Source organism: Canis lupus, chromosome 33, assembly GCF_048164855.1.
Source record: "Canis lupus baileyi chromosome 33, mCanLup2.hap1, whole genome shotgun sequence".
Classification (NCBI taxonomy): Eukaryota; Metazoa; Chordata; class Mammalia; order Carnivora; family Canidae; genus Canis; species Canis lupus.
In genome coordinates, this window is record NC_132870.1 from 36,703,402 (window position 1) to 36,775,490 (window position 72,089).

The 72,089-nt window shown below is 35.0% G+C and overlaps 1 long non-coding RNA gene across 1 annotated transcript; it reads left to right on the forward strand.

Moving 5' to 3' along the window:
* The first annotated feature begins 16,644 nt into the window (after positions 1-16,644).
* On the forward strand, positions 16,645-49,320 carry LOC140623825 (uncharacterized). Its single transcript, XR_012023350.1, has 4 exons — positions 16,645-16,734; positions 33,455-33,636; positions 43,654-43,773; positions 48,443-49,320. It is a non-coding gene; the product is annotated as an uncharacterized lncRNA (long non-coding RNA).
* The last annotated feature ends 22,769 nt before the right edge of the window (positions 49,321-72,089 follow it).

A 72,089-nucleotide genomic window follows, 5' to 3' on the forward strand; every position in this document is an offset into this window, starting at 1 on the left:
GATATTATTTCTTCAAAAGAGTACGACTATTGCTTGTATCAAAGCATTTAAAATTTTATTTCTGGGATCCCTGGGTGGTGCAGCGGTTTGGCGCCTGCCTTTGGCCCAGGGCGCGATCCTGGAGACCCGGGATCGAATCCCACGTCGGGCTCTCGGTGCATGGAGCCTGCTTCTCCCTCTGCTTGTGTCTCTGCCTCCCTCTCTCTCTCTCTGTGTGACTATCATAAATAAATTTAAAAAAATAATAATAAAAAAATAAAATTTTATTTCTGACCATCACAGTGGTAGGTGACTTTATACAGTCAACAAATGTTTCTAACATAGACTCTGTCAAATAGTAGCAATTCAATAACTAGTCCATATGGTAGTCATGAGGACTACATTTAAGAAAGAGCCATCCATAAAATGATATCACAAGGAGAAAGAAAAAAGACCGTGGGAGGATACAGGGAAGTACAAAATGATTAAAATATATACTTCTTTTCTTTCTAGTTCTAACTTTGACAAAACAAGCTCTTGGTCCCAGGGGAAAAGGAATTGACTAATGATTCTAACCTGATTGCTTCTCTGAGATGGTATGATTTGCCAGGAATTTTCTTTTATTTAATTCACCATAGCTTAAATACATTAGCGAATTTATCTCTTTCCTTTTCTTAAACAAGTCTCAAATTATATATTACAATTTATGGTAGAAAGAGGAGGGATCATGAATAATTCAATTAACAAAACTCCAGAGATTTTTGATAAATATTTTTAATATATATTGCAATGTACACCTATTTTTTATAAGCATTACACAGTGATGGTTATTTGTTGAAAAGTAAATCCATGAGTAACTTTTGAGAGTGTTTCTATTCCTGCCATTTCATATTTCTTGTGATATTGTAACTTTTTAAAATGAATTGTTAGCAAAGAATAAAAAGGTTTTTTGTTCTGTTTTGGTTTTGTTTTTGATTTTCCACAATGGATTTAAGAATTCACTAAGCATCCTATATACATTATTTTAATTACCTTTTTTAGTAACAGTCTAAAGACAATTTGAAGCTCATTTTTCAGTGAAAAACTTTATACTCAGGGAATTTAAGTGATTTTTCTACAATTCACATTTAATAAATGATAGAACCAGAATTCAAACAATATATTACACTTTTATAGCCTCGTTCTCAATTACTCTATTATAGTGCCTTTTTTTGTTAAAGATTTATTTATTTATTCATGAAAGACATAGAGAGAGAGGCAGAGGGAGAAGCAGGTAGGCTCCCTGCAGGAGCCTGATGCAGGACTTGATCCTGGAACACCAGGATCATGCCCTGAGCCAAAGGCAGACACTCAACCATTGAGCCACCCAGGCGTCCCATATATTTCCTTTTTATAGTGCCACTTTCTAATTCTTTTATGTTACCAGTTTAACCGTTTGCCATTATATATTGTAACTTTTTATTTTATTTTATTTTATTTTATTTTATTTTATAGAAAGAGAATCTGGGAGCGAGGCAGAACAAGAAGGAGAGAGAGAGCATCCTAAGGAGCCCCACCATCATCTCCTGACCCTGAGACCGTGACCTGAACCAAAAATCAAAAGTTGGACTCTTAAAAAGAAAAAAAAAAAAAAAAGATTGTATTTACTCATTCATGAGAGACACAGAGAGAGAGAGGAAGAGACAGAGGCAGAGGGAGAAGCAGGCTCCACGCAGGAAGTCTAATGTGGGACTCGATCCCAGGACTCCAGGATCATACCCTGGGCTCAAGGCAGGCACCAAATCGCTGAGCCACCCACGTACCCCTTTGTTACTTTTAGAGCTATGCTAACCAACAAAATTTTCTGCAGTAATGGAAATAATCTGTATATATTTTTTCCAATATGGTAACAATCAGTAATATGTGACTATCAGACACTTAAAATGTGGCTATTGTGACTGAAAAAATGTTTTAAATTCTGTCTAATTAATTTAAATATAAATGGTCATAGGACTGTCATATTGTAGTGCAGTTCTAAAATGCAGGTATACTAGCTTCTCTCAAAATATTCTTTTTGAAATAAAAAAGGAAGAAATAATTAATCAGTAAAATTGTTAGAAAAAGCATGAAAATAAAGCTAAAAATAAAAAAGGATACATTTCGAGATAATTTCTGATAATTTCCATGGCCTACTAAGTGTTGGAACATACTGTTCACAGGAAGGCTATTATATAATTATTTTATTTTATGTTCATATATTTTTCTGAAAATAAGTATATGTTAGAGAGCAGTTTTGCTTATTAATCAGAATTGTCAGAAATGTGCAAGATATAGCCATGAATATAGATACAGATATGAATCTACATCTCTACATGCATAGGTATATATATATATTTTTTTTTAATTATTTTTTATTTTAAGAATTTTCCTCATTATTATCAAATTAATAATAAAACAGTAAATGTTAAAAGTCAAAGTAAAATGGTAAGATTCTACATGTTTGAACTGAATAATCATATGAAATTTTTTGTATATCCCTACATATTTTTAAAATTTTAAATTAGCATAAGAAGTATCAGTTTCCCTCTAGTCTATTTCTCTAGAGTAAAAATTCTATAAAATACAATATCTTATATTCTTTTCAGTACATTTTATATTTATCAGAGTTATATATTACTTTCTGTGTTTTTTAATTGAGACTTCAGACATTTTAAATAAGTTCATTTAGCATGTCATGGCTTCAATTTTTAATCCAGTAGTTAGTAATATCAAAAGAAATGGAAAAAAAAAGGAAAGAAAGAAAGAAGGAAGGAAGGAAGGAAGGAAGGAAGGAAGGAAGGAAAGAAAGAAAAGAAAGAAGAAAGAAAGAAAAGAAAGAAAGAAGAAAGAAAGAAAGAAAGAAAGAAAGAAAGAAAGAAAGAAAGAAAAGAAAGAAAAGAAAGAAAAGAAAGAAAGATAGATGATTTCCTCAAATGGGAATTTGAGTTGCAAACTTTCATTTTCCTAACTGATAGTGTTAGTTATATCAACATTATTTTCATTATCAAGAATATAGCTGCTTAGTAGCTCTGTAACAAAGCATATGTTTTGTATAGTAAAAAAATCATTTATTTTATTCAAGTACTAAATCTTATTTGGCCGGGAAAATTTATGAGGATTATAAATTATAAATTTATAAAGATTATAAAAGATTATAAAGATTAATGTACCATAAATACACCAGAATGTATTCAATATTTAAAGGAGGTCAGATCATGAAGAGATCCTTAAACACCAGACTTATATTGAAAGATCATTAACCTGATACTTTGTGAGGTAATATATTCCTTCACAGTATGTTACATTATTGTCAGAAATTGTGATTAGACATTTAATTAACTCAAGCTGGAGCTGTGCCTACTGAAAATTAAATTGAATGCTATTTGGTCTAACAGCAAAACAAAGAAGTTATCCAAGTGAGTTAGTCAAAAAATCATGATAGACTCCTAGAAAAGATGAATTTTCCTCTACTTATGTTGATTATGTGTGCTATACATGTGATTTCTATAACAAATAAAACTTAATATATATATTAAAATAATAAAATACTTTTCAGTAAATAGGAAATTATGAGTTGTAATGACTTCATTCTCAAACTAGGGAAAAATCACATATTTAAAGTATACTACAAAGCTATAGTTAATAAAACAAGATGATACAGCACAAAAATAAATACATATTCAATGGAATAGAATAGAGAGCCCAGAAATATATCTATGCATACATGGTCAATTATTCTATGATAAGGAGGCAAAAATATACAATGAGGATAAGGCAGTCTCTTCAATAAGTGCTGTTGGGAAAACTGGACATCTACATGCAAAAGAATGAAACCAGGCCGCTTTCTTATACCATACATAAAAAATGAACTCAAAATGGATTAAAAGAATAAATATGGAACCTGAAATCATAAAAGTCCTGTAGTCCTAAAAGTCCTAAAAGAAACATAGCTAGTAATCTCTTAGATGTCAATGGTAGCAATATTTTTCTGGATATGTCTCCTTAGGCAAAGGAAACAAATGCAAAAATAAACAACTTGAACTACTGCAAACTAAAAACCCATTACACAGTAAAGGAAACCATCAATAAAACCAAAAGAAAATCTAGAGAATGGGAAAATATTTGCAAATGATATATCTGGTAAGGAGTTAAAATTTAAAAAATACAAAGAACTCATACAACTCAAGAACAAAAAACCAAATAGTCTGATTAAAGAATGGCCAGAGGACATGCATAGACATTTTTCTAAAGAAGACATACAGATGGCCAACAGATACATGAAAGATTTCACCATTAATCATCCAGAGAATGCATATAAAAACCACAGTGAGTCAGAATTGTTAGTATCAAAAAGATAAGAAATAATTGTTGGTGAGGATGCAGAGAAAAAGGAACCTTTATCCACTTGGTAGGAAAGTAAATTGGTGCAGCCACTATGGAGGTTCCTCAAAAAACTAAAAGTAGAAGTACTATATAGCCCACTAATTCCAGTTCTGGATATTTTCCTGAGGAAAGCAAAAATACTAATTCAAAAAGATATATGCACCTCTATGTTTTATGTGGCATTATTTACAATAGCTAAGATATGGAGAAAACCTAAGTATTCGTCAACAGATGAATGGATAAAGAAGAACTGATAAATATTTTTGTGATTAGATATATGTGATATGTGATATGTATGAGATATAGATATACCAGCCATAAAAAATAGTGAAATCTTGCCATTCCTGACAACATGGATCAACATAGAGGGTATTATGCTACATAAAATAAGTTTGACAAAGACAAATACAATATGATTTCACTTATATGTAGAATCTAAAAACAACATGATCAAACAACAGCAATGAAAAGAGAAGCATAAATTTAGAGAGGAAACTAGTGGTTGCCAACAGGGAAGGGGATATGCAGATAAGAGAAGGAGATTATTACAAACTTTCAGTTATAAAATTAAAAAATAATAAATTATATATCGCAGGTTCTCTCTTAAATTAGGGAAAATCACTTACATACCCATGCAGAAAATGTTGTTTTAAAACCTCTTAGAATTGCCTGGATAATATTTTTATAATCACGAAAGAAAGCTCATATCATCATTGTAAAATTGTGTACATTTTACTACTATAGCATTTTATAAAATAAAAAGTCAAGCAACATACAAGAAAAAATTTTTTACTGAATACACTGACAAAGGTTTAGATAATCAGAATGAATATTTCAATATATCAATGAAAAAATAAACAATCCATAAATAGTGGATATGATTTGGTATTTCATAGTAAAGAAAATATATGTACCATAATCCTTGGAAAATAAAAAGAGTAATTATTGAAGTGTAAGTTAAATGATGATGAGAAATTATATTATGCCGACCAGATTAAAAAAAATAATTAAAAGGTAATTTTTAAAAATGTATTAGTGAGACTGTGAAACAACAGACTCACTTTTCATGGTCAGAGTGTTACCAAGTATACTCTCAACTTCTCTTTCAAACATTTCTAAAAAAAAAAAAAATTTCTAGAGAATATGCACAGAATACACCAAGACACCAACTATGAATTTTTGTTATATTTTTAAAGCAATAGAAACAGGGGCACCTAAGTGGCTCAGCTGGTTAAGTGTTTGCCTCCAGCTCAGGTCATGATATCAGGGTTGCGCCATGATCCACCCCTGTGTCAGGCTCCCTGATATGTGAGGAGCCTGCTTCTCCCTTTCCCTGTGCCCCTCCTCCATGCTCCTGCAATCTCTTTCTCTCTCTCTCTCAATAAATAAATAAATAAATAAATAAATAAATAAATAAATAAAATCTTAATTAAAAAAAGGTAACAGAGGATATGCAGCTTGAAATCATTCTTTTTCCAGAGCTTACACATCTTCCATTAAATGTTAATAATATAATCATTGTTTCAGGCTTTGAGTTTCAAAGGAGCCTAAGATACCCAGTAAAGTTCAATATGGATATAACTGTATGTCCCAGCAACTCCATTTATGAATATAATGCTTAAGGAATGGTTAAGTATGTGCAATGAAAGAGTATAACATTTTTCATTATTTAGCGCAGCATTACTCGGTGCAGCCCCGGTGGCTCAGCGGTTTAGCGCCACTGCAGCCTGGGGTGTGATCCTAGAGACCCGGGATCCAGTCCCACGTTGGGCTCCCTGCATGGCGCCTGCTTCTTCTTCTGCCTGTGTCTCTGCCTCTCTTTCTCTCTGTGTATCTAATGAATAAATAAATAAAATCTTTAACAAAACAAATAAATCCACATTTTTAATAATATAATGAAACTTGGGAAAGTCTCTATTGACTCTACAATTAATAAGTCATGGTAAAGTTAAAGATAGACTATTATACATCACTACATAAGAAAGAAAGCCACACACACCTGCATGGATATATTTAAAAATCATAATGTTGAGTAAAAAGTCACAGAAAAAAATCCACCAAGCATTATTTTATTTATTTTGTGCTCAAAATAATGTTTATGAAGCAGTACGTTGCTTTAGGGTATTTATATAAATGCTAAAATTATAAAAGCACAAGAAAATTATTAACATAAAATTCAAGATAGTGGGAACTTTAACAGAAGGAAAAAGGGCATGTGATCAGACGGCAATTGCCAGGCTAATCAGTAGTTGTCAGTAATAGTATATTTCCAACCAGTTATAGATTCAAACACTTTATCTTCCACACTGAATGCCATAGAAAGGTACTCAAAGAACTTCTTGGTCAAATAAAGCATAAATACAATAGGAGGATATGTGACCAAGCAAACAATGAATCTGACATTTGTAGAATTTCCAAAGTGGGGATAGCAGACTTAAAGGGTAATAATCCAGAGTATACTGTGATGTTTAAAGATTCCAAACAGAAGTTTCTACATAAAAAAATAATAAAGAAAAAATAACACATTAGGTAAAAAGACTGAAAAAGAAAAGAACAATTTTGAAAACAATAAAACTAATAACTGGCTTATCAAGCATAATGAATCCTCCATGAAATCAACAGCTGATGCTTCATCAGAAATAATGCAGGCAAAAAGGAAGGAAGGAAGGAAGGAAGGAAGGAAGGAAGGAAGGAAGGAAGGAAGGAAGGAAGGAAGGAAGGAGAAGAGAAGGAAAAAAGGAATAGTGGAGGCTAGAAGATAGTAGAATTTGATATTTTAAAATTTAAAGGAAAAAAAAAAAACAATCTGCTAACCATATTATAGCCAGCACATCTTTTAAAACTACAATGAGATACCACCTCACACCCGTCAGAATGTCAAATCAACAAGGCAAGAAACAAAAGGTGTTAGCAAGGATGTGGAGATTAAGGAGGACACTGGTAATGAGCACTAGATGTTGTATTTAAGTGTTGAATCACAAAATTCTATTCCTCAAATTAATATAATACCGTATGTTAACTAACTGGAATTTATATAAAAACTTCAAAATAAACAAACAAACAAAAAAGTATCCATGTCAGGCTTAAGCAAATTAGAACATAATTCATATACAAGTTTTCAAGTAATTGAGATTTCTAAAAATAATTGAACAAAGCTTTAGATTTACTTTTCATAAATTAATTAATTAATTTAAAGCAAAACAAAGAAATTACCAGATTATCAAAACTAGTAGAATTAGTTACTTGCAGACCTGCCTTACAAGAAATATAAAAGGAAATCCTTCAAGCTGTCAACAAGTAACTGAAGATAGTAATTTATATCCATACAAAATAACAAAGAGGGTGAATAAGTCATCATGTAAATATAAAAGACTCAATTTGTATTTCTCAATTTTTCACTTAACTGAGTTAGAAGTAAGATAGTGTGTATATGATCATGTCGTTGATTATGTAATGTATAGAAATCTATGTGTTCATAGCAAACAAAGTTGTATCAGTGTAAAGAAACACCAGTTGTAAACTAAATAATACAAAAGACCAAATAAAATCAGAAATAAGAAACAAGATTACTATAACAAAATCATCAATGTAGATTGCTTTGCTTTCTTCTCTTGTTTTTAATAGATATAACATTATATAGTAATAATTATAATATTGTACATTGTACATTGTAATATCTATACTTGTAATAATTATGGCAAAGACAACACAAAAAAGAAGATGGAATAAAATTGTCTAGAAGAAACCTTTCTATTTCTCACTGGAATTAAGTAAATACAAATCTCAGTAGATACTGCTCAGTTAAGATGTATTTGATAAGCCCTAGTGTGGCTACTAAGAAAATACTTTAAAAGGGGGGGGGGATTAAATTATCATACTCTATTCACTTAGTAGAAAACATTAAAGGAAGATTAAAGGAACAAAACATGAGATATAAAGAAAAAGAAAAATGGCTGACATAAATTCAACTGTATCAATAACAATATTAAAGAAAATTTGTTAAGTGATCAAAACAAAAGATAGAAATGTGAGGTTTAAAAAAAGAACCCAACAAACTCTACTACATACTGTATATAGGAGATTCAAAATAGGTTGAAAGTAAAAGGATGAGTTATATCATGCTAAAAGGAATTAAAAGAAAGTCAGGGGATCCCTGGGTGTCTCAGCAGTTTAGAAACCTGCCTTTGGCCCAGGGCATGATCCTGGAGTCCCCGGATTGAGTCCCACATCAGGCTCCCTGCATGGAGTCTACTTCCATCTCTGCCTCTCTCTGCCTATCTCTCTTTCTCTCTCTCTCTCTCTGTGGTCTCATGAATAAATAAATAAAATCTTAAAAAAATAAATAAATAAATAAAAGAAAGCCAGAAAACTTGTATTAATAGATTGAAAATATTTTTTTATTTTAATAGATACCCAAAGGAACATTTATGATAAAATATCCATCAAGAAGACATAACAATTACAAAAATATATGCACATAATAATAAAGCCTCAAAATACATGAAGCAAACATGGAGAAAATTGAGGGAAGAAGTAGACAATTCAAAAATAATTGGAGACTTTTATAGCCTTTAATCATTTAGAAATGATTCACAAGGAAATACAGGACACGAGCACTACCAACTATACCTAACAGGCATCTATAGAGGACTCCAATCAAGAACAGAAAAATACGCATTCTTCTCAAGTATCCCTGGAACATCTTCTAGACCGTATACTGGACAAACTTCAATAAATTTAAAAGGACTCAAATTATATAAAGTATGTTCTCTAATCATAATGGAATGAAATCAGAAATCAAGAACAAAAAGAAATGTCCACAAATATGTGGATATTAAATAATATACTCCTAAATAATCAAAGACTAAAGAAGAAATCGCAAGGTAACCTAAGTTAAATTAGATAATACTTTGATATAAATGTAAATAAAGATACAAAATACCAAAACTTATGAGATGCAGTAAATCAGTGCTTAGAGCAAAATTTATAGCTGTAAACTCCTATATTAAAAAGAATTAAAGTTCTCATAAACTAACCTTCCATCTTAAGATAGTGGGAGGTAAAAATACAAAGCAAGCAGAAGGGTTTATAAAGATATCAGGAATCTTTAAGATAAAGAGTAGAAAAACAAGGGTGCATGGGTGGCTCAATCAGTTAAGCGGCTGACTCGGTTTTGGTTCAGGTCATGATTTCAGGGTCTTGAGATCAAGCCCTGCGTTGGGCTCTCCAACCAGTGGGGATTCTGCTTACCCTCTCTCTCTTGCTCTCCCTCTGCTCATGTACTCTCTCTTTTTCTAAAATAAATAAATAATTTAAAAAAAGAGAAAACAATGGAGAAATTGAGGAAATAAAAGGTGGCCCTCTGAAAACATATTTTTTTAATTAGCTGAACTAACAAAAGAAAATAGACATCTGTCTATTCCTTCAAATAAAGTTTGAAGGAAGATACATTGCTATCAACCTTATGAAAATAAAAAGAATTATGAGGGACTATTATGCCAACAAATTAAATAACCCAGGTAAATGGAAAAAAATTTAGAAAAATGTAAACTACCAATACTGTTCCAAAAGATTTCAAAATTATGAACGGATTATAACATTTTAGAGATTGAATTAATAATTTTAAAAAAACTTCCCACAAAAACATATCTAGGTCAAAATATCATCACAGATGAATTCTATGAAACACTTAAGGATGGTTTAGTAAGTTTTGTTTTTGTTTTTGTTTTTGTTTTTTACAAAATCTCCCCTCAAAGGAGAAGGAGAAGTTATCTATTTTATGAAGCAAGTATTACACAGATGCCAAAACCTGACAGACATTATAAGAAAACTATAGACTAATATCTCTTATAATTGTAGTTGTAAAAAATCCTCAACAAAGTACTAACAAAATAAATACAACTACATATAAACAGAAATTCATACCATGACCAAGTGGGATTTAACTTTTTTTAAGATTTTATTTATTTATTTGAGAGAGATGGAGATAGCAAGAGAGAGCATGAGCAGGGAGGAAAGGAAGAAACAGACTCTGCTGAACAGGGGCCAACTCGGAGCTTGATCCCAGGACCCTGGGATCATGGCCTGAGCCAAAGGTAGACACTTAACTGAATAAGCCCCCCACATGCCCCCCACAGATCATTTCAATTACATGTTCTAAGACAGTCATAATCATTGGGAGTTTAGTTGCAGGTAATTATAAACCAATCAAAATAGCTAAAGCAAAATGGAACATTTCAATACCTTGTTTCAATGGAACAAGGTATCCTGTGGATCCCAAGGGCAGAAATGCAGCATGATGATGGGAAACTGGAAGTAGAGAAATACCAAAAACCCAGGCAATATGCTTTCTGTCACATTCATTTTTTAAAAATGGGGTAATATAGATTTACAGCAAAATTGAGAGAAGGTACACATATTTTCCATATACTCCTTATGCCATTCATGTACAGACTCCCTTATTACCAACAGCCACCACCAAAGTGATGAACCTACAATTGATGAACCTACATAGACACATCATTATCAGTCAACTCCATATTTTGTATTAGGATTTATTCCTGGTGTTATCCTTTCTATGGGTTTGGACAAATGTATAATGATTTGTCTCTGTGCTCCAAATATTCATCCCTCCTTCACCGCTAATCCCTGAAAACCACTGAATTATTTATTGTCTCTGTAGTTTTACCTTTTGCAGAATGTCATATAGTTTGAATTGAATAGCAAGTAGCCTTTCCAGCTTGGCTTTTTTCACCTAGTAATATGCATTTAATTCCTCCATGTCTTTTCATATCTTGATAGTTCATTTTCTTTATAGCATGGTCTACTATTCCATTGTCTGAATGTACCATCGCTTATTTATCCATTCTCCTACTGAAGGATATCTTGATGGCTTCCACTTTTAACAATTATGAACAAACCTACTATAAACACCCATGCAGGCTTTTGTGCATGTTGACCCCTCTGACCCTCTTGACCCCTCTGCCCCTGAGCTGGGGTCTGGTCTACACATCCAGACTAGCATAGGTAAGACTTTCTTTAAAAAAAAAAAAAATTATTCATGAGAGACACAGAAGGAGAGGCAGAAACATAGGCAGAGGGAGAAGCAGGCTCCCTGAAGGGAGTCCGAGCTCCATCCCTGGACCCAGGATTATTCCCTGAGCCACCCAGGTGTCCCAAGACTTTCTAAAGCACAACACTATAGCTGCTATACAGCTAAACACTAGGCAGAGGGGTGCCTAGGTGCTAAGTCAGTTAAGAGTCTGCCTTCAGTGCAGGTCATGATCCTGGGGTGCTGGGATGGAGCCCTGCATTGAGCCCAGCACCGGTGTCAGGCTCCCTATTCAGTGTCACTTTCTCTCTCAAATAAATAAATAAATAAATAAATAAATAAATAAATAAACTAACAAAAAAAAAAAAAAAAAAGAAGGAAGGAAGAAGAAGAAGAAGAAGACGACTAAACAAATACACCAGACTAATGTTGTTCTGGAAATGTTTAAGTTCCAGCTTAGCCAGACAGAGTCATGGGACTTCACTGAGGACTTCAGATATTCATTAAAGCTCCAGAAAACGTTTACTTTAAGAAGAAATATGTCCTAGTAAAAAGGCCAACACAGTAGTAAGCACAAAACAGAAATAGATCTGGCCACCTTAACAAATCATAAAACCAAACCTGACATGATTAAAATGATTCCGTAATAATTTAACTGCTCTATGGAACAAAATTCAGCATTCTTTAAAGTAAAGGTCAGCAAATTCATTCAGTGAGGAATCACATAGTAAATATTCTAGGGCCAGATGGTCTTTATTGCAAGTATTCATTCACCTCTACCATTGTGGCATGAAAACAATTATGCATTCACTTGTATTCAGTATACGTGAAGTAGACCGTTTAACTAAAAGGCAAATATTTTCTGACCAGATTAAAACGTACACAAATAGTAAGCATAAGAAGGTTGTCGATGGCCTTATTATTATCAGATGCAGAAGACTTCAAGACATGGACATAAAAAGAGACATTTTAGAATGATAAAAGAGTAAATGAATCAAGGAGACATAACAATCATAAATATTTATACACCTAATGGCAGCACTTCAAGATACATAAGGCAAAAACTGATAAGAAATAAAGGGAACTAGAAACCACATCTGGAGATTGTCACTCTTCTCTTTAGATACAGCCACATTTTTTACTTTACAATAAAAAATGCTGAAATGAGTCATGTGAATTTTCTGTTTGTACTTGTGTTTCCCCATTTCTTTTTTTCCTTTTTATTTAAATTCAATTAGCCAACATATAGTAAATCATTAGTTTCAGATGTAATGTGTTTCTCTATTTCTATATTCAGCCCTCTTAAACAGGTTTCTATTCCTATCATTTCAGGCAAACTATGCTTTCTAACATCACCATAGGCCTCTACATTGTTTAATCAAATAGTCATTTTTTTTGCTTTCATTTTCTTGTATTTCTTAGCCATATTTAATGCTTGATTCTTCCTTCCTTCCCTCTGTCCCTCCTTCCTTCCTTCCTTTCTTTTATTTTTGTAGTTTCAAGTTTGTATTGAAGTTCCAGTTAGTTAACATACAATGTAATATTAGTTTCAGGAGTAGAATTTAGTGATTCATCACTTACCTACAACACCCAGTGCTCATCTCAACAAGTGCCTTCCTTAACTCCCATCACCCATTTAACCCCTTCCCCTACCCACCTCCCCTCCAGCAACCCTCAGTTTATTATCTATAGTTAAGTCTGTTTCTTTGTTTGTCTCCCTCTTTTTCTGCTATGCTCTTTTGTTTCATTTCTTAAATTCCACATGAGTGAAACAATATAATTGTCTTTCTCTGACTGATTTATTCCATTCAACATAATACTCTTTAGCTCCATACATGTCATTGCAAATGACAAATTTTCATTCCTTTTGATGACTCCGCAATATTCCATTGTGTGTGTGTGTGTGTGTGTGTATACACACACATATATCACAATATATATATCACATTTTCTTTACTCATTCATTAGTTGATGGATATTTGGGCTATTCCATAATTTGGCTATTGTTGATAATGCTGCTATAAATATCAGGGTGCATGTACTTTTGAATCACTATTTTTGTATCCTTTGGGTAAATACATAGTAATGCAATTGCTGGGCCATAAGGTAGCTCTATTTTTAGCTTTTTGAGGAAACTCCATACTGTTTTCCAGAGTGGCTGTACTGTTTGATTTCCCACCAACAGTGGAAGGGGGTTCCCCTTTCTCCACATCCTCACCAGTATCTGCTGTCTCCTGTGTTGTTAATTCCTTTCTACTTGATTGTACTTTATTCTTGAAGATCTTCCTTCTTGATTCCTTCTTTCTTGATCCTCTTTCCTTCTTGAAATATTTTCTTCATTTGGCCTCCAGATTACATAATTATCCTACAATTTCCCTGCTTCTTCTCAATTCCTTTTGTTAGATTTCTAAATAAGAAAGAGTTCCAGAAGTCAGTCCTTAGTTCCCTCTTCTTCATGTACAATACTGGCTAGTATCATGTTATTAAATGTTATCACTTTTCCAAGAAGTTCCAAAGTCCTACATGAGGCTCAGATCTCTCCATGACAGTCATGCTTATACATCTAACTGCCTGCTTGACTCCACTTAGATGTTGAATACCCTTCAAATACTGAACTCTTTCCTCCTCCCAAAACCAAAACTAACTAAATAAACAAAAAAACTTGCTGCTTCCATATTGCTCCAGTTACTGCAATTTGTATTTGCTCAAGCCAGAAACTTTAATGTTGTCATTGACCTCTCCATTCTAAAACCTTTCACATGCAATCTAGGAGCAAATCCAGTTTTAAAATATATTTTGAATTAGACCAATTTTCAGTCACTTCATTATTTATCCCTGCCTACAGTGCCATCATTTTAATCTTTTTTTTTTTTTTTTCCATTTAGTAGTTCCCTAATATGTTCCCTGCTTTCATTCTTGTCTCAATGCCCACCTGGTCTGGCCTCTACATTTAATGAGCCTGACTTATTTATTACACAAATCATGTTTCTACCTCAGAATCTTTGCTACTGATTTGTTTTCAGCACAGAATTGCTGTGCCTCAGTTACCTACACAAATTCCTCCTGCCAACCTATAAAAAAACACTGCGCCTCTCATCACTTCTTGTCCTGGATCTTCTTTATCCTCATGTGCACTTTTCATCACCTGCCATATGTTCTTTCCCTCATGTGGACATAGGGATTATGAAAAGTGGAACTTTTTTTGGTTCCCTTTGGTATTCCCAGCACCTAAAACAGAGCACGATGTATTAGCAGCTGCTCAGTAAACAACAGTTAAGTATAGTATTGTGGCTGCAGCCTAGACAAAGTATGAGAAAAATAGGTAACACAGTGGAAAGTGTAAGTAAGAACAATGAAAGCCATGATATGATTTGAAACATAGAAGTGACATGATTGTCTTAGGGTTCTAAACAATTACTTTTAGGGAAAAGAATAAACTTTCTAGGGAGCAAGGATGAAGAAAATAGAGTCTATTTGAACAGCTAAGTTAAAAGATTGTTTTGAACTGGCTTTGATTCTGGGTTCTGTAACTAAGTGAGTAATAGTGGCACATACTAAAGACAACTTCTAGAATGATACACCCATAGAACTTCAGTAAATCTGAAAAAAAATAGGAATGTGTATATTGACATCAACTGATCCCTAAGATAAATGTCAGGTTATAAAAAAGAAAAATATTCTCAATATTGTAAGTACTAAGATATCTGGAGAACTTAAGTGGGAGAAAGACTTTCTATGGAATACTATTGTGCAACTTTCAAATTTTGAAACCTGAAAAATGTTATCTATGTAAAAGATACATATATACAATGAAAATGTAAAAATTATAAAACCTGAGAAAAATAGTTATGAATGTTTGGCATGGGTAGAGACATGTTTTCACTATTTAGTTGCAGTTTCATTTAGAGAAGTGATTTTGAGTGTTGGAGACAATATATGGCTGAATATCCTAGCTGGAGATGAAGGGGAAGATCACACATCTATTTATCAAAGTGTATATATATATTTTTATTACAAAGTATAATTTTTTTTAAAATTACTGTACTTCTATTGAGTCTCTTGTAGGTTATTGATATAAAAATGTTATGCTTTTAGGTAAAGAAATGAAGTAGGTAGTTTTATAAATTTGTAGGGATAAAATAAAAATCAATTTAATGGGAAGTCAACATTAATGAAATTTTTATAAATTGTATAATCTAGTGATCATTAACATAGTTTGTTACTGAACAATGTCCATGACGAAAGGAAGCACTAGAATCTTTTTCTCCTATGAATAATTTATTCTATGAATAATTTAATAATTACTTATGGTTAACTAATAGACATTAACTAACTTGTAGTTATTAAGTCAGCACATAACAAATTTACATACAATGTTGGGCAAACCTAGTGCTTCATGCAGCATAGTTTAAATGATTGTTTCTGAATTCACTTAGAGGACATCATTTGCTGAAAGAGCATGTTTACCATTTGACAAGTGGTTAAAAAAAAGTAAGTGAAAAAAAAAAAGTAAGTGAATCTATTTTCTTCATACAGTGGTTGTGAGACTTATTTTCAATAACACATGTAAAATACATTTTAAAACAATTAAATATTTACATTTAATCATGAACTTTATTTTAATGTTTAAAAAATTAAAATAAAGCATAGTACACCTATAACCAAAATTTTCTTCATACAAAAAGCACAAGTTGAATCTATAAAATATTTAAATATAAGAAAAATCTCACATTTTGCTACTCCTGATTTAATTTCCTAATTAGATAATTAAGTAATGGAGGAGTTTTAGTATGGTTAGAAAATTTTTTAAAAAGTTAATGTATTTAATATGTTTAAAATTTTCTAAATAAATAAAAATTCCACTAATAGAAATGTAGAAGAAAAGTTATTTTTTTGTGAACAATTGGTTAATGGTAGTCAAAATATGAGTTGGCATTCAGATGTGCTGGGTAATTAAAACACTTCATAAGCCAGTTGTACATAATTATATTGCATGAATATATTAGGGTTTTTTTTATATAATTCTAGTAGAATATGGTTTTGATTGATTTAATCCTCACAGTATTGTGGGTGTGTATAAGTCTAGTTGGAAATAGTCTTTGGCCTGCTAGTACAGCAGCAGATGCATTATTTGCATAAGTAGGATGTTATATGTGGGCTTGTATTTTTGGCTGCCTCTAGATTTATGACACCAATTCATTTTTTTTGCACAGATGGGAGAAAACCTGACAATGTGAAAAGAAGAGTTAATTGATTTCCCCTTTAAAAATTGTTACAATTATTCGACTTATATTTTCATACAGGTGAGTCTGACCACTCAAGGACATATAAGAAACAGTAAATTTTCAGGCATTCTATGATTATAATACTAACAAATGAACTTGAAGATGATGCAAATAGGAGGAAGAATTAGTCATATTAACAAATAAATGTATTTATTCTGATTTGAAGGTGAGAGGGCACTTTGAACACTGAGTTGAAAACAAAATGGGGCGGGGCAAGCTGGCGGAGGAGGAGGGGCCTCACCTGACCCCGCCCGCAACTGACCTAGATGACTTTCAAACCATCCTGAACACCTACCAATTGGCCTGAGATTTAAAGAGAGAACAGCCGGAAGCTACAGAGAGAAGGGTTTGCATTTCTAACAAGGTAGGAAGGTGGAAAAAAATAAAATAAAAAAGAATGCAGTGGGGGAGGGGTCCCACAAGGAGCAGACTAAGGCCCCCGGCAAGGGCCCCCAGGACAGGAGAGCCCAGCTCCGGAGAAGCGGGAACTTTAAAAATCTGCCCCGGATTCCTCCCGGTCGGAAAGGCGCTCGCAGGGAGTTGGAGCAGGATCCCGGGAGGGGCAGTGGAGCCCCCGGTTCCCGGGGCCACTGACAGAGGAACTGCGCCCCGGGCGGGAGCGCGCCACACACCGCCCGCCGAGCAGGAAAGGGCTGGAACGCCTGCCCCTCGGCCTGGGGAGCAGCTCCGGGCGCTCGAGGCAGCTCCGCGGAGGGGGCTGCGGCCCGGGAGCGCGAATCCAACAGCGCAGGCCCCGGAGCACAGGGCGCCGGGACACAGCCCAGGATCCGGCCTCCCCCGGGACAGGCAGAGGCCGGGAGGGCCCAGGACAGCGAGGACGCTCCTGCCCCAGCTGAGCAGATCAGCGGCCCCGCCCGGAGCCTCCAGGCCCTGCAGACAGAGCTCCGGAGCTACTGCGGGGGCTGACTCCAGGGGTCCAGAGCTGGCCGCCGCCACTGTTGCTGTCCCTCCTGGTGTCACCTTGTGCCTGGGATGGATTGGCGCCACCAGGGAGCAGGGGTGTCACAGGATAAACAGCTCCCACTGAACCGTGCACCTGGCAGGGGGCTTAGCAGCGCCCCAGGTGCACACACTTGAGAATCAGCACAGCAGGCTGCTCCCCTAGAAGACCAGCTGGAAGAACAGGGGAAGAGCAAGTTCTTGACCAAGCAGCACTGGAAGTCGAGGGACTTACAGTATATAAAACCAGAGGGTACCCCTCCTTTTTTTTTCCTTCCTTTTTCCAGGACAACTCATTTTTATATCAGACTATAAATTTCCAACATTCTTTCTCTTTTCCCACCTTAACTACAATATTTTACCTTTTCATTTTTAAGATTCATCCTTTTTTACTTTCATATTTCTACAATTACATGTCTTAGATGTATTTTCCACTTCTACATTCCCTTCAACATACTCAACTTAATTTTGGAAGATATACAAGATATATTTTTTTGTTTTGTGTTTTTTGTTTTATCTGCCTCATTTTGTTCTACAATGGTGGAAGTTAATATTTTCTGAATATGAGCAGCATGCACCCAGAACCAAGTGGTATACCATGCTGGTTCATTCTGTGAGATTCCTCATTCCCATTCTGCCCCCCTCTTTTGTCTCATTTATGTTTTGGTGGTCAATGTTGGGGGCCTCTACAAGTATTTCTGGTTTATATAAATTTGGGACTGAGCATCTTCTAATGTACAGAACTTAATATACCCAGAATGAAGAGGATCACCTTCTAGGACCCCTCAGGTACACTACATTCTCCCTCCACTACAACTTTATCACCACCACCATCTCCCAGCCCCCTTCTTTTCTTCTTTTTTCCACTTGACTTTTTGCTTTTTTCTCTTCTTTTTTCTCTTTTTCTTTTTTTATCTTCTCCTTTGGGATTCGTGGCCTTTTATTTTTTACTACTTTGTTTTAAAATTTGTCTTTCACTTTAGTGGTCCTTTTGTTTTATTTCATTCTGATCTTTGTTTTCAATTTCTGGTTTCTGACTTCATCAGAATCATCTAGGGTGAAAATTATTTAGGTCATGGTTGATATTCTTGACTCAGCCCACTTGTACAACCATGCTGCACTGAGCAAAATGACTAGAAGGAAGAACTCACCTCAAAAGAAAGAATCAGAAACAGTCCTCTCTCCCACAGAGTTACACAATTTGGATTATAATTCGATGTCAGAAAACCAATTCAGAAGCACCATTATGAAGCTACTGGTGGCTCTGGAAAAAAGCATAAAGGATTCAAGAGACTTCATGACTACAGAATTGAGATCTAATCAAGCCAAAATTAAAAATCAATGAAATGAGATGCAATCCAAACTGGAGGTCCTAAGGATGAGGGCTGATGAGGTAGAAAACCAGTGAGTGACATAGAAGACAAGTTGATGGCAAGGAGGGAAGCTGAGGAAAAACAAAGAAAAACAATTAAAAGATCATTAGGAAAGGTTAAGGGAAATAAATGACAGCCTCAGAAGGAAAAATCTATGTTTAATTGGGGTTCCCAAGGGCGCCAAAAGGGACAGAGGTCCAGAAAGTGTATTTGAACAAATCATAGCTGAGAACTTCCCTAACTTGGAAAGGGAAACAGGCATTCAGATCCAGGAGAGAGAGAGATCCCCCCTAAAATCAATAAAAACCATTCAACACCCTGACATTTAATAGGGAAACTTGCAAATTCCAAAGATAAAGAGAAGATCTTTAAAGCAGCAAGAGACAAGAAATCCCTAACCTTTACAGGGAGAAGCATTAGGATAACAGCAGACCTCTCCACAGAGACCTGGCAGGGCAGAAAGGGCTGGCAGGGTATATTCAGGGTCCTAAATGAGAATAACCTGCAGCCAAGAATACTTTTTTTTTTATTTTTTTTTGATTTTTATTTATTTATGATAGTCACAGAGAGAGAGAGAGGCAGAGGCACAGGCAGAGGGAGAAGCAGGCTCCATGCACCGGGAGCCCGACGTGGGATTTGATCCCGGGTCTACAGGATCACGCCCTGGGCCAAAGGCAGGCGCTAAACCGCTTCGCCACCCAGGGATCCCCCAGCCAAGAATACTTTATACAGCAGGGCTCTCATTCAGAATAGGAGAGATAAAGAGCTTCCAAGATAGGCAGAAACTGAAAGAATATGTGACCACCAAACCAGCTCTGCAAGAAATATTAAAGAGGACTCCGTAAAAGAAAGAGGAAGTCCAAGAAAACAATCCACAAAAACAGGGACTAAATAGGTAGCATGATAACACTAAATTCATATCTTTCAATAGTAACTCTGAATGTGAATGGGCTTAATGATCCCATCAAAAGGTGCAGGGTTTCAGACTGGATAAAAAAGCAAGACACATCTATTTGCTGTCTACAGAGACTCATTTTAGACCTAAAAACACCTGTAGCCTGAAAAAAAAAAAAAAAAAGGTTGGGGAACCATTTACCATTCAAATGGTCCTCAAAAGAAAGCAGGGGTAGCCATCCCTCATATCACATAAAGTTTATCCCAAAGACTGTAGTAAGAGATGAAGAGGGACACTATATCATACTTAAAGGGTCTGTCCAACAAGAAGACCTAATAATAATGAATATTTATGCCCTTACTGTGGGAGCTGCAAAGTATATGAATCGATTAATAACCAAAATAAAGACATATTTAGATAATAATACACTAATAGTAGGAGACTTCAACACGGCACTTTCTGCAAATGACAGATTTTTAAAGCACAACATCACCAAAGAAATAAGAGCTTTAAATGATACACGACCAGATGGATTTCACAGATATTTACAGAACTTTGCATCCAAATGCAACTGAGTACACATTCTTCTCAAGTGCACATGGAACTTTCTCCAGCATAGCCACACATTGGGTCACAAATCAGGTCTCAACCACTACCAAAAGATTGGGATTGTCCCCTGCATATTTTCAGACCACAAGGCTTTGAAACTTGAACTCAATCACAAGAAGAAACTTGGAATAAACTCAAACACATGGAGGTTAAAGACCATCCTGCCAAAAGATGAAAGGGTCAACCAGGAAATTAGACAAGAATTAAAAAGAATCATGGAAACTAATGAGAATGAGATACAACTTTTCAGTTTTTGTGATACAGCAAAAGCAATCCTGATAGGGAAATACATTGCAAAAGCATCCCTCAAAAAATTGGAAAAAACTCAAATACACAAGCTAAACTTGCACCTAAAGGAACTGGAGAAAGAACAGCAAATAAAACCTACACCCAGCAGAAGAAGAGAGTTAATAAAGATCTGAGTAGAACTCAATGAAATAGAGACCAAAAGAAAAGTAGAACAGATTAAAAAAAAAAAAAAAAAGGAGTTGGTTCTTTGAAAGAATTAATAAGATATATAAACCCCTAGATGGCCTTATTAAAAAGAAAAAAAGACTCGAATTAATAAAATCATGAATGAAAGAGGAGAGATTACAATCAATACCAAGGAAATACAAATCATTTTAAAAACATATTATGAGCAGCTATATGCCAATAGATTAGGTAATCTAGAAGAAATAAATGCATTTATGGAAAGCTAAAAATCACCAAAACTGGAACAGGAAGAATTAGAAAACCTGAACAGGCCAATAACCAGTGAAAATTGAAACAGGACAAAAACCTCCCAGGACACAAAAAGTCCAGGGCCAGATGGCTTCCCAGGGGAGTTCTATCAAATGTCTAAAGAAGAAACCATACCTATTCTACTAAAGCTGTTCCAAAAGATAGAAAGGGATGGAATACTTCCAAACTCATTTTATGAGGCCAGCATCACCTTAATTCCAAAACCGGACAAAGACCCCACCAAAAAAGAGAATAATAGACAAATATCCCTGATGAACTCGGATGCAAAAAGTATTCTCAACAAGATACTAGCCAATAGGATCCAATAGTACATAATGAAGACTATTCACCATGACTAAGTGGGATTTATCCCCGGGATGCAAGGCTGGTTCAACACTCGTAAAACAATCAACGTGATAGATTATATCAACAAGAGAAAAACCAAGAACCATATGATCCCCTCAATAGATGCAGAGAAAGCATTTGACAAAATACAGCATCCATTCCTGATCAAAACTCTTCAGAGTGTAGGGATAGAGGGAACATTCCTCAGCACCTTAAAAGCTGTATATGAAAAGCCGACAGTAAACATCATTCTCAATGGGAAAATCTGAGAGCCTTTCCCCTAAGATCACAAACACGACAGGGATGTCCACTCTCACCACTGCTAATTGACATAGTACTAGTAGTCCTAGCTTCAGCAATCAGACAACAAAAAGAAATAAAAGGCATTCAAATTGGCAAAGAAGTCAAACTCTCCCTCTTTGCAGATGACGTGATACTGTACGTAGAAAACCCAAAAGTCTCCAACCCCAAGATTGCTAGAACTCATACAGCAGTTCAGCAGTGTGGCAGCATACAAAAATCAATGCCCAGAAATCAGTGGCATTTCTTTACTCTAACAATGAGACCAAAGAAAGAAAAATTAAGGAGTCAATCCCATTTACAATTGCACCCAAAAGCCTAAGATACCTAGGAATAAACCTAACCAAAGAGGTAAAGGATCTATACCCTAAAAACTACAGAACACTACTGAAAGAAATTGAGGAAGACACAAAGAGATGGAAAAAATATTCCATGCTCATGGATTGGAAGAATATTGTGAAAATGTCTATGCTACCCAGGGAAATTTACACATTTAATGCAATCCCTATCAAAATACCATGGACGTTCTTCAGAGAGTTGGAACAAATCGTCTTAAGATTTGTGTGGAATCAGAAAAGACCCCAAATAGCCAGGGGAATTTTAAAAAAGAAAACCATAGCTGGAGACATCACAATGCCAGATTTCAGGTTGTACTACAAAGCTATGGTCATCAAGACAGTGTGGTACTGGCACAAAACCAGACACATCAATGGAACAGAATAGAGAAGAACCCAGAAATGGGCCCTCAACTCTATGGTCAACTAATATTTGACAAAGCAGGAAGGACTATCCACTGGAAAAAGGACAGTCTCTTCAATAAATGGTGCTGGGAAAATTTGACAGCCATGTGCAGAAGAATGAAACTAGACCATTCTCTTACACCAGACACAAAGATAAACTCAAAATGGATGAAAGATCTAAATGTGAGACAAGATTCCATCAAAATCCTAGAGGAGAACACAGGCAACACCCTTTTTGAACTTGGCCACAGAAACTTCTTGCAAGATAACATCTATGAAGGCAAGGGAAACAAAAGCAAAAATGAATTGTTGGGACTTACGATAATAAACTTCTGCACAGCAAAAGAAACAGTCAACAAAACTCAAAGACAACCTACAGAATGGGAGAAGAGATTTGCAAATGATGTATCAGATAAAGGGCTAGTTTCCAAGATCTATAAAGAACTTATTAAACTCAACAGCAACCCAATAATGAAATGGGTAGAAGACATGAACACAAATTTCACCAAAGAAGACATACACATGGCCAACAAGCACATGAGAAAATGTCCCACATCACTTGCCATCACAGAAATACAAATCAAAACCGCAATGAGATACCACCTTACACCAGTGAGAATGGGGCAAATTAACAAGACGGGAAACAACAAATGTTGGAGAAGATGTGGAGAAAGGGGAACCCTCTTGCACTGTTGGTAGGAATGTGAACTGGTACAGCCCCTCTGGAAAACTGTGTGGAGGTTCCTCAAAGAGTTAAAAATAGAACTGCCCTGTGACCCAGCAATTGCACTGCTGGGGATTTACCCCAAAGATACAGATGCAGTGAAATGCCAGTACACCTGCACCCCAATGTTTATAGCAGCAATGTCCACAATAGCCACACTGTGGAAGGAGACTTGATGTCCTTCAACAGATGAATGGATTAAGAAGATGTGGTATATGTATACAATGGAAGATTACTCAGCCATTAGAAATGACAAATACTCAACATTTGCTTCAACATGGATGGAACTGGAGGGTATTATGTTGAATGAAGTAAGTTGATTGGAGGACAAACATATGGTTTCACTCATGCAAGGAATATAAAAATTAGTGAAAGGGATTATAGAGGAAAGGAGAGAAAATGAGTGGGAAAAATCAGAGAGGGTGACAGAACATGAGACTCCTAACTTGAGCAACGAACAAGGGGTGGTGGAAGGGGAGGTGTGCAGGGGGATGGGGTGACTGGGTGACGGTAACTGAGGAGGGTACTTGACGGGATGAGCACGGGGTGTTAAATGTTGGCAAATCAAACTCCAATAAAAAAAAAAAAGAAGAAAAAAGAAAAAAAGAAATGGCTTATATTTTCAGAAAAGAATATACATTCTTTGCTTCCATAAAGTATTAAATGATTAAATAAATGGCCATGTTTTTACCGAAAAAATATAAATTATACTAAACTATACCAATATGCCATTTTATTCTTTGAAAACCTTCTCTTTCTTATTCTAAAATATTCTTGACTGTGCATTACATATTTAAAATACTTAGTAATTGGATATTGAATTTTCCTGTTGAGATACTGCCTGACAAGAAATAGATACTACTATAAAGATTTTCTTAAAAATTGAAAAATAAAAAAAATTAAAAATAAATGATATCAGTTGAGGTCGGTATAAATTATAGCATCATACTTTATAACCTTGATAAAGTATTGATTTTTTTTTTGTTTTAAGGATACCTTAAGAGGAAAAAAAAATTTGAAAAGAAAATTTCTCTTTTCAAATAGACTGTATAATATATCTTATGTTTTTTCACTACAAATATGTATATTTTATGCATATATATGTATGTATGTATTTATGTATATTATATGTAAATATACAATATATGTATGTTTATATATATCTATACAGTCCGTGTGTGTATATATATTTGCATGTGTGTTACAGATATATAAGACAAATCAACTTTTTTTTCTTCAGAGTTTAGACTCTAGTGACAGAGATTTAATGTTTGAGTATGATGGTAGAAAAAAACATGACAGATGAATTGAACTACACTTTCTAGAAACAGAAACAAGACAGTGTTGTTTAGTCACATGACCTGTCACAAATAAAAGCAAAGAAAAGAAAACACTGTGAATTAAGGAAAATTTATAAGCAATGTTTTGCTGTCATTAATGAAGTAGTTAGGGAAAACAACTAAGCTTGAGATATAAATGGGTGCCATTTTGTGTGTATAAAGAAAAAGACCTTGAACTTTATCCTGTGAGCCTATAATTATTTTGGTGAAGAGATTAAATGATAACAATTGTTTCTTTAAAAAGATTATTTTGTAGCTAGGTGGGAAATAAATTTAATGAGTTAAGACCAGAAGCTAGGATACCAGATGGAGAATGTTGCCATTTATTAGAATAAATGTTATGGAGTTTGAATACATCAAGTAGTAATGGAAGTAGAGAAATGGGATACTATTAGTAATTATGAATGCATATGAAAACTGTGGGGTACCTGGGTGGCTCAGTTGGTTATGTGGCTGACTCTTGGTTTCAGTTCAGGTCATAATCTCAGAGTGTTGAGATCAAGCCCTGTGTGGGGCTCTGCATTGAGCATACAACTGGCTTGGGATTTTCTCTTTCCCTCCGCTACTCCCCACTCACACTTTCTCTTTCTCTTCCTCTAAAAAAATAAATAAAATAATAAAATAAAATAAAATAAAATAAAGTAAAATAAATAAAATAATAAAATAAAATAAATAAAATAAAATAAAATAAAATAAATAAAATAAAATAAAATAAATAAAATAAAATAGTTTGTCACTCATCTCTTTTTAAAATACTAAAATATCATTCTCTAATTTTATTTGGCATTTCAAAATATCTACATAACTAAAACAAAATTAGGGGCACCTGAGTGGCTCAGTCAGTTAAGTATCTGCCTTCAGCTCAGGTCATGATCTCAGGGTCCCAGGATTGAGCCCTGCACTGGGCTCCCTGCTCAGTGGAGTGTCTAGTTCTCTTTCTCCCTCTGCAACCACCCCGCCCTGACTCATGCTCTCTCTCTGAAATAAATACAATCTTAAAAATATAAAGCAAAACGATCATTTTGTAATAAAGATAAAATGATATATTCACATTAGTATAGATAGATAAATACAGATAGATAATAGATCGATAGAGATTGATAGATAAATTATAGATACATGAAAAATACTCAATGTTAATGTTAATAAAAACAGGAATTGGAATGTGAACTTGGCCATGTTTGCGGTTAAGCTGAAGAATATTTTATTCAGAGTTATTGTTGAAGCATAAATACAGCTCCATTTTTACTTTATTTTTAGATTTTATAATGTCTGAGGCACTTTTAAATATATATATTCTAAATTGTAAGTAACTGGCTGGGAAAAGAACTGACTGACCTTCTTTTTAACAAGCCAGAAATCTCACTGAGGTTTTTAACTTTATGTGAAGAGCAAAAAATTAGGTGCAGATGGAAAACTGGGAGTTCATGGCCTAAAAAGTGACTGCAACTACACACAACATATAAACTTCCACTATTCCAACACTAATCAGATTTTATTATTTTTATGACCATGTTTTTCTATATGTAAATGTTTATATACAGTTGAAAATATGCAATTCTGAGGAATAAAAAAAAAGTCTGTGGAATAATATTACAGAATGAGGATCTTTATTTGTTGTCATTGCATGGCAAGAAAATACAACAAAGATAATATCTATGACTATGATAGAGATCTAAATGCTAACCTTGAAACTAAAGGATTTGAAGTGTTATCTCACAGCTTTTGTGGGTTGCCTACTTCCCATCTCCCCAAAGAACAACACAATGAAAGCCAAATGTTTATCAATGGGTTATACCAAAGGGAAAGATCCCCCAAATTACAAGATCTAGAGCTCATAAGGGGGTGGCAGGGATATCTGTCCAACCTTCCCTCCAAAGAGAAAGATTCCCCATTAAATATATATTCTCTGATGGACAGGGAAAAAGCACTGCTAAGTTCATTACCCTGGAATGTAAGCAAATGTTTCCAAGGAAAAGAGGAAGAGGATTTTATATTTCCCAATCACTCTGTGGCTCTTTATATTGAAGATATTTTAGAGACACTATTTCAATTTAGATAAACTCTCTCCAGTTTCTAATGCTCTGCTGTCTGTTATGTGAGCATTCTTTCAATACCCTTTGCTCAGAAGGTCTAGACAATGCAGATGCATAGCCTCCAAGAATTGTTTTCTAATACAACCAGGGTCTAATTTTTTATTTACTTAATAATTACTATTGTATATTCCAAATATTTGGAAAGAATATTATCATGAACACCCATGAATATATATTCCTCTACTTCATTTAATTTTAATATTTTGCCAGATTTAACTTATTTTATTCACTGTGGTAAACAGAGTAACAGCCACCTCCAAGATCTCCATGTTATAATTTGTGACACCTGTGAATATGTTATCTTACGTGGCAAAAGGGCTTTGAAAATCTGATGAAGTTAAAGATCTTGGTCTGTGGACATTATCCTGCATAATTAAAGTGGACCTAATACAATGAGTTCTAATAAGAGATTGGTGGAAGGGTCAGAGTCAGAGAGTGATTGAAAGATGCTACACTTCTGGCTTTGAAGTTCAAGAAAGAGGCCATGAAACAAGATATTCAGATAGTTTCTAGAAGCTAAAAACTACAAGGGAATGGATTTTCCCCTCAAGCCTCCAGAAGGAGTGAAGCCCAGCTGACACTTCAATTTTAACCCTGTGAAACTCATTTAAGATTTCTGACTTCCCTCCTGGGATCCCCTGACTACTTATTTCTTTTTAATTTGCATACATTAAGGTTTACTCTTTGTGCTATAAGATTCTATGGGTTTTGAAAAACAATGTCTTTTGCTCACCATTATATATCAAACACAATACCTGTATTGTCCTAAAAAATTCTATCTTACTTATTCACCTCTCCCCACCCCAACCCCAAACCCAGCCTAATGTTTATTATGTTTGTCTTTTCATGAATGTCATACAATTGTAATCATGTGGTATCTGATTTCTCAGATTAACTTATTTAACTTAGAAATATGGAGAAAAATAAAATAAAATAACATTCACAGGTTAATTGTCAAGATATATAAGATCAGCATTAGTAGTAATGCATTTGTGTTGATATAAATGTGTCTTAAATATCTAGTTTTTCTAAATACTTTTCTAGATTGAAATAGTGGAAGGTAAATAAAAATAAAACATATCATCTGAACATTTTTCTTAGTAAAGGTTTGCAGTAGAAGATATTACCTAAATGAGAACCTAAAAAGTGATGCAGTTTATATCAGCATGAGTTAATTTTAAGATCTATTTTGAACCTCATCTAAACCATCTGGGGAGAAATTCCTTCAGGGAAAATAAAGACACTTTGCATTATGATTCTATTTGCTACCATTAGCAGACATTGCAGGCTTGTTAATCACATCTGTTCTTCAACATTATCTGGCCGTATGTTTATGCAGATGAAACATTAACACTCATTGATTGCACAATTCCATTAATCTCCACCATTCTACCCACAAACAAAATATTCTCCAGTGACATGATCTTTCAAATACTGTAATTTATATATTGATTAAATGTTATCCATTGAGTTATCCCAATTCTGACCTTCACTTCTCCATCCTCTCTCTTGCACTCTGAAGATCCATTCTGTGGTGACCAAAAGAAAATGAATTATATATTCTTGTGATCTTTACAGGATCCACCCCAAATTCCTTGCCTTAAGAGAAATTTCCTCTTTCCCAAGAATATCCATTTATTGTAGTGCTTATCTTTTAACTCCCTATGGCCTTTGTTCAAACTCCCATGTTGTCTGTGTATGGCATTAAAACCTTCACCCTCAGCTGTGATTTTGCAATCTTCTAGTCACTCAGTCATTGTATTTTATTGAATTCTTTGTTTCAGTCTCAATGTCTTCCTATCTACTCATCTCTCTCTCTCTCTCTCTCTTTCTCTCTCTCTCTCCCTTCATGTCTCTCCCTCCACTATCTCTTTCTGTCCACCTATACACATACAACATAAAAAATTATCCTTTCCATATGGGTATACTATAGAATTAAAATTCATGGGCACCTGGGTGGCTCAGTCGGTTAAGCATCTTCCTTCAGCTCAGGTCAGATCCTGGGATGGAGCCCTGCATCAGGCTGGGCTCCCTGCTCAACAAGGAATCTGCTTTTCCCTCTACTTCTCAACCCCCCACCCCACCATGCTTTCTTTTTCTCTCACTCTCTCTCAAATAAATAAATTATCTTTAAAAAGTTTTCAATATTATTTTCTCAGGGAATATACATTTTAACCTCAGAAAAGTACAAGCAATGGACTATGCTTACAGGAAAATTAATGAATAATAACAAATATCTTATATTCTCTCATAGTTCTCTAAAATAATCTTTTATTACCACACTTTCTCTAGCACATAACCATTAAATCTTGAGAGGTAATTTGAGAACATTCATTCAGTTACAAATTGTGTAGAGTGATTACACTGTTCCAGGTAGCTTCTGAGGATGAAAGAATAAAAAAGAATAGATTTAGTCCAGTGAAGAGGAAGACATTCAAATGAAGAATTAAAATATAGTGTGATTTTTGTTGTATTGAATATATGAATGTAATATAAGTGTTCAAGGAAGGATTTACTGACCTTACTTTGTGGTGGCACAAAGTTTTGATAAGAGGAAAACACGTAAAAACTATGATAAAACTGTGTATTTTCATTCATTAAAGACAATCAGAAACATACCTGTAATAATAATAATATTATATAATGCATAATTATATATAATATTAATATTAATAATAATAATAATAATAATACTTGCGGCAATAGAGATCACACTCCATGAGGAGCAGTAAGGTAGCTCAATAAAAGACAGTAAGAAGGGGTTTATTATAGAATCTGTACTTGTGTTAGGTGACTTGGGGGAAAGAATGACTCCTATTTATCTGTAGTTAGAATTGCCAGATATTGTGCTGTTTTTTTTCTTTCTTTTTTTAGTTATCACTTACACTTATTTTACAACTTTTTTGTTCTCTTCTCTTTTAATGATGTTTCTTTATTCTTTCATTAAATACTTACTGAGTGACTATGTGGTAAGGTCCCCATGAATGTACATAAATACAGCCTGAGAGATATTTTTATTTTTTAATTTTTCTTTGTTTATATATCTTCTGACCCCCTTCACCCATTTCTCTGAATTTTTTAAACATAAGCTTATTGAGGTCTTAAGCAAATTGGTCACTTTTGACTACATTTTTCTCTGACACATAAGAGGGTTCTTTGAAAAGTGATCCAGGTGATGTATCTCCATATATAACTCAACAAGAAACATAGATTGGAGATTATAGGATCTTTTTCTTTCTTATATTTTTTGGGGGGATAGACTTATTGTATTTAATGATGGAGAGAAACTTCATAATATGCCCACATCAGTCAATGTTATATGATCGCGTAACCTGATCTATTTTTGTACATACCAATAAGTCATTTGCAATATTTAAATGTATCCTAAGTACCTCCTCTTATTTGCATTTCATTGCTTACATTTTCTCATTTTTCTTCTCAAAATATGTAATTCATCCCAGGTAAATCAGACAATTTTCTATCAAATCTTAGTAGAAAGGGACATGTTTTGAGCAAGGAAATAGTGCAACATCAATCTTCATCATTAGAAAAATAATTCAGGGATCCCTGGGTGGCGCAGCAGTTTAGCGCCTGCCTTTGGCCCAGGGCGCGATCCTGGAGACCACATCGGGCTCCCGGTGCATGGAGCCTTCTTCTCCCTCTGCCTATGTCTCTGCCTCTCTCTCTCTCACTGTGTGTCTATCATAAATAAATAAAAATTTAAAAAAAAAGAAGAAAATGGAGCATGTGGCTATACTTAAAAAAAAAAAAGAAAAAAAAAAGAAAAAGAATTCATCATTAAAAGCTTCCCTAATTAAGATTCACCTAATGTTTTCAGTCTGTAAAGGTGAAAGGAGCTTTCAGGCAAAAAGCCCACTAGTTCTCTCCTTTTGCTGCAATTGAACACTCACAAAGATATTCCAATCTTTCAAATATTTTTGGTTAAACTCATGTATCTTGCTGTTTAAGAAACACCAGAAGATAAAGGAATGGCTGTAATGGACCCAGTGAGAATTCACTTCAAATCACTGGAAGGAAATGTAGGGTTCAGTCTCCCCACCAGCCTAAAACTGCATCTGCATGTCACATCACCTGATGGGAGACTGGATGATTTGCCTGGCCGCAGCTTTCACCCCAGCCTCTGCAGAGCTCTATCGTCATTAGGCCAATTTGTACCTGTATTATTTCAGCTCCCTAGGTCTGCCCCAGTATGTTGAATGCAAATTTTACCACCTGCCACATATTCACATTTTTTTTTCTTTTTAGTCTGATAAGATCCCATGCTTTAATCTGATAAGACCTAGTATCTGGGTCTTCTCAAAAATTAAAAAATCTGATTATTATTACTAAATGTCAAACCTATATAAAGAGAATGTGTTTTTAAGCCACCAGTATTGCTTTAAAAATATTTGATTACATATTTTTCTGGAGAAGTCCCCACACACACAAGATGCACAAATGCACTTCCACACAAAAATTCATCTAAATTCTAGGATTTAAGCTTTAAGCTCATATATGGGGCCTTCTTAGAACCATGAATCCCAGATTAAGTACCACTGTCTCTCATTCTCCTCTCTACTGTTACTTACAGTAATAGATTTTCTAGACTTTCTTGGTGTTGCTTCATTATTACTTGGAATTTAGCCTATGAATGCAATCACTATGCACCTGGCCATATGCTGATTCTAGAAAAATGGCCCAATACTATACAGAAATGTCCTTTGAGGTAGGATCTGGAAAACTTCCACACACAAAGCAGCAACCCTCCCCATCTGACCTTGATTTTTCTTGTAGAATTTGTATGATAGACACTGCAGATGCAGCACTGCCCACATTAAAAAAAAAAATAGTGCTTTAAAATCCTGAATTTTTAGATTGGTAAGCACAAGATGACCTAGACTTTAAGTCACAGTTGGAAAAGCTGAGCAATAGTATTTTATTTCAGGGTTGGCATCTATCATCCTCAATATCCAAAAGGAAAAATGTTTTCTTATGTGAAAGTTGTAATTAAAACTAATTTCCAAGTTGCTATTTCATTAAGACTTTTTTTTTTTAATTTTACTTGTTTAATTTAGCTAATTCACAGAGAGCTGCATTGATTTGGTTCTCTGAAGAGAACATAAAACTTTGAAAAGACTATCGTCCAGGAATTACAACTCCAGTTTTAGTAATATCTCTCTGATTGCTTGTTTGGTTGGTGTTCTTAGCATTACTACAATATTTATCATCTTTTATTTATTTTATTTTATTTTTTTGAAGATTTTTTATTTAATTATTCATGAGAGACACAGAGAGAGAGAGGCAGAGACACAGGCAGAGGGAGAAGTAGGTTCCATGCAGGGAGCCCAATGTGGGACCTGATCCCGGGACTCTAGGATCACGCCCTGGGCCGAAGGCAGGTGCTAAACCGCTGAGCCACTCAGGGATCCCCGTTATCATGTTTTAAATGAACTTAATCCTCTTCATTTACCACAATATTGCAACACTTTAGTATTCCTGATTTAGATGGAATGAATGAGAGAAGTTGGAAAGAAAGGATGGAGGGAAGAGAGGAAGGGAAGTTAAGAAGGGAAGGGAAGAAGAAAACAATAAAAAAATATTCCTGGTTTAGGGTTATAGGACTACAAGAAAGATTTAATTTAGCCCATGGCTGTGTGCTCTAATTTAGAATATATAAATCCTGATGATACTTCCTGACATGTAATCCATTTGAAGTCCTATCCAGCACAGTTCAGTACAAGAGTGTATTTTATTTAAGAATCCCCATTTAGGAATCCAGGGTGGATCAGTGGTTGAGCATCTGCCTTTGGCTCAGGTGGTAATCCCGGTCCCGATGGAGTCACACATCAGGCTCCCCTTAGGGAGCCTTCTTCTCCCTCTGCCTCTCTCTTTGTGTCTCTCATGAATAAATAAATAAAATCTTAAAAAAAAAAAAACCCTGCATTTAACAGACAACAACAACAAGGAAATATCCTTTCATAGGGTGTTATATGGGATCCAATTTCTGACCTCAGAATCTTCTCCCTAATTCCCCACACATTCCTTTTCTTGAACCTCACTCATCAGTGCCTCAAACTCTGCTTATTCACCCTAAGTCCACTTAGCATCTAATTTCTTCTCTCCCAGCTCTTTATTTACAGATTGTCCTTGCCCATTTACAGATTCTTTATAATAAATATCTAGGGATTAATTTAGGAAGGACATATTTTTTATGGTGTAGCAGAGAGGATATTTCTACATAAGTTTGCTCATTAGATCATTCATATTGTCTCAATATAGAGTGATAGTTAAAAGTACAATCTTTTGCTTCAGGTATACTAGAAATTGAGCCTTGTTAGCTATTAAAACTGGAAGATGTTACATATGTTCTTTCAACTCTAAATATTGAACATATGGTTTTGAGCTCATAGAGTTGTTGTGAAGGTTAAATGATATAATGCATATAACATTGAATCCAGAATCCAGACTAATCATGCAAGACAAGCCAGTTGGTATAATAACTAAACCTACAATAACAGTTATTTAGGAATCTTCATGAAACTCTATGAAGTAAGTACTACTATTGAAAATTAAGGAAGTGAAAATATTATGAAATTAAAACTTCACACATATTATCTTATTCCATCCTCACAGGAACCCAAGCTTACTAAACTTATTACTAGTTTTGATAAAGCAAGAGAGGAACTGAGAGTCTATATAGTTTGCTGAAGCTTACAGCTCCTATGTGATGGTGTTGGGCCTACAATGCAGGTCTCCTGATGGCAGCCCTTGGAACTTTGAATTCCTTATGACCATATTTCAAATCCCAGTAAAATGTAAGTATCAGCAATGTATTTTGGGGAATTTGTCAGGAAAAATTGATTGCAGTCCTCGGTTTAGTTTTATATACATATATGTTTTAGTTTTGAATCCTTTTGATTTGATAAAATTTTTTGTCTTACTATTTTAATAGGGTTTTTTGCTCCATCTTTCATTTTATAATTATAATAAAAATTTTATTTATGTATCAAGGTAGAGAAAATCAGAAGTGGTGCCATATATGAACTTTTCTATTCTGTGTTTTATAAAAATTAGCAGTTGAAGATTTTTAATGTTCTAATATAAGTATTTCTTGCATCCTATTTTAATTAGATAAGAATGATAGCATGCTTTCAAATACATTCTAAAGAACCATGAGGAGCTCTTCATTTTATCATTTCCATCAGCTTTGTACTACCTCACGTTGTATTATTTCTAAACCTCAAACATACAAAATGTACTTATTTTCTCCATCTCTTTTCATGTTAGAATGTAGTTTCCAGCTTCAGGTGAAGGAGGGCAATAATGCACTTACTGGAGAGGAGCTTACAGGAGGGAAAACTGAATTCTCTTCTACATTTCTTCTCACAAGTTTAGTTCTCATCACTAAATTCCAGTGGACATGACTTTTTAATAATTTATTCCATAATGATCAATAGTTTTCTTTTTAAGAAAGATTTATTTGTTTATTTGAGAGAGAGAGAGAGAGACAGGGAGGGGCAGAGGGAGAGAAATTTCATCAGACTCTATGCTCAGTACAGAGCTCTACACAGTGCTGGATCTCACAACCCTGAGATCATGACCTGAGCTGAAACTATGTGTCCGAGATGTGCCACTCAGGTGCCCTAGTGATCAATAATTTTCTAAGTTAAAGATTCAATTCCTTCCTTAAATTCAATCTACTTCAGTAAATTGAAAAAATTGTAGATGTTCATTTTTTTCCCAGGACATACAGGATTTTCCATGATATCTTATATTACTGGTCTTGTCAAAGCACTATGTCCACTCTTAGCTCTCTTTCTTCTGAACTGTGTAACTCTCTAGCTCTTTGTAAATATATGGGTAATTACATGACTAGAAACATATTGTTTAAATATAATGAGTGGATTATATTAGAGATAAATTTTCTGAGATGGAAAGAATAATAAATGTTTAGGCACTTAGAATACTTAATTATTATAAAATATATATGGATTAAGTATTATAATAATAAGCATGTTAATATAAACTAAACACATTGTAAATGTTGTTCCTTTTAAAAATATATGTTAAAATAATTTTTTAAAAGTTAGTTTGGGATGTTAAGTACCTAAAGATAGACTCAAAATTAATTACATGTAAGAATCAACTTTGATAGATGATTATATGTATCATTTTCTGAAAACCTTTTTATCAATCATATTTTGAGTCCTTGAGTATATTATAGACAAACTAATATTTTAAATAATTGATTACTTCTTAAAAGAGAATACTGACTTTATATACATGTAAGGTTTTTTGGCACAGTAGAACTAGCTCAAAAAATAAAAAAAAATAATAAAGAACAGCAACTTACTATGTATATGCATTTGCGTTAAAGATGATCATTTGTTATAATTTTATGTATGGAATTAAAATATCAGTATGGAATGGAATTCACTTACTTCTTTAAGAGAGAGCACTGTAAAAAAAAATTAAAAAAAATAAAAAAAAATAAAAATAAAAGAGAGAGCACTGTACTTTACACTTAACAGATGAACTTGACATATGAAATTAACATTTAATAAACATAATTATAATTTAATTTTGAATGGTTTATGCATTATAATAAAATTGATTAAATGCATAATTATCAGAATGTAACAATTTTGAGCATGAGAATACTACAACACAAAAAATGTATAGAATATAGATTAATCAGTTAATTATTTTAATATCTGTACTTTATAGAACAATATTCTATCATTTTGAATAATATAAGAAATTGTATAGACCTTTGAATTCCATGAATTTATGGTATATTGCATAATATGTATGAACCAACCATTTCTTTAGAGTTGGTAAATATCTCTTTGCTGAATTAAAATAATTTTCCAAAAGAGTAAAAATAACTTAAAAATCATATGTAAACATTCCTAGGTACTGAGTTTATTGCTTCCCACCACAAGCAGATAGAATAATTACACAAGTGAGAATAAAATATAATGGGAAGAAATCTAGACAGAAAGACAGAGAATCTTCATTCTAAAGTATTGCCAGTAATTTACGATGTGAATTTGACTGAGTTTTTAAATTTGCTTTACAGTACTTTATTCTTTACTGAATTACTTTTTTATTTGCTTATCTTATTTTTCCACACTGGAGTTTGCGTTTTTTGGTACTGATTATTAAATATGCTAAAGCTTTCCCAGCCTTCAATATATTTTTCATTACAAAATATAATTTCTATGGTCTATAGAGCCTATTCCAAATGTAAATGCGTATGAGAATGCAAAGCACATACTTGCATTTTATTTTTATTTTTAAAAAAGATTTTAGTTATTTATTCATGGGAGACACAGAGAGAGAGGCAGAGACATAGGCAGAGGGAGAAGCAGGCTCCATGCAGAAGCCTGATGTGGGACTTGATCCCAGGACTCCAGGTTCATGCCCTAAGCCAAAGGCAGATGCTTAACCACTGAGCCACCTAGGCATCCCTATTTTTAATTTTAAATTCAAATTTAATTTTATAATGTTTTCAAAATATAATTATTTAATACAGGTAGTTAAATGCATTTGCATGTTTTGAGAAGGATGAGGTCTTCTGCAGGGCAATTTAGACCATTAAGACAGGTCCATAACTTAGAAAAAATATTGGTATTTAGTTCATTATATGCATAATTCTAACACAAAAGAATAGTGTTAGAATACAATGAGTGGAAATGTTTTTATCTGGAGTAATATAGATGTTTTGACCTAAATAACAGTATAAGCTATTGGATTTAAAAGTTATTGGGGAGTTTTGCAGCATAGAGTGCTAATATCGACTTCTGAGAAAATGTTGTCATGAAGTGCATAAATAGATACTATGAACATAGATAGAAGATAAATGAGATTTCATGACCACACAGGCACATGGGGACATAAAAAGGATATTATTTTCTGGGTAAATACCTAGTAGTTAAATTGCTGGATCATAGGGTATTTCTATTTTTAACTTTCTGAGGAACCTCCATACTCTTTTCCAGAGTGGCTGCACCAGTTTGCATTTCCACCAACAGTTCAGGGGTGTTCTCCTTTTTCCATATCTTTGTTGTTTCTTGTGTTGTTGACAGCCATTCTGACAGGTGTGAGGTGACATCTCACGGTAGTTTTGATTTGCATTTCCCTGATGATGAGTGATTTTGAGCATCGTTTCATGTATCTGTTGGCCATCTGTAAGTCTTCTTTGGAAAAATGTCTATTCATGTCTTTTGACCATTTGTAATTGGATTATTCATTTTTGAGGTCTTGAATTTTATAAGTTCCTTATATATTCTGGATATGAACCCTTTACCAAATATAACTTTTGCAAATATCTTCTCCCATTCTTAAGCCACCTTTCAGTTTTGTTGATTGTTTCCTTCACTGTCAGAAGCTTTTGATCTTGATGAAGAACCAACTGTTTATTTTTGCTTTTGCTTCCCTTGCCTCAGTAGGTATATTTAGTAAGAAGTTGCTACACCCGATGTGGAACAGGCTATTGCCTGTGTCCTCCAGGATTTGAATGGTTTCCTGTCTCACATTTAGGTATTTCATTCATTTTGAATGTATTTTTGTGTGTGGAGTAAGGAAGAGATCCAGTGTTACTCTTTTGCATGTTGCTGCCCCATTCCACAACACCATTTGTTGAAGAGACTTTTTTTCCATTTGGTATTCTTCCCTGCATTGTAGAAGAGCAATTGACCATAGAGTTGTGGGTTCATCTCTGGATTTTCTATTCTGTTCCATTGATCTGTTCCATGTATCTGTTTTTTTGTTTGTTTGTTTGTTTTGTTTTTTGTTTTGTTTTGTTTTGTGCCAGTACCATACTGTCTTAATGATTACAGCTTTGTAATATAGCTTGAAGTCTGGAATTGTGATGCCTCCAGCTTTACTTTTCTTTTCCAAGGTTGCTTTGACTATTTAGCATCTTTTGCTAGATATTTACTCAAGTAATACAAAAATACTAATAATTTAAAGAGATACATGCATTTGAATGTTTGTAGAAGCATTATCTACAATAGCCAAATTATGGAAACAGCTCAAATGTCCATCACCTGATGAATGGATTAAGATCTGATATACGGACACCTAGGTGGCTCAGTGGTTGAGTGTCTGTCTTTGGCTCAGGGTATGATCCCAGGATCCTGGAATCAAATCCTGCATCAGACTACTCACAGGGACCCTGCTTCTCCCTCTGCCTCTCTCTCTGTATCTCTCATAAATAAATAAATAAAATCTTTTTTTAAAAAAAAGATGTGGTATATATACAAAAGAATATTACTCAGACATTAAAAAGAACGAAGTCTTATCATTTGCAATGATGTGGATGGAGCTAGAAAGTATTATCCTTAGCAAAATAAGCCAGTCAGAGAAACACAAATACCATATGATTTCAATCATATGTGGAATTTAAGAAACAAAACAAACAAGCATAAAGTAAAATAAACAAAAACAAAAAAAGAGAGAATGAGTAAGAGGCAAACCAAGAAACAGACTCAACTGTAGAGATTAAACATATGGTTATCAAAGGGGAAGTGGGTGGGGGATGGGTGAAATAGATGATGGAGATTAAAGAGTGCAGGTAATATGATGAGCAGCAGGTGTTGTATGCAAGTGTTGAATTGCTATATTGTATACCTGAAACTAATATTATGTCTTATGTTAACTATTTGAAAGTTAAATAAAAAACTTGAAAAACTTGAAAAGAAGCTAAAAAGGTAAAATTTAATTTAAACAAACAAGAGTATCTTATTCTCTGTAAAAAAAAAAAAAAAAAAAAAAAGTTTGGGGATCCCTGGGTGGCGCAGTGGTTTGGCGCCTGCCTTTGGCCCAGGGCGCGATCCTGGAGACCTGGGATCGAGTCCCACGTCGGGCTCCCTGTGCATGGAGCCTGCTTCTCCCTCTGCCTCAGAGGTGTCTCTGCCTCTCTCTCTCTCTCTCTCTCTCTCTGTGACTATCATAAATAAAAAATAAAAAATAAAATTAAAAAAAATAGTTTGAGTTAATTCAAAAATCAAGGATGTGGAAGTGTTGAATCACTATATTGTATACCTGAAACCAATATTACACTATATATTAACTAACTGGAAGTTAAATAAAAACTTAATATGTTTGTTTTTTCTAATAAAGTCTTTCCTTACCAATGTAAAAAGAAAAAAGAAAAAAAAAAAAAAAAAACAAAGGATCCCTGGGTGGCGCAGCGGTTTAGCACCTGCCTTTGGCCCAGGGCACGATCCTGGAGGCCGGGGATCGAATCCCACGTCGGGCTCCCTGCATGGAGCCTGCTTCTCCCTCTGCCTATGTCTCTGCCTCTCTCTCTCTCTCTCTCTCTCTCTCTCTCTCTCTCTCTCTGTGACTATCATGAATAAATAAATAAAATCTTAAAAAAAAAAAAAAAAAAAAACAAAGATGCTGTATCCTCCTTAATGGTGCAATATTGTACGTAGAATTCTCTAGTCTTCTGACCTCTTACAAACACCAAGGTGCCCTATCCCATTTGTAACCCCTTTGTGATCCCTTCCCAACTAGCATTTCAGACTAAGGCAACTTCACTAGTTTGTAACAGGAGAAATTTCCAACTAGACTGCCAGGATAAGCAGGGGAAGTTGTTAGATTTTCATTGTTCCCCATTACTGCATATGGTCAATATAGTCTACAGATGGTCACTATAATATTACATCACAGGCTTACAATCTATACCTTACAACTTAGTTATATATAAATGAAACTTCCCCTAAATATCTATCAGAGAACTTGGTGGTTACCAGAGGTGGAAGGTGAGGGTAAAGGGGGAGATGTTGGTCACAGAGCACAAACATCCAGTTAGAAGATGAGTAAATATTAGAGATTTAGTGATAATATAATAATTATATTTAATAATATTGCATTATATACTTGAAAGTTGGTTAAAGTAGATCTTAAATATTCTCCCCACAGAAGAGAAATGGTAATGATGGGTCATGATGCAGATGTTAGCTAATTCTTGGTGGTAATCATTTTGCAATACGTAAATGCAACAAATCAACACTTTGTAAACGTTAAACTTACAGAATGTTAATATACATATATTATCTCAATAAAGCTGAAAAAATTCACCAAATTATAAAAATAAATAAATGTAAATATGTATGAATAATAATAATGATAAACTTATATGTGAGACCCCAATTTTTCCAGGAAAACAAATAAAAATTTACTACTGCTAGTCTGTTTCTTCTGTTTTTAGACATAATTATTTTCCAAAAATACCTGTGCCCTTCATTTTTACTTGGGTTACATTTGGACACTGAAGTTTTCAAACCTTTCTGTATTGCCTCATATCACGTTTTTTACTAGACTTCATACTTGGTGCTTCATACATGGTGCTTGTCTTACTTGCTTTTGGTTCTGTAGAGGAACCCAAAACTGCCACATGCTGGAGTCATAAGGACCTTTTAATCTGTGCCCTGATCATTTGAAACCCAAACATCCTCCTGCACACTGGCCTCTCAAACATGTCTCTACCTGCCTCTGTAAGGCCCAGGGATGTCTGGAGCCTTTAACACCATTTGCCTGCCTGGGATTAGAGAAGCACGTGATTCCACAGCAGAACACATGGCCCATATTCAAATTCTGGCTATTGACTTGCACCACAGAAAGCTCAAATGTCTAGATAATTGAGTAACTCCTCAGGGATACAGATGACATCCTAACATGAGTCTCATCATCTCCAAATCTTGGGTTTAATGAGTTTCATTGCTCTCATGGTAGGAAAACTCTTAGAGCACATCTTCCCTTCTCTACTCTTGGAGCACACCTATACTTAATTATAAAACGTTTTGAATTTTATAATCTAGTCCATCATGCTTGTATTAAATTCTGTAGTCTTTGCTTGTTGGGAGAAGAAGCAAAAGTTCTGTAAATCAAAAATGTTATTATTAATCGTCACATTTCTTAACCAAATTGAACTGCTTTTTTTTCTAGGTTACATTCCTCTGCTCTCTATCCAAATAATCAGATTCAAATCTATGTTAATGGTGAAAAGAGTAACAAGAATTACTTAGAATAATAATACATTAAATGTCATTTTAATAAATTTTATTTCTTACTAATTTTTTCTATTGTAATATTTATGAATTATAGATATGTAATGGAATATGTTATCTGCTTGATCGTAATTTTATAGACATACTATGAAATCCAGAATGAAAGCTTCATTCTCAGCCTAGAATTGTAAACCTTCTACAGTTTGTTCTTATCTATCCAGATTAAACTTCAGATGTGTCTCCATCCATCCACTCTGTACCCAGTTCACTATGTGTGGGCTCTGCCTCCTTTGAGTATTACATGGACTTTTATGGGATCCTGGTCTTAATTTAAGCATGTCACTTTACTTAATAATCCCACTTCCACAAATATGTTAGACATTTTTTATTTATTTTTTCTTCCAATTTCAATTTTTTGAGGCATAATCAACATATAAAATTTGTTATGTATATACTTTTTTGAAAATGTGCTGACTCTGTCATGTCCAAAGCATCTTCTTGAATTCCTCTCTTTTCTTTTTCTTTTTAAAAAATATTTATTTACTCATTTAGAGGGAGAGAGAGTGACAAGGAACACACAGAAGGATAGAGAGAGGGAGAAGCAGATTCCCCACTGAGCAAGGAGCCCAAGGCAGGGCTCAATCCCAGGACCCTGAGATCATGACCTGAGCCAAAGGGAGACGCTTAACCAATTGAGCCACCCAGATGCCCTTGTTTTAATTTTATATAAAATGTAATTTATACATTTTGTGTAGTACTATAATATTGCTTATATAAGATTTTTTTCATGTACCTCTTTTTCCTTTATTTATTTTGAGCTCCAGAAAACTTAGTAGAACTGTAATTTTAAATCTTTTTATGCCCATTTTATTGTTTGGTATATAATCATAATATTTTATGTGTCTACAGACTTTTTTCTAAGTGGCTATCTCATGTATTATCTCATTTTAATCTTTAAAATATCCTTATGATGTTGAGGAGTGCCTTGATGGCTTACTCATTTAGGCTTCCAACTCTTGGTTTTGGCTCAAGTCATGACCTCAGGATATCATGGGAGTGAGCCCTAGGTAGGGCTCCATGCTAGGTACAGAGTCTGCTGAAGATTCTCTCTCCCTCTGCCTATGTCTCTCCCTTTGCTCACCTATGCACATGTTCGTGCTCTCAAATACATACATACATACATACGTACATAAAATCTTTAAAATAATAAAATTAATATCCTCACAATGTTGATACTATAGTTATACCATTTTATCTATGATGGAAGAGAAACAGGTAAAATAAATAAGTTGCTGAACATTATATTGTATATATAGTGGACCTAGGATCCAAAACCAGGCAGTATTATTCTAAGACATATACATGTAAATGATTTACTAAAATACTTTTTAACCAAATGCTTCTGTTATTTAATTTCATAGGTCACTTTTTTTTTTTAAGATTTTATCTATTCATGACAGACACACAAAGAAAGGCAGAGACATAGGCAGAGGGAGAAGCAGGCTCCCTCCAGGGAGTCTGGTATGGAACTCCATCCTAGGACTGAGGGATCACGACCTGAGCCAAAGGCAGATGCTCAACCACTGGGCCTTCCAGGTGCTCCTCATAGATCATTTTTGCATTAGTGAACTGACGTATGTGTATCTGGAAGGCTTTCTATAAGACGTAGTTAGCAAATATAATTGGGTCAGGCATTGTGCGAGGAAGTCAGTACATAATATGGAAGACATTATTTTGCAAGAGTTAAGAGTCTAGTTGGGGACATTAGTCACTGAGACAAGTAATTATGATTTTTTTTTCAGAATTATGTAAGGGGAAGGAGAATTTTCTAATACTTCCTGGAGAAAATGGACATTTATGCTAAGAAGTAGATGATAAGATAAGAGGTAGAGGAATCAACATGGGATAGATTTAAAAGAAAAAGGAGTTTGAAGCAGAAATAATAGCTGTGTGAGATAAATTACAGGCAATAAAGACCATGAAATGCCCTGAACATTGAATAAAATTAGCTTAACTGGAACAAAGCAATTGATTAAGTAAGCTGATGATGAGGCAGGAGGAGAAAGGAATAGAGTTGAATGTAGAGGCAGTGGAGAATGAGAAATTTAAAATGTGATATTGGGAAACATTATGTTTTGTATTATTTTGTGTTTTTCTTTAATTAGAGTAAATACACTTAACATAAATTCTGGTTGTGGAAGCTGATTGTGAAAAAGAAATAACAGATTATCTAAGTCTGGAGAAGTGAGTAGATGTTTGAAAGGAAAATAAATGATGGATGTTTTTCTAGAAAGTTAAATCAGTATCCACAAAGCTACATAATTATGGATGGATATTAGAATTTAGAAATTATTCTCCGTAGTATATTGGAAAGAAGGGAATGAAATTGAGATTGGGTTTCAGTTACAGCCAACCTTTCGAGGGGCACAATATGTCCAATCTTTAAGATTGCTTTGTCTCTAAAAAGCAACGTAAAAAAATGTGTGGTATCTTTTAGAATGTCATATTATGCATCTGTTCATAATTATAAATATATATAATTACTTATAAAATATATTATAAATACTATATATATATATATGTTATTTGCAAGATCAATTTTCTATCTTTATTTCTCAGAATCTGGTCAAATATACCTGGTTTTAGATAAGCTCACTATATCTCAATCTTTTCATTTGTTTGTGTTTGTGTGTGGGTTCATCTTTCTTACTTTCTCTCACTTTCTCTTTTATAACAAAGTTTGCTGACAGAAATGGTAAATTGACATAGAATATCATTACTAACACTTTCGTTGACTGAACATTTCAGGTTTTTGTTGCGGGTAAGAAAAAGTGTGATGCAAAGTATCATGCATATGATGTTTATCACAGAGAAGGTCTTACTCATCCCACTATTTTCACAAGGAATCATCCTTTGAAAAAATTCAGGGTAAGTATTTGCAGTGATTCCTCATCTTAAAAGCAAAACAAAACAAAATATACATAAAGCAGAACAAAAATAGATAGAACTCAATCTCAAAAGACAAAGGATTTTCTCCATTCTCACATGAAGAATCTCTAGGTTCGAATTCAGTTAATATCTCTCCCGTTACCTCTTTTCACCACTATGATTATTTTGTTGTTCACTATGACATAATGTCAAGGTGTTGGTTGGATGTTAGTTTCAATTATAACTTTTTGTGTATTTATTAAGTGAAAGAAAACGAACATTCTTTTCTCATATTTTCACACACACACACACACACACACACACACACACACACACACACCAGACAGAAGAGAGACCCGTTTTGCTTGTTATTTCTGTTCATGTTTGGATACAAAAGAATTAGCCATGAAAATAACTTACATAAAGTTACTAATATCATTAAATCAGCCATGCTATGACAAGACTCTTACTTCTCTCCAACTTTGCATTAACCAAAACAAATACATTATTTTGATAATATTACCAATAAGTTTATATTACACTAGAGTGCCCATGAGAGAGGTTCTCTCATCAGCAAATCAAAAGATATTCTGAACTATTTTCCTTCATTTTCTCATATAGCTTGATTGTAAATAGTTCCACTGATATTATCATGACTTCTCCTCTATTGTTATTATTTTCCTCCTGAGGTGCTGGCCCTGTCCTTCCTTTCATTTTATTCACAGGGTGGCTTCATCAGACATTTCACCAGGTCTATTTTTTACAGCCCATGATTCCTCTTTATTTTTTGACACAATTTGATTGTTGATTCCATTCTATACACACTTCAGTGTGAAGTATACTCATTTCCAGTGAGTACATCTCTATTATAGAGCATTATTTATCAAATTATACTCATTTTATTCTTATATACTATCATAGAGTTTTCTAATTTGCAATTTTAATACTAAAGAATAGAATGCATGCTGAACAGGTAGCTTAATCTTTATGCATTTTTTCCTTTCTGGAAATCTTTTGTAAAGCTTATATTTCCTTGATGGGTTGTTATTATTCCTCTAAATGGTAAGTCACTCTAAGTGACACTGAGGCACAGAGGAATAGAATAATGTCTCATTCAGATAGTAGGTGACTCAAATAATTCACTATGGGTAGCTATAACATCTCAAAGTGCACTCACTCACTCACTCACTACTGCACTCACAGCCCTCACCAAAACTAAAAATTAAAATTTTATTTTTAATTTTTGTTACCTCAAAAGATAATTAGTTTTTTCTCACCTGATTATGATGTGATAAGATGTTACACTAAATAAAATATTACAAGTAAAATCAAATATTGTAAATGCAAATCTTTAGCATATCATTTACCAGCCATATAATTCTGAAAATACATTTACTCTAAGTGTCTGTACCTTCATGACTGAAACAGGAAAAGAACATATGATACTCATAAAATCCCCAGATGTGTGCAATGATACCTGAAAGCAGAGCATTTTAGTTTGCATAAACAAATTCAAAAGCTCAGGGTTTTTTTCTTTTTCAGGTTTTTATTTAAATTACAGTTAGTTAACATACAGTGTAATATTAGTTTCAGGTGTACAATTTACTGATTCATCACTTTCATACAACACCCAGTGCTCATAACAAATACCTTCCTTAATACCCATCACCCATGTAGTCACCTCCCCTGATCAACCCTCGGTTTGTTCTCTGTAGTTAAGAGTGGTTTGCCTCTCTTGTTTTTCTCCCTATGTTCATCTGTTTGTTTTTTGTTTGTTTTTTCTTAAATTCCATACATGAGTGAAATTATTTGGTATTTCTCTCTCTCCATCTAACTTATTTCACTTAGGATAATACTCTAACGGAGCTCAATATTAAGCAGAAGTATGTTGAACTATGGGAACTTTATTTCTAGAAAATTCTAGTGTTTACATTCAAAATCTCAAGACATTCTTTAAGCACAATTGGTTTATATTTTACTTGATGTATATGCAGCTTCAGTCCTAGAATTGATTTTTCTTTTTTAATATCTGGGCCAGTGATACAGCCTAAGTAATTTAGAATTGCCTAAGAAGCTGGTTAAAATTATTCATGCTAGATTCATTGTCAGGGATTGTGTGAGTAGGACTGGAGTGCAATCGACATTTGAATGTATAACAGGATCCCCCAGACAATCCTGAAGCACAGTTTGAAAAGTAGTGCTCTGTATGAATCACCTCACCTTCCTGAGCTCCCATTCCTAATCCTCACAGAAGAGATAGTATGATCCACTGGCAGTCACTGATTTTTTTTTAAATTTCTTAAGGATCTACAAAACTGATCTAATACCAAAAAAGTTGTGAAAATACTAGAAATTTAAAAATAAAAAAAATATATTTTTTTATATTTACAACATTTTTGAATTCTACTATAGAACTTTCAAACTAAAAACAAATTTAAGTATTTCAGTTAACTCAAAGATTTAAAAGGATTGGTTATTTATTCAAATATGAGCTATTTGAGAAAGTTCTATGTGTTCTTGAAATCAAAATATTTTAAAGTTGTTTTCTTAATAATGTATTACAACCTGATGAGAGGAGTTAGGAAGTATTTATCAGCAACCATCATTGGAGATTATTAACATGGACAGAAGGGTTTTTTCATTCCCTGAAATAATGAACCTCACATTTATAAGAGCAGTGGTAATACAGACACTCTAGAAATTGGAGGTCTATCCAGCTATAAGAGGACCATTTATTTTCGGCCATATGTGATAACAAAATAAGTGTGAAAAAAAACTTTTCGAGAATTGAAAATATTTTACAATCAATAAAATGTAATATGTTACATGTGACACAGAAAAATCACATGTGACACAGAAGAAACAGCATGGTATTATGCCAGTAATGATTTCATTTTGATGCATTTATTGTTCACATTTATGAAGGTATGTAATATTCTATTTTAAATTTGTATTAGGAATTAGAGAATAAAATTAAATTTATTTGATAGCCAGAGGATCAAGGTAAACAATGATTTATCATATTTGCACCTATCTTATTTAGATTGTTTCAGATTAAGTGTAAAAAATTGACACCAATATTCTCCTGTAAGCATAGACTTTGAATAAAATGTTTCTAGACCATCAAGACAGATTTCAGGTTCTAGGTTTGGTATAGAACAAAAGTATGGTCTGAGAATAAGTTTGTTTTTAAAACTTGAAAATGTCTCGGGATGCCTGGGTGGCTCAACGGTTGAGCATCTGCCTTCAGCTCAGGGTGTGATCCCGGGATCCTGGGTTCGAGTCCCACATCAGACTGCCTGCATGGAGCTGACTTCTTCCTCTGCCCATGTCTCTACCTCTCTCTGTGTGTGTCTCTCATGAATAAATAAATAAAAATTTAAAAAAATAACTGTCTCTAACTTTTGAACATACGGAATACTATTATAAGAACTTGTCCTTTACACTAATTTCAACATTTGTGTTATTCTTGGTCATTTTAATTTGACTGACTCCCTCCACATCATGAATTACATTGTCCTACTTCTTGGCATATTTAGTAATTTTTTTGGCATATTTAGTAATTTTTATTGCATTTTAAAATCTATAATATTAGCATTTCAGTAATTTTAAAGCAGAGATTTCAAGTGGCAAAACTTCTCTGTTATCCCTTTTACCTTTTAGAATGTTGAAGTGCATGTCTCTTTAAATTTCTCTTAAATTACAAGTAACCATCTTACCCATCAAAATTAAAACCCCCATATTTCTAGAAGTAATAAGTTTTGGAAATAATTTTTGATCACTAAGGAATATTATGATGCAAATTTAAGTAGATAACTGACAGTATATGAACGTTATCAAGTACTCTATATAATTAAATTTAAGATTAACTTCTTTCTTGATTTCTTATATATTATTGTTAGTTGTTAGCGGATTTCTCATTATGTTTTTCTTTTTAAATTGTACTTTCGTTGCTATTAAGTAGCATTATAAAATATCGCAGCATGATTTTTATTATTTCAAAAACTGCATATTATTTAAAAACAAAAGTCTTTCTAAAGGTTTTAGGCTCTAAAGTAAAATTTTGTGTGTGTCATTTCTTATACAGAATAGGTCTAAAGGGGGGGTGTACCCAAAGAACTATCAGCTGAAATTTGCTTTTCATACTAATGTGGCTTTTGAAGATAATTATATAAAATATTCCATAATTTGAATTTAACTTGAAACGCTAATCTTTAGGAGATCAAAAGATCTGTACTGTTTTAGTTTCAAAGAACACCACATGCAAATCAAGTGTTACATGTGCAAACACTTCTTCACAACAAGTAACACCATCACTCATATTTACCACTTTCCAGCCTGTAGATTAAAGAAATTCTGTTGGGTAAGACACTGTTATTCTTCAAGGAAATGTCACGACAGCCAATTTGAAATGAGAATAATCTGAGAAGGAAATAAAACAACTTTGTAAGGGATATCTTACTTACACTGTAGCACAAACTGTCTAGTTATTCACTGAACCCATGTCCGTTTCCTTAGACAAACTAGCTGTACCTTCCTTGCTGTTAAGCATAAGCATATGAGTGATGTTTGGCCAATTAAATGCAGGAGGAAGGGATGGGCTATACTTTAGGGGTGTTGTTTATAAAAATCTCTTGTGTAAATCTTTATCTTTTATCTTATTTTCTAGGTAGATGTAGATCCTCACACTCTAATGAAAACCACAGGTTGGATATGTCAGCACTTCCATACAACTGTGTCACAGCTGGCTGGATCTTTACTGAAGCAAAAAATAAACCTACATTGTCCTACGTATAGGGAAAGTAGAGTTGTACACGGCAAATGTTTCAGGGAGTTCTCTTCAGATTACCTGGAAAATATAAAAATAGGAAGTGAGATTTCCATCCCATTAAGATTAGCTGCCCTGAACTCTGTTTTCCACAGAATCAAGGGGAGGTGTTACACAAAATTCCAGCTTCATCTCAGAAACTTGTTCCCAGCATCTCTGTAAACAGTTGGATCCAAGAAAAAAAATGTGTTCTTTACTGGTAGGGCTAATATCAAGCTCACCCCATATAAATGGGAAAGCTGAGGATGAGATCCTTTACAAGGAACAAAGCCTGACAGTACATTCATCTGAGTCCTGGCCCAAGCATGCCTTCTTGCAGGATGACTAGAGGATGATACATTCACCCACTGACCCTTCTGCCCAAGAGTATCAGCCTGTGAGAAATGATGCTAGGGTTTAGACAAAGCCATTTTTTGACGTTGTGCCCCTGTGGTTTCAGTCTTTATAACGGCATTGCCTTTAACAATACATTGTGATGAGAAGAAATCATTTTTTCTCTCACTTAGTCATTCAGCAGAGTGGTTTGGAGTGTACATAATTCATTGTTTATACTAATTATGATTTTCTTTTTGTTACCAATTTCTTATATTTATACTTATATTTATAGGTATTTTGCATGCAAGCATTGCATTTCTGTTTTTGACTTTTTATTGATTTTAGAAAATTGTTTTACTTGAATATATCATATATTCTAAAGATTAAAAAATGTATCAAATGCTCCCAATTGTATATTAATTCATTGTTACGTGCATATTACTTACATGTAACATTTATTAGCTCCAAAACATGAATAAGCTATAAGATAGGTAATTCAAATATGCAAACAGGAAATAAGGGATATATAAAGGTCAAAAGTAGATCTCAGACTAAATAAGAAGGAAACACATTAAATAAATATTGTGGATTAAATTATTTTGTCATACATTGTCAAAAATAACCACAGAACTAAAAAAAATCATTCTTTTCAATTCTCTTATATTTAAGTGACATATATACCTAGTTTCAATCCACTTACACATTTTTAAGGATTTTTTTTTTCCTGCATCATGGGGCTCCAGGCAGTACCTTAGTGTAGGTGGAAAAGCTAACCACTTTCTCATTTTCCCAAATTAGTTTGACCTATTTCTCAACCTAAATTTCTATTTATTATTAAAAATGATGCAGATATTTCAAAAACGCCTTAAAGCTTGGGATGCAGGGCTGGAGGATCCATCAGGTTCAACTCACCTTATATCCACTCCCAATCTCTGAGCACAGCTTCCACCAGGCTCCCAGTCTGCTTTTCCCCTGTGTTGCACTCTACCCACTTTTCACCTATTTCTTTCATGAGATCCAAAGGAAATTTTTCCTTTTCTCAAAATCATAGTAACTAGTTTCTGTAAGTATGCATGTGTGCACAGATGTGTGTATATTGCGTGTGTGTGCACACATTTCTCTATATAGACAAAGGAAAGAATGAATACTGAACATAAAGGATCATAGCAAATCTGAAGGTTTGAGAGCTCAGAGGAAAAATTTAGGGTATTTCTGTACTTTGTGTTCAATGAGGACATGAGTAAAGATTAAAATAAGCCCTTGTGATACATAAGAGTTTTTCTGTAAGAAATGCACACTTATTTTTTTGATATCTTATTTAAATGCTACTTCTTTCATTTTAAGCACAGGAAAAAGAAAATATATTAATTTATAGCAGGGAAAAAAGTTAACTGAGCCAGAAAAAAAAGATATGTATTTATAAATTTCCTATTAAGCTGGAAAGCATGGTATTAAATATTTTTAAGGTCAAAGCACATATTGAAAAAAAGCCACTGCAAATTTTTCTTCTTTGCTCTTATTATCTCATGCAACCTTAAAATGAATGACTCAGAAAAAAACTATTTTGTGTGCTTACTCTTCATTATAGATGATCCTTTTTTCCATGCTTGCCCAGCATTGAGAAATATCTCAAAAATAATTCATTTTACAAGAAATCAATGTTTCCAGATTGGCCATTTTTTAAAGTGGAAAAAATTTCCCACAATCATCAAAGAAAGAAATCACCAAGGAGCAAATATTCAATTATTCATCACTTTAAAAGTTTTAAGCACAAAATATTAGTCTTAGCATTTCCATATAACGCCATTGATTACTTATAGCAAAGTCCAACTCACTTTTGGAGTACTATAAAGACTGAAAAAAGTCTTGTCAGAACAATATTTATTTTCATTGAGTAGCTGTCACTATGTAGTTCTGCAATCACTTTAGTGTATGGAGAATAAACATTTAAGCTAAAAATGTGTATTAGTTTTCCATTGCCACCATAACAAATTACCACAAAGTTGACAGTTTAAAACCACACAAATGCGTTGTCTCACAGTCCCATAGAGTTAGGATTCTATCAAGATGCAGCTGGTCCTCTACTCAGGGCCTCCGAGGGCCAAAGTCAAGGTGTCCATGGCCAGAGCTCTTATCTGGAGGCCCTCGAGGATTTTTCTTCTGGCTCCTGCAGGTTGTAGGCAGGCTTCAATTATTCCTTGTGGCTCCCCATTTCCTTGTGGTAGTAGGAAGTACGGAGTACTGAGCTCCCCATTTCCTTGCAGATTGCCAGCAGGGGCTGCCAGCTTCTTCTTTTTTTTTTTTTTTTTAATTTTTATTTATTTATGATAGTCACAGAGAGAGAGAGAGAGAGAAAGAGAGAGAGAGAGAGAGAGAGGCAGAGACACAGGCAGAGGGAGAAGCAGGCTCCATGCACCGGGAGCCCGACGTGGGATTCGATCCCGAGTCTCCAGGATCACGCCCCGGGCCAAAGGCAAGCGCCAAACCGCTGCGCCACCCGGGGATCCCTGCCAGCTTCTTTCAGCTATTTTTGGCCACCTGCTTTTCTTGTCACTTTGTCCCTTCCTCAAACCAGCAACAGCACTAATGTAACCTCTAATCTCTCATTTCTCCTCTGCTGCCTTTTTTTCTGCCTCCAGCTGGAGAAAATTTTCTGCTTTTAAGAGCTCATGTGGTAAGACTGTACCATATTTGATAACTCAGGACAATCTTTCAATTCTAAAGCAGATGACCCTAAATAAATACAAATGTTTTTGCTTTTTAGTATTATATATTCACACACTGCAAAGATTACATAAAGATCTTTGAGGGATCATCTTACCTACTACAGAATGTTAAATTTAATATTTAGAAACATTTTAGTAATTGCTTCTATAGTCTAAGTGAACAGTCTAGTTAAGAAATTGTTCCCTAGTTTTATAATAAAAACCTTCCTATAGAGTGTTTAAGTTTCCCAATAAAGGTTTGAAAATAATACATATGCCAAACTAATTATAATATTTTAATAGCTCTTATGGGGCCATGGTCACTTATGAAGAGCAACTCTTCTGTCAGACATTTGTTTATGGGTTGTTTCTCCTGGACAATGTTGCCCTAGTGGGATGCCTGGGTGGCTCAGCTGTTGAGCGCATCTGCCTTTGGCTCAGGTCGTGATCCTGGGGTCCTGGGATCGAGTCCCACGTCGGGCTCCCTGAATGGAGCCTGCTTATCCTTCTGCCCGTGTCTCTGCCTCTCTCTCCCTGTCTCTCATGAATAAATAAATAAAACCCTTAAGAAAAAAAGAAAAAAAGCAATGTTGCCTTAACTTGAATTCTTCTAATTCTTTCTCCTGTCCTGGGGAAACATTACATGGATTAGTCCAACTTCTTATCTGATAAGGAAAGTACATATGATAAGGAAAATACATATTTAAAATTTTTGATAGCACATAAGCATCATTATTAAAGGTTTTAACAGCAATGTTAAAAATCTCCTGACTCCATTTTATCTCTACCCCTGCTGCTCCATTAAGATTTTTAAGGTTTTGGCCAAGATCCTTTTAGAAGCACATCTTTCATCACAACCTGATACAGGCAAATATAAGTACTCAGAAATACTCATATCATGTACATATGTAACTGAAACACACATTCCCAAAAGTAACGCTTTTCCTACTTTAATTATTTTTTTATTTTTTAAAAAGATTTATTTATTTATTTATGAGAGAGAGAGAGAGAGAGAGAGAGAGAGAGAGAGGCAGAGACATAGGTGGAGGGAGAAGCAGGCTCCATGCCAGGAGCCCGATGCAGGACTCCATCCCGGGACTCCTGGATCGTGCACCGGGCCAAAGGCAGGTAGGTGCTAAACTGCTGAGCCACCCAGGGATCCCTGCTTTTCCTACTTTTAATATGTAATGTACATTCACTCATTTTCTTTTTTGGTTTTATTCTATTTTACTGCATTTTATTTCACTAAAAATTTTCAAACTGATTTCATGACTTACTAATAAATAGGTAACTACCTGTAGTTTGAAGGAAAAAAAAAAAATCTTCCTTGAACGACTCCAGGCAGGGCAGCCTGGGTGGCTCAGTGGTTTGAGCGCCTGCCTTCATCCCAGGGCATGATCCTGGAATCCTGGGATCGAGTCCTACGTCGGGCTACCTGTATGGAGCCTGCTTCTTCTCCCTCTGCCTGTGTCTCTGCCTCTCTGCCTCTCTCTGTGTGTGTGTGTGTGTGTGTCTATCATGAATAAATAAATAAAATCTTAAAAAAAAAAAAAAAAAGAAAGAAAGACTCCAGGCAGGGTAAGATATATTCTATCAACTTCTCTCTATTGAAGTGATGATTTTTCAGTAGTTCTCACATAATGGAATATGGAAATAGAATTTACATTTCAGGGCAGCCTGGGTGTCTCAGTGGTTTAGCGCTGCCTTCAGCCCAGGGCCTGATCCTGGAGACCCAGGATTGAATCCCACATCAGGCTCCCTGCGTGGAGCCTGCTTCTCCCTCTGCCTGTGCCTCTGCCTCTCTCTCTGAGTCTCTCATGAATAAATAAATAAAATCTTTTTAAAAAATTTTACCTTTCAAAACTGGAGACTTCTCCTCTCTTCTGTTCTGAGCTAATTTTCCAAGAATCACAAATCTCTGCCAGTGTAGCAACATAGATAGAATCCCTCAACATCTTTATGCTAATTAGACACCAAAGGTTCTTGGCTCCCTTAAGACCCTCCCCACAAAGGACTGTTTATTCCAGTATCAATAGGTGCTAAAGCAATGAGCTGTTTCATCCTTACATACCATGAACTGCTATTTCCTTTACTCTTAATACAGCTGCATTTGCACTGCCATCAGCCCAAAGTGTGCTGATAACCCAGTTCAGATTAGCCCAGTGTCCCTCAGGGCCACTTGCCTGAAATTCACTCCAGGGGCCCAATTTTCCTATCAGCCAGAAACCTGGACTCTTAACTTAAATAAGAAATGTCACTTATATGGGAAGCATAAAAAAATGATGAAAGGGATTATAGGGGAAAGGAGAGAAAATGAGTGGGAAAAATCAGAGAGGGTAACAAAACATGAGAGACTCCTAACTAGGCAACGAACATGGGGTAGTGGAAAAGGAGGTAGGTGGCGGGGGATAGGGTAACTGGGTAATGAGCACTGAGGGGGGCACCTAATGGGATGAACACTGGGTATTATACTATATGTTGGCAAATCAAACTCCAATAAAAAATATACATAAAGAAAAAAAGAAATGAATTTACTGGGGCACCTGAGTAGTGCAGTCCTTCAAGCATCAGTCTTGGTTTCTGTCAGGTCATGATCTCAAGCTCCTAGGATCCAGCCCCACATGGATTTGGGTGCTCAGGGCAGTCCGCTGGAGATCATTTCTTCCTCTCTCTCTGCCCCTGTTACTAATACTATGCGTGCTCTCTCTCTCTCTCTCTGAAGTAAATCAACAAATCTTTAAAAAAAAATGAATTTACTGGGAACAATGTAGATGACTCAGAATCAAGAGGAAAATTTAGTAATCTAGTTTAGAAAGTGAGAAAGAACCAAAGGAAACCAATTTACCTGCACCCCAACCAATGCCACGCCCAAGATCCTAGGACAGGGGCTACTGCTGTCACCGCGGGTGCCACCTCCACGAGGTGGAGGGACAGCCGCAGGTGGACAAGGAACCGTCCTCCCGTGGCGTGCTTTCTTGAACCCTGCTGGAGTCCGTGTTGCCCCAAGTAAAATAAGGCTCAGATCCTGTGCAGTGACATACTGCTTGATGTTTATTTTATTTGAAGCAATTGCTATTTTCTTAATTACACTTTTTTTTCTTACATAATTCTTCTGAAATATAATCCTTTGCCTAGTCTTTTTTTTTTTAAGATTTTATTTATTTATTCATGGGAGACACACAGAGAGAGGGGGGTGGGCAGAGACACAGGGAGAAGCAGACTCCAGGCAGGGAGCCTGAGGAGGGACTTGATCCCGGGTCCCCAGGATCAGGCCCTGGGCTGAAGGCAGTGCTAAACCACTGAGCTACCCGGGCTGCCCTTGCCTAGTCTTTATTACAGTCCTCTCTCCCCCCACCTCTCCCTTGGTTAGGATGCATTGTTTTCATGTTAGTCACAATTTACCTTCAAAATGAAAAGGGTGCCAACAAAACTGAGAAGTGTGGAAATGGGGTAGAGGAGTGAGCTGGGGAGCAGGACACTTGCGGAATTTCTCACTGACTCTGCTATAAACTCAACCTCTTTGTTTTCAGGATTCCACAATGACATCTCAGATTTCATATGCTTGTGTGATTTGATAAATTAGAATTTAAATATTTCCCTTCTCCCTTAAATGTGATTATCAATGACAAAATCCAAATGCCTCTTACTGTCTCTCCTTTCATCTCGTGACCGCCAATGTGCAGCCAGCTTGTCATTCTAGCATCGTTCTGACCTTTTCTACATTTTCCTTCACTCTTGAAAGTGTGAGGATAATATTTGCCAGAATATCCTGCAGTTGGTTTCCAGTTAGCTTGCTCTTAAAGAGAGATGCTCACAAAAGCTTCCAAAGGCAGGAAGGATAAAGCCATTTTTCCCCTCTGGCAGTAGCAGATGTGCAGGCTGACAGCAGAGGTGCGGTTTGCAGTGGCTTCTAGGCATTCGCTGGTGAATCACCTGCTGAGGTGCTGCACCCAGCCAAGATCATTAGCAGCATTTTTTTTTTATGATTGATACATGTAAGAAATTAGACCTCATTAACAATTTAATCTTCAAATATGATCAATAATATGAAGAAGAAAACTGTTAAATAACCATTATTCAACTTCATAATTGCCTAGCTAGTTTTCTTCTCCTTCACATGTTTAGCATGGTTTACATAGATAACGACATATGATAAAGTAAGATAACTCTTTCCATATACATTCTTAATCTAAACATTAAATATTACCTCAAGTGTAATATGAAATAATTTTTTTAAATTCATGAGAGACACACAGAGAGGCACAGACCCAGGCAGAGGGAGAAGCAGGCTTCTTGGGAGAAGCCCCATGCAAGACTCGATTCCCTGAACTACCGGATCTCTCTCTGAGTCAAAGCAGACACTCAACCACTGAGCCACCCAGGTACCCCAAAATAAAATATGTTTAAAGAATGTATAGGGAGCCTGGGTAGCTCAGTCTGCTCAGTGTCTGAGTTCAGCTCAGGTCATAAACTCGCCGTCCTGGGATCAAGCCCTGAGTTGTGCTCCACCCATAGAGGAGTCTCCTTGTCCTATCCCTCTGCCCCTTCCCCCCACTTGTGCTCTGTCTTTTAGGTAGATAAAAATCTATTAAAAAATAAAGAATGTATAGAGTTCTGATACATTCTTTATTATTCACTTATAAATTTCAATTTGGCAGTCTTCAAATGGATGAAATATAGAATTTTAGATTTCCAGTATTAGTTGAAACTCAAATGATGCTAATATGAACTAAGGTTGGCAGCAATTTAAAATCAATAGAACAGGGGCAGCCCGGGTGGCTCAGCAGTTTATCGCTGCCTTCAGCCCAAGGAGGGATCCTGGAGATTCCGTATGGAGGTCCGTGTTGGGCTCCCTGCAAGGAGCCTGCTGCTCCTTCTGCCAGTCTCTCCCTCTCTCTGTCTCTCATGAATAAATAAATAAAATATTTAAAAAATAAATAAATAAAACCTAAGATATAAGTAAACTACTAGTGAGACTGATGTTAAATTTAGATGAGGCGATTTCTTTCTAGTAAAATTTATATCATAGTCACATAACTTGCTAGAATAGACTTTAATTCAAAATCTGGGCAATAAGTGATCTCTTTAAAGAAAAATATCCTTAAACTTTGCTGCTATTTCATGCTGCTACCATGTTAAAAGAAAGAAAAACATAACTTTTTTGTCTTCTTTTTCTGTATAGAGTTATGTGAAAAACATTATAATGTAATCACGAAAGGCTGTGACTATTTTTTATTATGAAAAAAACAATAAATAATATGCCTTATATTTCATAAACTCAATTTTCCAATGATGAACAAAAAGAACATAAAACTGTAAAATATAAATTCAGATTAATTGCACATGACTTTAAAATTCCCTTCTTATAGAAATATATACAGCAGTTGATTACTGCTGCCTTATATCATTATGTTTGCTAATATAATTCCATTCTTCTGTAAAGTTCTGATGTCATTGAGACAGTCCTTGGGGTATGAAAGTGAATTGAGATCCAATATCACTGTGAAATATATTTTCAAACTTAGAGTTGTATTTTTCCTTAGAAACACTGAAAATATTAAGGCAGATCCAAAGGGATATCTTTTAGGCTTTGATAAACATAATGCTTAGTAACTTTAAGAACACTTTAGTTTTAATTTACCCTCATTTCTAAATAATATCTGTAATTTTTTATTTTTATTTTTCATAAATTTTCATGTATTAGAACCAAACATACTTCATGTGAAAATGCAGTATACTAATGCAGTAATAGTAATAATTATTAGTAATACTAATTATAAGTAATACCTCCTATCTTAAAAGGCCTTCCCAATGACATCATGGGCTCATTGTATGGGCTCTTTGTATGAGCTCATTGCATGGGCTTTGTATGAGCTCATTGCATGGGCTCTTTGTATCTCTAGTGTGTGTGCTAGTTTCTCAAAAAAATCAAATAAAGGAAAGAATGAAAAAAAATCCCTCAATTATTTCATCCATTTCACCAGGTTTGTGTTTACACATGGACAGCAAGTCCATGCAAATAACTTCCAAATTTATCCTTTAGATTTTGCCTTGTATATGAAGATGTTTATTCCATATATGAAATTCATTGCTCATATTATGATGGACGAAGTTCCTTTTATTTCTTCAGTAATTTGCTATCTGCCTGTAGCCCAGCACCACATAAACTGCAAATGCTTTTACCCAAAGCAATTTTGATCAGATTCCCCATAACCCCACATCACTGATTCAATGATGCATTCTTTTTTGCTTTGTTTTATTTTGTTTTTATTCAAGGCCCTTTATGAAAATGAGACAACATATCTTTTCAGCCTTTTCCTCCTTTCTCCTATTATACCTTTTGTCCAGTCAAAAAAAAAAAAGCTAATACAACTGCCTGAAACCATACATTGGGCTTTGCTTGTTTTCCCTCCATGCATTTAACTAATACCTCTTCTGGGATTTGACACTCCATCCATCCTAAGGAATCAAAATTTTCCCTGACAATTTTTCAACACTGACGTCAAATATTACTTACTTCTCATAGTTTTCCCTCAATTATTCTCTTTCTCTTTGAAGTATGTAAGACATGTGCCAATCTTTTCTATGCTACATCATTCTCTTTAACTTTTTTATGGTACTCTTATTTTGTATTATAAATATTTATTAATATTATATTGAGAGCTTTTATGATCTACAAAAGATAGGATACCCTGTAAAAAGTAGCATTTAAATGTTTGTAAAATTTAATGCACTTAAGAGAATTATCTTTTTTTATTCTTTTTTTTTTTTAAGATTTTATTTATTCATTCATGAGAGACACAGAGAGAGAGGCATAGACACAGGCAGAGGCAGAAGCAGGCTCCATGCAGGGAGCCCGATGTGGGACTCCATCCCGGAATTCCGGATCACGCCCTGAGCCGAAGGCAGACGCTCAACTGCTGAGCCACCCAGGCGTTCCGATAATTATCCTTTTTGTTGTGAATCATGATAATTATTCTTGTTTTTTATCTAGTCACGTAAAAGAAGAAATATATATCTCTAAGTACGTGCAAATGGCTGAAAAATAATTGCATCAGATCAGCACAGACACCATTGTCTCACACTTATGGGATGATTATAATTTGAATACTTACAGAGAATACCTGCAGAATGAAACAGATAGATATCAAACCAAAATCATTATTGTAAACTTTTCCACTCCTAGCTTTCTCTTATTTTGTTTTTGTTTTCCTTTTAAATGAATGTGACTAAAATACTTCAAATTACTTAGATGCAAAAATTACAATAATCTGTCAGCTTTCTCTCCTTGTTCCTTACATGTAGTTCTTCACACGGATATTACCTGCAACTTATGTTACTTCTGTAATGAATTGTAGAATATTCATTTTGAAGATTCTGCTTAAATGCACACTATCCCTTTGGGGGAGTACAAAACTAGGACCCTTATGTGAAAGGATTAAAAAGAGATTACTTTGGAATGGAAAATTAGAAAATACCTCTCTCCTTCTGATAAATGCTATCTGAAAGTAGGGTTTATCGATTAGTACATAGAAGATTAGCTGAATTTCAGCCCTTACTTGCCCTCATCCAGTTGCCTTGCACAGGCCACAACCTGGACAACTGTGTATAGCATTCCTACTTAACATGAGACCTCCTTCCCATTCCTATTATTATCCTTCAAGCTTACTACTACAATAGAGTTATCATTACCACTGGAGTAGTTTTTTCCCCGACCTCGAGTTATCACTGTATGTTTTCCATTTTTCATTGCAAGACTTTGTGGATATGGTTCTCAGATCTCTTCAGGGGTCTAAATTAGTTTTGCTTCATCATTCTTTTTGTTTTATTCTGTCTGCCTCCCTTGTTCCTGCATTTTACTGTGCAGCCTTTCTTCATTCCACTCTTTATTTTAGTACATGTTCTATTCTCAAAACTATTTTTAGTTTTCAAACATTGACATGGAGATATTTTTAAGGGCTGGTCTATTCACATTTCTACTTGTTATTAGCAGCTCTGAGACAGCGAAGGGGCTGGTGGCTTATTTGTGTGACTTTCAAATTCTCTCCATTGAGAGCTTAGTGGAGCATGTATGATAGATTTCTTACTGATTTTCAAGCTGAGAGGATTTGTTTTTCTTTCTCTAAATTAATTCCCCAGATCTCTGCTGCCCAATACAGTAGCTACTAAAAGCATGTGATATTTAAATTAACTTAAATGCATTGAATTAAATTAAAGCACTAGTGCTTTAGTCACATTGGCCTTATTCCAAGTGCTCAGGACAGCACACATATAGTACATTTCCATGTTTGCTTAAGTTCTGTTGGACAGCTCTGCCCTGGTACAAATTTAAAAAGCCTACATACATTTTCAACTACATTTCATAAGGCAATTATCATGTAATTTTGTCACTAAGGCTGTCCATTTCAGTGCTGTGTCCTATAGGATTCATAAGTTGTCTGATGAACCAGTCCTTAAGTAACGACTTGCTGTTTTCTGTAGAAGGGAGTTCACCACTTCCCAAGAGAAAGATAATATCAATTCCTCTGATCTGATATAAATACAGCTTCAGATAAGAGCAAATGATATCCTTATAATTTAGCAATTATAAAAGCTGTGGGTTAATTTGTGTCTGGAGAAAATTAGAGAGATACAACAGTATGGATACAGATAGCTTTAAAAAGTTTGCATCTGGTCAATGAAAATTGTTATTTTCTTACTTCTATGTAAATATACTAGCGTAGCTCAAATTAATATACCAGATTATACCCTATATTAACACAGCAGAGACAGGCTATGACAAGTTATTTTGATTATGATAATTAAGATTTGATAAATTTAGAGCTAACCTAGGCAGAGCTGCTAATCATTTACAGAGGAGTTTGACATATGTCATTATATTCCCACTAAAATATGGTATTATAATTTTGTCTTTGTATGCATGTGGAAATTGAGGTTTAAATAGTTAAAGTAATTGCATGAAGATTATATACATAATATGAAAACAATTGAACACAGTGCTCTCTGCAAATCCAAATTGCATTATACTATTTTATTTATATTATCCATTCCTTTTAATGGCTTTTATTTCTTTATTGATTTAAATCATCCTTGGATGTAAGAAAGCCACCTGTAGAAATGATGCAGCCACTCTGGAAAACTGTGTGGAGGTTCCTCAAAGAGTTAAAAATAGACCTGCCCTACGACTCAGCAATTGCACTGTTGAGGATTTACCCCAAAGATACAGATGCAATGAAACGCCGGGACACCTGCACCCTGATGTTTCTAGCAGCAATGTCCACAATAGCCAAACTGTGGAAGGAGCCTCGGTGTCCATCGACAGATGAATGGATAAAGAAGATGTGGTTTATGTATACAATGGAATATTCCTCAGCCATTAGAAACGACAAATACCCACCATTTGCTTCGACGTGGATGGAACTGGAGGGTATTATGCTGAGTGAAATAAGTCAATCGGAGAAGGACAAACATTATATGTTCTCATTCATTTGGGGAATATAAACAATAGTGAAAGGGAATATAAGGGAAGGGAGAGGAAATGTGTGGGAAATGTCATAAAGGGAGACAGAACATAAAGACTCCAACTCTGGGAAATGAACTAGGAGTGGTGGAAGGGGAGGAGGGCGAGGGGTGGGGGTGAATGGGTGATGGGCACTGAGGGGGGCACTTGACGGGATGAGCACTGGGTGTTATTCTGTATGTTGGCAAATTGAACACCAATAAAAAATAAATTTATTATAAAAAAAGAAAGCCACCTGTATTGAAATACATTTCTTATATTCTACAATATTTGCAATGCAAAATGAGAAAATTTTTTGCTCAATATTTTATTATCATCAAAGCCAAGAGATTCAGATAATATTTTATCATAGGACTTTACATAAATTTATGGTAAATCATTCATTCGTTGAACAAGCAACTAGGAACTTATTATCTTCCATTACTAATCTAGTGTTTAGACATAAAAAGATGACCTGTTTACTCTCATTGACCCCCAGTAAGGTCCTACTCAATGGAGAAAAGAGCATCTACCTAGACAGAGCCAATCAATGCAATATTATAATAGTACCACACTATAGACAGAAAAAGTATATGCTGAGTGAAAAGTACTTTGATGATCATGTAGAAAGATTTTTGTGAAGTATCTACAAAGAATCTCAGGTTTACACATTGCATTTTAGGAAGGTAGTACAGCATATACTAGAGCTAAGTCAGAAATCTTTGAAATGTCCCTAACTGCAAATATTTATCTCAAAGTGAAGGTACTAATTAAATTATCTAAAGTCAGTAGCTTAACAATAAAGCCTTTTGGTAGAGAATAATAGAAAATGACACTAAGAGGCATGTTATATCATGAAATATCCTTCATGGAAGCTAAGGAAATTTTCTGTTAGCACAAAACCATTGGAGAAGTTCACATAAGGAAGTGATTTGATAACATTGGTGTTTTAGCTATATTATTATAGGGCTGCATTTAGGAAAATTTGGGGAAAGGATGTCGGGCTAGAATCACTGTGATTAGATCTAAGGGTTTTAGAAGTTATTTCTGTCAAGGAAGGAGCACAGATGCTGAAAAAGAGGAAATATCCTATTTAAAAGATACTTTGAATGCTTCTTTGGAAGTTTTGGGAGTGATTTGATTCAATTCTGAGTATTACTTTATGGATTTGAACAATCACATCAATGTATTTTCAGCCACAAATAGCGAAGGACTCTACTCAAAGTGGCTTAAACAATGAAGAAAATCGCTATCACGCTGTCTATGTCCCAAGGGATGATGATTGGCTAATTCAATGACTTAATGAAGACACCAACTGCTCTGGTTCTTTCCATTTGGTTTTCTCCATAATATTTGGTTTTCAGCTTCATCCTCAGGGTGGCTGCCCTCATGTCCATAGTCTCTGAATGACATTTCATGACAACATGTTCATAAAAGAAAAGGGGAAGGTGGTCTGCCAGTCTCCCTCAGACAAAGGAAACCCTTCCTATACATCTTCCAACAGATTTTTTTTTCTCCCATATCATTAACGAGAACTGTTTCATTTGTCCAGAGAGTGAATGGCACTACTATGACTGGGAAGATCAACTGGAATCTATCCCCTGAGGGGCAATCTTTTTTTATAATTTACAGATGTGGTGCCTATAAATTATTTCCCAGATCAATGATACTTTTTTCATTTTTTGAAATTATTTTGTCCTTCTTTGTTTCATTTTGTATCTTTCCTATTGCTATGTCTTTAAGTTCACTCCTATTTTTCACTCCTACCATGTGTAATTTGCCACTAGACAAGTTATCCAGATCCAAATGATCCAAATGATAGTATCGGGTATACTTCCCTGCTTAGACATCATTGATTTCACCTCTAAAAGTTTAAATTGAGTCTTTTTTATATTCTCCATGGCTCTATTTAACTTTCTGAACATATGGAATCATAATAAAAACAGTTTTAATATCCTTATGTGTGAACATCCGCGTCCTGGTTCGGTGTTAGTTTTTATTGAATGATTATTCTCCTCATTATGGTGATATTACTCTGTTTTTTTTTTTTTGCATGCTAGGAAAACTTTAGTTAGATGGCAGACATTATGAAATTGACATTGTTGCTGGTGACTATTTTTGTGTCTATAAATATTCTTGTGCTTTATTCTGAGGTGCAGTACTTGAAAATTCTTGAAAGCAGTTTGATTCTTCTGGGTATTGCATTTCTTTCTGTCAGGCTGGTTTGGAGCAATGCTTGATCTAGAGCTAACTTTCCCACTTCTGAGGTCAAACCTTCCCGAGTAGTCTGCTCAGAGCCCCATGGATAGTTTGGCTTGAGGGTGATAGTATAGGCAATGTTACCTTGAAACTTTTGCCTGGTGTTTCCATGGGACTTGAGTAGTTTCCTTACATGCATTCACTGATAAATAATCTCCTGGTACTCAATTTGGAGGGCTGCAAAGCTCTCTCTGTGCAGCTCTCTTCTCTGTGGTACTCTGCCCTGAGATGCCTAGCTGCCTTGGTTTCCCTGGACTTGCAAGTCTATCTCCTCAACTCCAGGAGTCCCAATAACTCCACAGCTTGCAACAGAGCCTGGACACTCTTTCAAGGTACTAAGGGAAGTTTTAGGGTGTGCCTCACTTATCTCCTATCTCTCAAGAACCAGTGTGTCTCATTGCCTGATTTTCATTGTTTTTAAGATAGTTGATTTCTTTATTTTTCTTTTCTGTTTTCTTTTGTTTCAGGCAGGGAGGAGGGACAGATAATCCATTTCTTGTAACTCCTTCTTTACCAGAAGCAGAATCCTCCTTATTCAGTCTCTCCTTAAATTCTTTTCTACTTTCCACAGCTCTGTTGTTTTAGATGCCTCTGGGAGAATTTCTTAGACCATAACTTCTACCTCTCTAATTTTAGATTCCATACCCATTTCTAGAACTTTTACATATTTCATTTTAATGCTTTCCATTTACCTGAGAAAGTTTGCAATCTCCCCTTTTATTTGTTCAATATACTAACTATATTTTAAAAGTCTGTGATAACTCCATTATTTGAAGCCCTGGTTTTAGAACATCTCTTGAATTCTGATCATGGTGTCTATTTTTGTTGAGTGCTTGATTTGGTTGATGAAATAGTATTCAGTAAACATGAAAATTTGTAAACATAATTTATGGTCTAGGATGATATTAATATTACGTTTGCTTCTTGTGGACATTTGGTGTACTAGCTATCTCAGACCATTTAAGGGATTCAAGATTTTGAAGTTGACTTTAGACTCTGCTGGGGGTAATTTCTTTCAAGTTTATTCTTGTAGCTTCTAGAAGTATGAGAATACCTTTTTGGGTATCAATTAAAAGCCTGGGACACTTAATAGGAAACCCCTCTTTGGAAGCCCTAAATTAAAACTTTTCTTCCTTTAGTTTGTCCCATTTGTTCTCTATCAGGTGCAATTTTGTCCCCCCTGAGGATATTTGGCATTTACCAAGAACAATTTGGTTGTCACAACTTGGTAGAAGAAGGATGTTCATACTAGTATTCAGTGGGTGTGAACCAGGGATGCTATAAAACATTTAAATTGCACAGAAAAACAAAACATCATTCAATGCAAGATTTTACTACTACCAAGCCTGAGAAACCCTTCCTAGCCCTAGCAGATTATGAAAAGTCCCATTCAGGCTCTCGGCTTCTTAATTGCTTCTTTCTGAGTCAGTAGAATACTACAAAGGAAAAATATCCCCAAATGTTTTACTTAACATCTCTGATTTTTCCTTATCTCATCCCTAATTATTTCCTGTCTTAAGTCTCCAAAGTCTTTGATATGATCATTTTTTTCCTGCATTTTCCAAGTTGACAAATTATTCTCAGTGGGAGAACAACCATAAATGAGAAAGTTAAGTTCTGTAGACCCTTGACATTTACAATATTAGTTCCCTATAATATGCACACATTTCCTATATTCACATTAAACTTTGCTGTAAAATTTTGAAATAATTTGATACTAGATAAACCCAAAAACTGTATAAAATACTATAAATTATATACATCATAAATGTCATTTTTTAGACATTTTAAAACTTTTTTTTTCATTTTTGCTCTTTTATTTTAACTTTAACATTTGGAGAAAATTATTCCTCCAGCTTCAAACACATTACCCCTATGGTTAAAAAATGGTACTAAAAAACTTTAAAATTTCACAGATATCTATTACTTATGTGAATATATTAACTATCACAATTTTAATTTATCACAAAAGAAATGCTCTGAGGAAAAAATGTTTGCCAATGGCATACAACAATCGCTCAGATATGAAGTGATTTTATTGCTGTATTTTACAAGACACATAAATAACTTTCATCTAGCTATCTCAGAGCTGCATGTGTTATAGCTGACATAATTGACAGAGGTAGTTCTGTCTTAAAAACACTAATTGCAACAAGCATCTTCCAAGAATCTCATGAATACAAAGTAACTCTGTGCAATGTCTATCTTAAAGTCTGACTGGTCCCATTTTGATGAAGTGACTATTGAAAGGCTAATTTTAGGAAAAAGGATACTTAACTGGTAGGTTATCTAAATTACATATTATACTTTCTAAATTATATATTATACTTATATAATTTAGAAGCACCTCACAATTTCTTACTTTAAACTTAAAAAAAAAGCATTTCTCTTTTGTTATTATCATCAGTTTCCAAAGCTAGAAAGGACAATGAGATACAGTTCCATTATTTTGCTTTGTTTTTTTCTCAAGATTCCAAGATACTAGTTTATTAGGTTATAAACACAATTACATAGGTTTCAATACTTTAACTTTCTCATTCTTGTTCTCATATTCTCGCTTTTTTTTTTTAATGTCCTATCGGTGAATTCACCACCGCTAAACATATAGTAGTGTACAGCAGCTACCCTGCCACTTGGCAGAGTTCTAGGTCTGGATCCTTTATATTTTAGTTGCTCTTTAAAACCATGGGTATTTTTCTGTGCCCCAGAGCATTCTGGGCTCACTCAGTGAGGTGACCCGCCAGCTATAGAACCCAGATTCTGCTTCTGTCTCCCTCATCAAGGTGAAAGGGGCATACAATAAATTTTATGTCTGATTTAATAAAACCCTACAAACTCACAAAAGGCCATCCAAAAATAAAATCAGCAGAATCGTGGAAGACTGATCTTTCACATTAGCATTATAATCTGAACCTCAGTATGTATAAGTACTGGCTTAAATAGTTCCCCCTCAAAATTTGTGTCATGTCTAGCTGGAACCATACAAAAGGGAGAAATTTGGACACAGAGACACAACAAACATGGCTAACACCATATGATAATGGAGAAATGATATACCTATAAGCCAACAAATGCCAATAATTGATAGAAATCACTAGAAGCTAGAAAGGTTGACAAAGGCTTCACTAGAGACTTCAAAGAGACCATCTATGGCTTTACCAAAACCTTCATTTAGAGCTTCTAGCCTTAAGAATTGTGAGAGAACAGACTTCTGTAGTTTTAAGCCACATAGTCTGTGTAATCCATTAGTGCAGACCTAGAACACTAGTACAGTACACATTTAGTATTATAGAACAATCACAATATTATATAATGTTATAATTTTATATTTCAATTAAATATCTAAACATGCATGAGCCAATAGAAACTTTGAAATTGTCTCATACCAAAATATGAGTATTAAAAAATAAATTTAAAAAAGAGCATTTGTATACAAATGTATACCTACACATTTATTGCATTTGTATTATAACTTGATGTGGTTTTACTGCAGAAAGGCATTTTTAGTTTATATCAGAATAAACTAGTTTTTCCCATTAAACAAATAATTCATGTATCTTTACAGACAACTTCAGGGTATACCATATATACAATAAAATGAGTATTAAAACTCTTCAAAAGAGAAGAAGCTATAATTCCTTATTTTACTAGAGACAATATTTATTTATTTATTTATTTATTATTTTTAATAATAAATTTTTTTTATTGGTGTTCAATTTGCCAACGTACAGAATAACACCCAGTGCTCATCCCATCAAGTGCCCCACTCAGTGCGCGCCACCCAGTAATCGCACCCCCCGCCCTCCTCCCCTTCCACCACCCCTAGTTCATTTCCCAGTTAGGAGTCTTCCATGTTCTGTCTCTCTTTCTGATATTTCCTACCCATTTCTTATCCCTTCCCCTCTATTCTCTTTCACGATTATTTATATTCCCCAAATGAATGAGACCATATAATGTTACTCCTTCTCCGATTGACTTATTTCACTCAGCATAATACCCTCCAGTTCCACGTTGAAGCAAATGGGTATTTGTCGTTTCTCATAGCTGAGTAATATTCCACTGTATACATAGACCACATCTTCTTTATCCATTCATCTTTCGATGGACACCGAGGCTCCTTCCACAGTTTGGCTATTGTGGACACTGCTGCTAGAAATATCCGGGTGCAGGTGTCCTGGCGTTTTTTGCATCTGTATCTTTGGGTAAATCCCCAGCAGTGCAATTGCTGGGCCGTAGGGCAGAACTATTTTTAACTCTTTGAGGAACCTCCACACAGTTTTCCAGAGTGGCTACACCATTTCACATTCCCACCAAAAGTCCAAGAATGTTCCCTTTTCTCCGCAACCTTTCCAACATTTGTGGTTTTCTGCCTTGTTAATTTTCCCCACTCACTGGTGTGAGGTGGTATTTCATTGTGGTTTTGATTTGTATTTCCCTGATGGCAAGTGATGGAGAGCATTTTCTCATGTGCATGTTGGCCATGTCTATGTCTTCCTCTGTGAGATTTCTGTTCATGTCTTTTGCCCATTTCATGATTGGATTGTTTGTTTCTTTGGTGTTGAGTTTAATAAATTCTTTATAGATCTTGGAAACTAGCCCTTTATCTGATATGTCATTTGCAAATATCTTCTCCCATTCTGTAAGTTGTCTTTGAGTTTTGTTGACTGTATCCTTTGCTGTGCAAAAGCTTTTTATCTTGATGAAGTCTCAATAGTTCATTTTTGCCTTGGTTTCTTTTGCCTTCGTAGATGTATCTTGCAAGAAGTTATTGTGGCCGAGTTCAAAAAGGGTGTTGCCTGTGTTCTCCTCTAGGATTTTGATGGAATCTTGTCTCACATTAAGATCTTTCATCCATTTTGAGTTTATCTTTGTGTATGGTGAAAGAGAGTGGTCTAGTCTCATTCTTCTGCATGTGGATGTCCACTTTTCCCAGCACCATTTATTGAAGAGACTGTCTTTCTTCCAGTGGATAGTCTTTCCTCCTTTGTCAAATATTAGTTGACCGTAAAGTTGAGGGTCCACTTCTGGATTCTCTATTCTGTTCCACTGATCTATGTGTCTGTTTTTGTGCCAGTACCACACTGTCTTGATGACCACAGCTTTGTAGTACAACCTGAAATCTGGCATTGTGATGCCTCCAGCTATGGTTTTCTTTTTTAAAATTTCCCTGGCTATTCGGGGTCTTTTCTTTTTTTTTTTTTTTTTTTAAAGATTTTTTTTATTAATGATAGTCACAGAGAGAGAGAGAGAGAGAGGCAGAGACACAGGCAGAGGGAGAAGCAGGCTCCATGCACCGGGAGCCCGACGTGGGATTCGATCCCGGGTCTCCAGGATCGCGCCCTGGGCCAAAGGCAGGCTCCAAACCGCTGCGCCACCCAGGGATCCCTATTCGGGGTCTTTTCTGATTCCACACAAATCTTAAAATAATGTGTTCTAACTCTCTGAAGAAAGTCCATGGAATTTTGATAGGGATTGCATTAAATGTGTAAATTGCCCTGGGTAACATTGACATTTTCACAATATTAATTCTGCCAATCCATGAGCATGGAATATTTTTCCATCTCTTTTGTCTTCCTCAATTTCTTTCAGAAGTGTTCTATAGTTTTTAGGGTATAGATCCTTTACCTCTTTAGTTAGATTTATTCCTAGGTATCTTATGCTTTTGGGTGCAATTGTAAATGGGATTGAGTCCTTAATTTCTCTTTCTTCAGTCTCATTGTTAGTGTATAGAAATGCCACTGACTTCTGGGTATTGATTTTGTATCCTGCCACACTGCCTAATTGCTGTATGAGTTCTAGCAATCTTGGAGTGGAGGCTTTTGGGTTTTCTATGTAGAGTATCATGTCATCGGCGAAGAGGGAGAGTTTGCCTTCTTCTATGCCAATTTGAATGCCTTTAATGTCTTTTTGTTGTCTGATTGCTGAGGCTAGGACTTCTATTACTATGTGAACAGCAGTGGTGAGAGTGGACATCCCTGTCTTGTTCCTGATCTTAGGGGAAAGGCTCCCAGTGCTTCCCCATTGAGAATTATATTTGCTGTGGGCTTTTCGTAGATGGTTTTTAAGATGTTGAGGAATGTTCCCTCTATCCCTATACTCTGAAGAGTTTTGATCAGGAATGGATGCTGTATTTTGTCAAATGCTTTCTCTGCATCCAATGAGAGGATCATATGGTTCTTGTTTTTCTTCTTGCCGATATGATGAATCACATTGATTGTTTTACAAGTGTTGAACCAGCCTTGTGTCCTAGGAATAAATCTTACTTGGTCATGGTGAATAATTTTCTTAATGTATTTTGGGATCCTATTGGCTAGTATCTTGTTGAGAATTTTTGCATCCATGTTCATCAGGGATATCGGTCTATAATTCTCCTTTTTGATGGGGGCTTTGTCTGGTTTTTGAATTAAGGTGATGCTGGCCTCATAGAACGAATTTGGAAGTACTCCATCTCTTTCTATCTTTCCAAACAGCTTTAGGAGAATAGGTATGGTTTCTTTAAACGTTTGATAGAATTCCCCAGGGAAGCCATCTGGCCCTGGACTTCTGTGTCTTGGGAGGTTTTTGATGACTGGTTCAATTTTTCCCTGGTTATTGGCCTGTTCAGGTTTTCTATTTCTTCCTGTTCCAGTTTTGGTAGTTTGTGGTTTTCCAGAAATGCGTTCATTTCTTCTAGATTACCTAACTTATTGGTGTATGGCTGTTCAGAATATGTTTTTAAAATCGTTTGTATTTCCTTGGTATTGGTAGTGATCTCTCCTTTCTCATTCATGATTTTATTAATTTGAGTCTTCTCTCTTTTCTTTTTAATAAGGCTGGCTAATGGTTTATCTATCTTATTAATTCTTTCAAAGAACCAACTCCTGGTTTTGTTGATCTGTTCCACAGTTCTTCTGGTCTCGATTTCGTTGAGTTCTGCTCGAATCTTTATTAACTCTCCTCTTCTGCTGGGTGTAGGATCTATCTGCTGTTTTTTCTCTAGCTCCTTTATGTGTATGGTTAGCTTTTGTATTTGAGTTCTTTCCAGTTTTTGAATGGAAGCTTGTATTGCGATGTATTTCCCCCTTAGGACTGCTTTTGCTGCATCCCAAAGATTTTGAACAGTTGTATCTTCATTCTCATTAGTTTCCATGAATCTTTTTAATTCTTCCTTAATTTCCTGGTTGACCCTTTCATCTTTTAGCAAGATGGTCCTTAACCTCCACATGTTTGAAGTCCTTCCAAACTTCTTGTTGTGATTTAGTTCTAATTTCAAGGCATTATGGTCTGAGAATATGCAGGGGACGATCTCAATCTTTTGGTATCAGTTCAGACCTGATTTGTGACCCAGTATGTGATCTATTCTGGAGAAAGTTCTATGTGCACTTGAGAAGAATGTGTATTCAGGTGAGTTTGGATGTAAAGTTCTGTAGATATCTGTGAAATCCATCTGGTCCAGTGTATCATTTAAAGCTCTCGTTTCTTTGGAGATGTTGTGCTTAGAAGACCTATCGAGTGTAGAAAGTTCTAGTTTGAAGTCACCAAGTATAAGTGTATTATTATCTAAGTATGTGAATTTTGGTTATTAATTGATTGATATATTTGGCAGCTCCCACATTCGGGGCATATATATTGATGATTGTTAAGTCCTCTTCTTGGATAGATCCTTTAAGTATGGTATAGTATCCCTCTCTTCTCTCACTACAGTCTTCGGGGTAAATTTTAGTTTATATGATATAAGGATGGCTACCCCTGCTTTCTTTTGAGGACCATTTGAATGGTAAATGGTTCTCCAACCTTTTATTTTCAGGCTGTAGGTGTCCTTCTGTCTAAAATGAGTCTCTTGTAGACAGCAAATAGATGGGTCCTGCTTTTTTATCCAGTCTGACACCCTGTGCCTTTTGATGGGCTTTTCATTAAGCCCATTCACGACCAGAGTTGAAAGATATGAGTTTAGTGTCATCATGATATCTATTCAGTCCCTGTTTCTGTGGATTGTTCCATTTGACTTCTTCTTAAAGGGGAATTTTAAGAGTCCTCCTTAAAATTTCTTGCAGAGCAGGTTTGGAGGTCACATATCCTTTCAGTTCCTGCCTGTCTTGGAAGCTCTTTATCTCTCCTTCCATTCTGAATGAGAGCCTTGCTGGATAAAGTATTCTTGGTTGCATGTTTTTCTCATTTAGGACCCTGAATATATCCTGCCAGCCCTTTCTGGCCTGCCAGGTCTCTGTGGAGAGGTCTGCTATTAACCTAATACTTCTCCCCATAAAAGTTAGGGATTTCTTGTCTCTTGCTGCTTTAAGGATCTTCTCTTTATCTTTGGAATTTGCAAGCTTCACTCTTAAATTTCAAGGTGTTGAGTGGTTTTTATTGATTTTAGGGGGGAATCTCTCTATTTCCTGGATCTGAATGCTTGTTTCCCTTCCCAGATTAGGAAAGTTTTCAGCTATGATTTGTTCAAATACACATTCTGGACCTCTGTCCCTTTCGGCGCCCTCGGGAACCCCAATTAAATGTAGGTTTTTCTTCCTCAGGCTGTCACTTATTTCCCTTAATCTATCCTCATGATCTTTTCATTGTTTCTCTTTTTTCCTCAGTTTCCTTCTTTGCCATCAACTTGTCTTCTTTGTCACTCAGTAGTTCTTCCACTAGAGACAATATTTAAACTGCACTGCCAAATAGATAATCTTAGTCTGTGCAATGCTGATTATAATCCTTCAGTGCCCCATAAGCC